The sequence below is a fragment of the Pongo pygmaeus genome, chromosome 1, assembly GCF_028885625.2.
Source record: "Pongo pygmaeus isolate AG05252 chromosome 1, NHGRI_mPonPyg2-v2.0_pri, whole genome shotgun sequence".
Taxonomy (NCBI): Eukaryota; Metazoa; Chordata; class Mammalia; order Primates; family Hominidae; genus Pongo; species Pongo pygmaeus.
Window position 1 is genome coordinate 100,212,379 of NC_072373.2, and position 51,879 is coordinate 100,264,257.

General features: G+C 43.3%; 1 protein-coding gene and 1 pseudogene across 3 annotated transcripts; one reads left to right on the top strand and one right to left on the bottom strand.

Moving 5' to 3' along the window:
• Positions 1 to 12,071: 12,071 nt before the first annotated feature.
• On the bottom strand, positions 12,072 to 12,283 carry LOC129029735 (U2 spliceosomal RNA; annotated as a pseudogene).
• A 759-nt stretch (positions 12,284 to 13,042) lies between these two features.
• Positions 13,043 to 30,561, top strand: ANP32E (acidic nuclear phosphoprotein 32 family member E). 3 transcript variants are annotated; one of them, XM_054474620.2, is made up of 7 exons: positions 13,043 to 13,495; positions 17,004 to 17,153; positions 18,250 to 18,372; positions 19,709 to 19,874; positions 22,271 to 22,458; positions 25,805 to 25,859; positions 28,221 to 30,561. In XM_054474620.2, exons 1-7 carry the CDS (start codon positions 13,442 to 13,444, stop codon positions 28,289 to 28,291), a joined length of 807 nt encoding a protein of 268 aa, XP_054330595.1. In that variant the 5' UTR covers positions 13,043 to 13,441; the 3' UTR covers positions 28,292 to 30,561. The 3 variants fall into 3 exon arrangements, with proteins under 3 accessions (XP_054330595.1, XP_054330596.1, XP_054330597.1); XM_054474621.2 differs by having other exon boundaries at positions 13,090 to 13,495; positions 28,224 to 30,561; XM_054474622.2 differs by lacking the exons at positions 19,709 to 19,874; positions 25,805 to 25,859; positions 28,221 to 30,561 and having other exon boundaries at positions 13,090 to 13,495; positions 22,271 to 22,441.
• The last annotated feature ends 21,318 nt before the right edge of the window (positions 30,562 to 51,879 follow it).

Below are 51,879 nucleotides of genomic sequence, written 5' to 3' on the forward strand. Positions count from 1 at the left end.
CAGCTTAGCCAAGAAGTGTATTATATTTCCTTTCTTGTATAACTTTTAATTTCCCTCAAATTAATAATGGCCTTATTTTTTTCTTTTGTTTTAGTTTTCTAGTTGCTTATTCATCTCCAAATTCACTGTTGAAAATCTAACTCTTATTTTATTATGTTCCAACCTGTCAGATATTCATTCTGTCATAACATTTTTAAAAGAAATATTCCTCTTGGAACCCTTTATCCTCCAGTTCTGAGTTCAACTGGCTCTTCTCTCTGGAAGCTTTTTAGTAATTTTTCTTTCTCCTGGGTGTTATATAATTTCATGATAATGTATATTGGGTTTTTTTTGGTGGGGGGGCAGGGTTTTGAGACAGAGTATCCCTCTGTTGCCCAGGCTGGAGTGCAGTGGTACAATCTTGGCTCACTGCAACCTCCGCCTCCCGGGTTCAAGCAATTCTTGTGCCTCAGCCTCATGAGTAACTGAGATTACAGGTCACCAGTCCCAGCTAATATTTGTATTTTTGTAGAGACAGGGTTTCACCATGTTGGCCAGGTTGGTCTCGAACTCCTGACCTCAGGTAATTCGCCTGCCTCGGCCTCCCAAAGTGCTGGGATTACAGGCATGAGCCACCGTTCCCGGCCCTGCTAAGATAATTACTGGGATCTCTGAAGGGGACCCCAATAAAAGCATTCCTTCTTTGTTCTAAGGTCCTGAACACATTGAGAAATCAAGCAAAAAATAAATAGAGGTCAACATATCACCTTTATTACTGTTTGAGACCAGATTGGAGGATGTGGGTTAGTATGGGAGTCAATGAGCCTGCTAACTGGCTGGGCACAGTTCACACCTGTAATCCCAGCACTTTGGGAGGCTGGATCACCTGAGGTCAGATGTTCAAGACCAGCCTGGCCAACATGGAGAAAGCCCATCTCTACTTAAAAAATACAAAAATTAGCTGAGTGTGGTGGCGGGTGCCTATAATCCCAGCTACTTGAGAGATTGCGCCACTGCACTCCAGCCTGGGCAACAGAGTGAAACTGTCTAAAAAAAAAAAAAAAAAAAAAAAAAGCTGGGCGCGGAGGCTCACGCCTGTAATCCCAACACTTTGGGAGGCCGAGGTAGGCTGATCACCTGAGGTCGGGAGTTCAAGACCAGCCTGATCAACATGGAGAAACTCCCGTCTTTACTAAAAATACAAAATTAGCTGGGTGTGGTGACGCATGCCTGCAATCCCAGCTACTCCGGAGGCCAAGGTAGGAGAATCACTTGAACCCGGGAGGCAGAGGTTGCGGTGAGCCAAGATCGTGCTATTGCACTCCAGCCTGGGTAACAAGAGCAAAACTCCCTCTCAAAAAAAAAAAAAAAAAAAAAGAGCCGGCTAACTGTATCCCAGGAAGAGGCAGCTTGGATTGGGGCAGATCTCAGCATGGAGGAAACAAGCAGAAAATGCGTTCTGATGGGTGGGCTCCTCTTCCCAAGAGCAAGAGGATAGAACTGAGTGGAACAGTCCATTAAGAGTGGATGAACAAAGGCTGGGCACGGTGGCTCAAACCTGTAATCCAGCACTTTGGGAGGCTGAGGCGGGCGGATCACGAGGCCAGGAAGGAGATCGAGACCATCCTGGCTAACATGGTGAAACCCTGTCTCCACTAAAAACACAAAAAATTAGCCGGGCGTGGTGGCGGGCGCCTGTAGTCCCAGCTACTCACGAGGCTGAGGCAGGAGAATGGCGTGAACCCAGGAGGCGGAGCTTGCAGTGAGCCGAGATCGCGCCACTGCACTCCAGCCTGGGCGACAGAGCAAGACTCCGTCTCGAAAAAAAAAAAAAAAAAAAAAAAAAGAGTGTATGAACAAAGGGCTAAAAAAGACATAGTTACATGAATTAAGTCTCTTGATAAGAAGGAAAACCGGCCGGGAGTGGTGTCTCACGCCTGTAATGCCAGCACTTTGGGAGGCTGAGGCGGCAGGCAGATCACGAGGTCAGGAGATTGAGACCATCCTGGCTAACACGGTTAAACCCCATTTCTTTCTTCTTCTTTTTTTTTTTTTTTCTTTTTGAGACTGATTTTCACTCTTGTTGCCCAGACTGGAATGGCGCGATCTTGGCTCACTGCAACCTCTCTGCCTCCCCGGTACAAGCGATTCTCCTGCCTCAGCCTCCCAAAATGCTGGGATTACAGGCGTGAGACACCGCGCCCAGCCAGTTAAACCCCATATCTACTAAAAATACAAAAAATTAACCGGGCATGGTGCTGCGCGCTTGTAGTCCCAGCTACTCAGGCGGCTGAGGCAGGAGAATCGCTTGAACCTGGGAGGCAGAGGCTGCAGTGAGCCGAGATCGTGCCACTGCGCTCCAGCCTGGGCAACAGAACGAGACTCTGTCTCAAAAAAAAAAAAGAAGGAAAACCTCAGAAGTAAAGAAGCGTATCTGAGCTACGTTGTTCATCAGCTTTACAGATTCCAAAATTTTGTTGAGGTCTCTCCTGAGTTGTCTTCTTGCTCATTCTCTTTGTCTTTTGCATTTAGATCTTATTCTTTCAAAGTCATTAAGATTTGGGAGGAAATACAGGTAAATATAGATATTAAATTCTCCATATTAACCATAAGTTTCCAGTTTTTATTGATTGATTTCAGTGGCAAAATGATAGCTCACTGTAGCCTCAACCTCCTGGGCTCAAGCGATCCTCCCACCCCAGCCTCCTGAGTAGCTGGGACCACAGGTGGGCACCACCACGCCCAGCTAATTTTTTATTTTTTGTAGAGACAGGGTCTCCCCATGTTGCCCAGGCTGTTCTTGAACTCCTGAAGCAATCCTTCTCAGCCTTCCAAAGTGTTGAGATTACAGGTGTGAGCCACTATGCTTGGCCTTTTTTTTTTTTTTAATTTGAGATAGAGTTTCGCTCTTGTTGCCCAGGCTGCAGTACAATGGCACGATCTCGGCTCACTGCAACCTCCGCCTCCCAGATTCAAGCGAATCTCCTACCTCAGCCTCCTGAGTAGCTGGGATTATAGGCACCTGCCACCACACCCAGCTATTTTTTGTATTTTTTTAGTAGAGACGGGGTTTCACCATGTTGGCCAGGCTGGTCTCGAACTCCTGACCTCAGGTGATCCACCCGCCTAGACCTCCCAGAATGCCGGGATTACAGGCGTGAGCCACTGCGCCTCCCTTTTTTTTTTTTTTTTTTTTTTTTTAATAGAGACAGGATCTTGCTATATTGCACAGACTGGTTTAGAACTTCTGGGCTCAAGCAATCCTCTGCCTCAGCCTTCCAAAGTGCTGTGATTACAGGTGTCAGCCACTGGGCCTAGCCTCAAGTTATGTTTTGAAGGTAACCTTGTTACCAAAATTACAAATTTGGCCAGGCACCTTGGCTCATGCCTATAATCTCAACATTTTGGGAGGCCGAGGTGGGTGGATCACTTGAGGTCAGGAGTTCGAGACCAGCCTGGCTAACATGGGGAAACCCCATCTCTACTAAAAATACAAAAATTAGCCGAGCATGCTGGTGCATGCCTGTAATCCCAGCTACTTGGGAGGCTGAGGCAGGAGAATTGCTTGAACCTGGGAGGCAGAGATTGCAGTGAGCTAAGATTGCCCCACTGCACTCTAGCCTGGGCAACAAGACCAAAACTCCATCTCAAAAACAAAATACAAAAATTAGCTGGGTGTGATGGTGCACTCCTGTAGTCTCAGCTACTCAGGAGGCTGAGGCAGGAAAATTGCTTGAACCCGTAGGCGGAGGTTGTAGTAAGCCAATATCACGCCATTGTTCTCCAGCCTGGGAGACAGAATTACTGTTTATCCAGTAGCACAGATGACAAAGAGTTGCCTTAAGATAAATTTGTAAATTTATTTTTATTTTTATTTTTTGAGATGGAGTCTCTCTTTGTTGCCCAGGCTGGAGTGCAGTGGGCAAACTCAGCTCACTGCAACCTCCACCTCCCAGGTTCAAGCAATTCTCCTGCCTCAGCCTCCTGAGTAGCTGGGATTACAGGTACGTGCAACCACGCCCAGCTAATTTTTGTATTTTTAGTAGAGACCGGGTTTTACCATGGTGACCAGGATGGTCTCGATCTCCTGACCTCGTGATCCACCCGCCTCAGCCTCCCAAAGTGCTGGGATTACAGGCGTGAGCCACCGCGCCCAGCCAAAATCTCTAAATCATATCTATTTGATATTGCAATATGGATTTGTTTCTAGGAGACTTACTCTTCTAATTTTGTTTGACTTTGGCTAATGTTAGAACTTGTTTACACTCACTCCCTTAGCATGTAGAGAGGTGATTCAAACTGGGAAAGCTCAACCTAGAATTTTATATTTTTGCAGATATTCCACAGAATTTTGTATTCACACAGCAGTAATCAAGAGTTTACTGGCCGGGTGCAGTGGCTAACGCCTGTAATCCCAGCACTTTGGGAGGCCGAGGTGGGCGGATTACGAGATCAGGAGATCAAGACCATCCTGGCTAACACGTTGAAACCCCGTCTCTACTAAGAATACAAAAAAATAGCCAGGTATGGTGGTGGGTGCCTGTAATCCCAGCTACTGGAGAGGCTGAGGCAGGAGAATTGCGTGAACCCGGGAAACGGAGCTTGCAGTGAGCCGAGATCGCGCCACTGCACTCCAGCCTGGGCGACAGAGCGAGACTCTGTCTCAAAAAAAAAAAAAAAAAAGAGTTTACTGTAACAATATGCAATCTTCTCTCTTCACCATTTATTGACAATCTCTACAGAGAAGAGGATCCCAAATTAAAGAAAAAACTTGAAAAATCCTGGAAAATATAGGGTAGTTTGATCATTTTATAGTTTTCATGTTGCCAATCAGAATCTTTTCTAAAAATTATTTGATAAAGATATTCAACAAAGGTTTAATAGATTAATCAAGTTTACTAGGCTGGTTGCAGTGGCTCATGCCTGTAATCTCAGCACTTTGGGAGGCCAAGGTGGGAGGATCACTTGAGCTCACGAGTTCGAGACCAGCGTGGGCAACATGGTGAAACTCTGTCTCTACTAAAAATACAAAAAAACAAAAAGAAAAAACCCGAAACTAACCAGGCATGCCTGTGGTCCCAGCTACTCGGGGAGTTGAGGTGGGAGGATAACTGCTACTTGGGGAGGTGAGGTGGGAGGATAACTTGAGCCTGGGATGTATAGGTTGCAGTGAGCTGAGATCCCACCACTGCACCCCGACCTGGGTGGTAGAGCCAGACCCTGTCTCAAAAAAAAAAAAAAAAAAAAGTTTACTTATTAGCCATCCTGGAGTTTTTGTATCTCAATGGGAGTCATAAGATTGAGTATCTATTTGTGGCATTTTGAGCATCAATAGGTAATAAGAATGATATTTTAGGGAGCAGAACTTTTTGTGCACCTATGAATTAAACAGGATTATATTGGTCACCTTTGGAAAAAGAGTTGAACTTCGAAAAAGAGGAAATAGAGGAAATGAATTTGAGTTTCATATTTACAAATTACTAATCACTACCTCTTGTTTTGGTTATCTTCTAGTTATCTATTGTTGCTATCGTTTACTTATTTATTAATAATTAATAAACTACCTTAAAAATGAGTAGTTTAAAACAACAACTATGCTTTATTTATTCAAGATTCTTTTGCTGTTGTTGTTGTTTGTTTGAGACAGGGTCTTACTCTGTCACCCAGGCTGGAGTACAGTGGCATGATCTTGGCTCATTGCAGCCTGGACCTCCATGGTTTAGGTGGTTCTCGTACCTCAGCCTCCCAAGTAACTGAGACTACAGGTATATGCCACGATGCCTGGCTAATTTTTTGTATTTTTTGTAGAGATGGATTTTTGCCATGTTGCCTACAGTGGTCTCAAACGCTTGTGCTCAAACGATCCGCCTGCCTCTGCCTCCCAAAGTGCTAGGATTACAGGCGTGAGCCACCACATCTGGCCTTACTCAATATTCTTTTTTTTTTTTTGAGACGGAGTTTCACTCGTGTTGCCCATGATGGAGTGCAGTGGCGCAGTCTCGGCTCACTGCAACTCTCTCTGCCTCCTGGGTTCAAGCGATTCTCCTGCCTCAGCCTCCTGAGTAGCTGGGATTACAGGTGTGCGCCACTGTGCCCAGCTAATTTTTGTATTTTTAGTAGAGACAGGGTTTCACCATCTTGATCAGGCTGGTCTCAAACTTCTGACCTTGTGATCTGGCCACCTTGGCCTCCCAAAGTGCTAGGATTATAGGTGTGAGCCATCACATCTGGCCTTACTCAAAATTCTTTAGGCCGGGCATGATGGCTCACGCCTGTAATCCCAGCGCTTTGGGAGGCTGAGGCAGGTGGATCATCTGAGGTTGGGAGTTCGAGACCAGCCTGACCAACATGGAGAAACCCCCATCTCTACTAAAAAATAAATACAAAATTAGCTGGGCATAGTGGTGCATGCCTGAAATCTCAGCTACTCAGGAGCCTGAGGCAGGAGAATCGCTTGAACTCAGGAGGCGGAGGTTGCGGTGAGCAAAGATCATGCCGTTGCACTCTAGCCTGGGCAACAAGAGCAAAATTCTGTCTCAAAAAAAAAAAAAGAGAGAAAGATTCTTTAATTTGGCCAGAACATAGTGGAATAGCCTGTCTCTACTCCACATGGTGTTGGCTGGGCAGCTTGACAAAAGGCTGGAGGATCCAAGTCAACTTCATTTGCATGGCTGGGGCCTGCACTGGTTGGCTGGGACAGCTGGGGGATGTCTGGGCTCTCTCTCCCTTCATAATCTCTCATTTCCCAGGTCCTCTGTCTACAATGAAAGATACATGGCCACTCTCTCCAATAGGGTAGTTAGACTTCTTTATACGAGAAATGGCTTCCCAAAGAGGAAAACAGAAACTGCCAGGTCTCTTAAGGAATAGGCCCAGAACTGGCACAGTGTTATTTCCACTACATTCTATTGGTGAAAGCAAGTCACAAGACTAGCCCAGATTCAAGGGGAAAAGAAACAGACTCCACCTCCTGATGGGAGGAGTGTGGTGTGTGCACAGGGACGGGAGAAACTGTTGATGACTATTTTTCTACTTTTGCAGACAATTTACCACACCACTTAACCTCATAAAATTCAGTGTTTTTTTTTTTTTTTGTAAAAGTAACTCACTTTAGATCTATAGATAGAATATAAATATATAGACATATATCCCCTAACTCTAAGGTCCTGTACAAATATAAAAACCTACATTGCCTTAAAAGGTGTTGACCTGGAAGGTTCTCAAAGCATATTAGCACAGTGGGCATCTAGAATTATTGGTGTTCTCTGGGTATTGATCGTCTCTCCTAGTGCTAAGGAGAGCAGTAGTGACCCTGCTGGGTGGTTTTCTGGGACAGGATTTCTCAGTGGTATGAGTGGGAATGATTTCTGGTGGTTCCAAGTGAGTTTAAACTCTGGAGAAAATGCATTAGTTGCACTGGCCTACCTTTATCTTTAAACTGCAAATTAACTAATTTGGAAAAGGGAAAGTGAAAAGGTTAAGAGAATAGCAAAACAGCAGTCTGTAGTTATTCTTTTTTTTTTTTTGGACAGAGTCTTGCTCTGTCACTCAGGCTGAAGTACAATGGTGCAGTCTCAGCTCACTGCAATCTCTGCCTCCCAGGTTCAAGCATTTCTCCTGCCTCAGCCTCCTGAATAGCTGGGATTACAGGCGTGTGCCACCACACCCAGCTAATTTTTGTAGTTTTAGTACAGATGGGGTTTCATCATGCTGGTCAGGGTGATCTCGATCTCTTGACCTCGTGATCCACCTGCCTCGGCCTCCCACAGTGCTGGGATTACAGGCGTGAGCCACTGCACCTGGCTTGTAGTTATTCTTAACTCCTACTCCATCACCTATTCCCCAAGAAAGCATCAACCAAATTATTTCCTAATAGAAGTATGAATTTAAAGGCAGGGCGTGGTGGCTCATGCCTGTAATCCCAGCACTTTGGGAGGCCAAGGTGGGCAGACCACGAGGTCAGGAGATTGAGACCATCCTGGCCAACATGGTGAAACCCCATCTCTACTAAAAATACAAAAATTAGCTGGGCGTGGTGGCACGTGCCTGTAATCTCAGCTACTCCGGAGGCTGAGGCAGGAGAATTGCTTGAACCAGGGAGTCGGAGGTTGCAGTGGGCTGAGATCGTGCCACTGCACTCCAGCCTGGCGACAGAGCGAGACTCTGTCAAAAAAAAAAAGTATGAATTTAAACTACTAGCTGAGACTTACTTGAGGTATAATCAATTATTAAACCTGTCTTAAATACCCACTCTGTGCTCAGCACTGTGCCCACTCCTATGAGTGATGCCAGAGAAAGCCAAGTTACTGACTTAATTTCCCTGTAGGAAATTCCAATCTAGTTGGGAGTAATCAGAATTAAATAACATATATGAGGCTGGGAATAGTGCCTCACCCCTGTAATCCCAGCACTTTGGGAGGCCAAAGTGGGTGGATCACCTGAGGTCAGGAGTTCAAGACCAGCATGGCCAACATGGTGAAGCCCCATCTCTACTAAAAATACAAAAATTAGCCAGGTGTGGTAGTGCACAGCTGTAGTCCCAGCTACTCAGGAGGCTGAGGCAAGAGAGTTGCTTGAGCCCGGGAGGCGGAGGTTACAGTGAGCCAAGATCTCACTATTTAATTCCAGCCTGGGCAACTGAGTGAGCTCTGTCTCAAAAAAACAAACAAACAAACAAAAAAAAACAAAAAAAACCCACCACACAAACATATATGAGATGTTGCAAGGCGTTACAGGGTAAATGCTAAATGAGTAGAACATTTAATAAGTGCTGAGAATTCAGAGGAGGGAAATTTGTTTTGTTTAAGGTAGAAAATAGCATAAGCAAAACTAAAAGGAGCAGAATGACTATCACCTGTCATCACAGAACAAAAAGGGCACTAGTGAGATTTTGTTTGTTTGTTTGTTTTTTGTTTTTTTTGAGATGGAGTCTCACTCTGTCACCCAAGATGGAGTGCAATGGCACGATCTCGGCTCACTGCAACCTCTGCCTCCTGGGTTCAAGCGATTCTCTTGTTTCAGCCTCCCAAGTAGCTGGGATGACAGGCGTCCACCACCACACCCGGCTAATTTTTTGTATTTTTAGTAGAGACGAGGTTTCACCATGTTGGCCAGGCTGTTTTCGAACTCCTGACCTCAAGTAATCTGCCCACCTCGGCCTCCCAAAGTGCTAGGATTACAGGCTTGAGCCACTGTGTCCGGCACACTAGTGAGATTTGATCAGAAAAATGTGTGCTAGGAAGTTGTTCTAATTACTATTGCTACCTAACAACCCCAAATTTAGATATTTAAAAGAATAATGATTATTTTATTATTTCTGGTGATTTCTGTGACACAGGAGTTTGGGAAAGGCTGAGCTGGCTGGTTCTGACTCAGGATCTCTCATGAGGTCAGACGGTAGCTGCAGCTGGAAATGCGGGTTGAAGAAGCTGGGGGCTTGGCTGGGCACCTGTCACTCTCTTCACATGGTCTTAAGGCTTCTCCAGGTGATTGCTTTTATAGGTTAGTTTGGGCTTTCTCAGAGGGTAGGTATTTGGAGAGAGCCACTGTTACATGTCCCCAGGAAGCAGACTGAGATGTCGGCACATTTGTTGTTGAGTGATATTGGGACCATTACCTGTGGGAGGGAGAAAAAAGAAGCAGGATTAAGTAGAGAGAGAAACTGAATGGCAATACCATCCTATCGAAGGCCTCAGCTGACCCCAACAGGGTGCTCTGGAGCTGGGATGACCCTTCTGAGTTTGTCTAAAACTGGGCAAAAGGGCAGGCTGGTCCTTTACACCTCTGTGTTAATCACTCATTGGATTCAGGCTTCCCCAAAAGGAGGTATAACCTTGAGTGAGGTAATCTTGAGCCAGGCCATCCCCTAAAAGGGCTGACAGTTTAGGGTCATCTTCCAGTAGTACTCCCAGCAGCTACAGGAACAAGTTCCTCATTCCTGAAGGAAAAGCTGGGTGGTACATCACAGTGTCCACCACAGTTCTGACACCATCTGTGGCTTTTCGTAGAGGGACTCAGCCATTTTGTATGGACCTGGCAGAGAGGAAGCTGGGGGAATAAATGTCCAACCTCACTTTCCTCCTGACTTGATTTCCTATCAGGACCAAGTCCAGGAAGCCACAGGACTTCACACAGTCCATATAGGTTCTGGGTTACAGAGCAGGGTGGAGAAGAGTGAAGAGTAGATCTAGAAGTGCAAACAAGATATTCAGCAGCAGTAGATGAGCTTGGATTTTGAATGTTAAAGGCATGTTGAATTTAATAATATCCTGAAGGGCCAGGTGTGGTGGCTCACGCCTGTAATCCCAGCACTTTGGGAGGCCGAGGCGGGCGGATCATGAGGTCAGGAGATCCAGACCATCCTGGCTAACACGGTGAAACCCCCTGTCTCTACTAAAAATACAAAAAATTAGCCGGGCTTGGTGGCAGGCACCTGTAGTCCCGGCTACTCAGGAGGCTGAGGCAGGAGAATGGCGCGAACCCGGGAGGTGGAGCTTGCAGTGAGCCGAGATGGCACCACTGCACTCCAGCCTGGGTGACAGAGCGAGATTCTGTCTCAAAAAAAAAAAATAATAATAATAATAATAAATATCCTGAGGGAGCTTTCTTACTGGTGGATTAAAGGAGTTTCTGAATCACTCTCTCACCTGCTCCACTTAACTTGGTTATTTTTTTTTTTTTTGGGACAGAATCTTGCTTTGTCACCCAGGTTGTAGTGCAATATCGTGATCTCGGCTCACTGCAACCTCCACCTCTTGGGTTCAAGTGATTTTTGTGCCTCAGCCTCCCAGGTAGCTGGGATTATAGGCGTGTGACACCAAACCCGGCTAATTTTTGTATTTTTAGTAGAGATGGGGTTTCACCATGTTGGCCAGGCTGGTCTCGAACTCCTGGCCTCAAGTGGTTTGCCCACCTCAGCCTCCCAAAGTGCTGGGATTACAGGCGAGAGCCACCGTGCCCCACCTTAACTTGGTTACTTAACCTCACTTTTCATTTTGCCATTTAAACCCTACCTAATTACTTCAGCTTAAAGAGTGATCTGATCTGGTACATGCAATTGGCTTTGGCTTTTCTCCTGGCTAAATTTCACTTTTTTTTTTTTTCTTTGAGACGGAGTCTCGCTCTGTCTCCCAGGCTGGAGTGCAGTGGCGCGATCTCGGCTCACTGCAAGCTCCGCTTCCCGGGTTCATGCCATTCTCCTGCCTCAGCCTCCTGAGTAGCTGGGACTACAGGCGCCCGCCACCACGCCCGGCTAATTTTTTTGTATTTTTGGTAGAGACAGGGTTTCACCGTGTTAGCCAGGATGGTCTCGATCTACTGACCTCGTGATACACCCGCCTCAGCCTCCCAGAGTGCTGGGATTACAGGCGTGAGCCACCGCGCCCGGCCAGTATTTACATTTTAAATGTAATCCTCTTTGAGGAGCAGTGTGTCTCTGTCGGGGGTGGAGTAGGGAAGGTGGAGTTGTGAGGAGTCTGTGTTGGAAAGTCAAACATCTCTAACCTGAGAAATAGGAAAAATAGCAACCAGTTCTGGGAGGCATGGGACTAATTCCCCCACTTTCCACTTCCTTCCCCAAATCATTTGGAATTTATTTGGTTATTTATCCTGAGAATGGTGTAAGGGAATAAGAATGATATAATTTAAGCAAGAGCTAAGAAAAAAGTTAGACCCTCGAGACAAAATTTTAAAAGATAATTCTTTTTATTTTTGAGACAGAGTTTCGCTTTTGCTGTCTAGGCTGGAGTGCAATAGCACGATTTCGGTTCACTGCAACCTCCGCCTCCCGGGTTCAAGCAATTGTCCTGTCTCAGCCTCTGGAGTAGCTGGGATTACAGGCGCACGCCACCACACCCGGCTAATATTTTGTATTTTTTGTAGAGACGAGGTTTCACCATGTTAGTCAGGCTGGTCTCCAACTCCTGACCTCAGGTGATCCAACCGCCTTGGCCTTCCAAAGTGCTGGGATTACAGGTGGAAGCCACCATGCCCGGCCAAAAGATAATTCTTATCCCACTCTTTTATATCCCATCCCACATAGACAGACTGGTTTTTTTTCCTTCTTATGTTTTGAACACTAAATTTTAATCCCGAGGGGGTGCACTGTTCCTGGAGGTACTGTAATACCAGGTCGATGCGTGAAGTGAACAAGCAAGCTCCTGTTCCGTCTTCCTGCTCCCCAAATCCATTTAATATGTTGGACTCGGATAGAAAATATATCAGATATTAAACTGTTAAGAACAGATTGAGAACTGTTAAGAACTGTTAAGAACACTTGATCTTAGCCAAAAGGCAGAGAAGCGATAAACACTTTTAAAAGCACACTTTACCTACAGATTTCCATGGAAACCAACCAAAGGGAAATTAGAGAGGCATCGCGGTGCCATTTCTAAGCTAATAAATGTCTGATTTTCATTAGGCCAGCGTTGTTTTTCCTCCAAGGTCTTAGTGTTTATTACAGCAACAATTAACTCAGTAACAATTCCTCCAGGATAGTTTTATTTAAATATTATTAACTTACATACTTCACCCAACTGCTTTCAAAATTGTTGTCTTTTATGGTGTTAAACTACCATCTTTAAAATCGTGGTTCTAGCTCTGCATCACGGAAGGTCAGTCTCTGTGAAGAGCCTGACCCCAGCAGGACAATGCCACGAAGGCATCTTTTTAATGTGATGCACACGTTGCTGTACACCTTGGCTGCAAAGCAGAGGCTATGCTTTTAAAATGGCCAAGAGCCAGTGCGTGCCGTGTGATGAATTATCAGTATCGCAACTTGGGCACGGAAGGATGCTTTCTCCCTCTTTAACACTAACAACAGAATAAAAAACCAAAAACTAAAAACCAAATCCAACAGACAACGAAACTGTCCGAGTGCCCAGGGAAAGCGCGCCAACTACATAAAGAAAAGTAGGGGGGGTACTGGGATTCAAAATCATTTCTCCGGGACGTACACCCTCCTGGACCTATCAAAATTAACTGCGCGCTTGATCGTAGCCAATAGGTAAGGAGTTTCTGGTCCAGGGCCTCCCTGAAGACTGATAGACATTTACCTAGCCCAATGAAGTAATGCGACGCTGAAGAATCAACCAACACGTTTGGGAGGTGGGTGGAGTGTAGGCCAGGGGGTTGGCGGTGCCGTGTCATGGAGGCTCAGTCTCTCAGCAGCCATTGAAGGGGAAGGAACTGCGGGTGTGTGTGTGTATGTGTGTGTATGTGTGTGCGCGCGTGCGTGCGTGTGTGTGCGCGCGCTAGTGTGTGGACAAGGAGGTGGGGGCAGCTGAGTTAGAGTCCCAACTCTTGGACTCCATTTGCTATTCTCTTCTTTCTCCCCCACACCTATCTGGTGGTAGTGGGCGTTTATATTTGCGTTCCTTTTCATTCATTTCTAAATCTCTTAAAAATTTTGGGTTGGGGGTATTGGGGAAGGCAGGAAAGGGAAAAGAAGGAGCAAGAGGAGGACATGGAGATGAAGAAGAAGATTAACCTGGAGTTAAGGAACAGATCCCCGGAGGAGGTGAGATGACTCAGCCCCCACCCCTTCTCCATCAGTCCTATATTCTGAGGATCGGATTTCTGGTGGTCCTGGGTGGGTGTGCGGGGATGGAGTAATAAGTTAGCCCCCACCCCCCCGGATTAGGGTTGGGGAAATGTTTAATTTTAAGTTTTAAATCATTAAAATCTTCTACTTAAAATGGCGAAGGGTTGAAGTTTCTAGGGGCGTTTTTGTGTGTGCATGGGGGCTTAGCTCCTTTCGGCTTTCATCGAGTCGGGCGTCCTGGCCTCGTGGGGGCGGGAAGCGGGCTGGTGGGGGCGCTCCGCCGCTTCGCTCCCGGCACTCCTCCTCCTGGGGGCCGACGGCGTGGGCGCGACCCCCCAGTCCCACTCGGCCCCTGCCGCAGCCATAGGCGCCTGAGAAGTTAGTCCAACTTTTCTGCAGTGCGGCCAACTCATCTTTTTAGGGGGTGGGCTCCCCCGGCCTGGAGGCCCTGGGCGTCCGACGTCGCGACGGGCGCGGGCTGGGGTCGCTTGCAGGGTTCGCCCACTGTCTGCTCCGGCGGCGCCCACTCCTCCGGGAAGCCGCGCGCGCCGCCCTCTGCCCTTCGCCCGGCGGAATCTGGGTCAGCGGCGGGTTCTCCGACCGCGGGCGAGTTTGGGGACTTGTCGCAGTGACCGGAGGTGGGGAGGGGACGGGAGGCGTAATCCGCTTCTTCCCCCGCCGTGTAACGATATGTGGCACGTCGTGTGGCCGCAACTCTGAATTTGATCCCTGGAGACGGTTTCACAAAACTCAACATAAGGGACGTAGTAGTTTCGTGCTTTAAAGATGGGTTCGCCGAAACTAAATGATGCGCTCTCACTGCTGTCGCCTTAAAGAGACGAGACGGGGTTGGGAGGGGCCACGTGAGGCGGGGTCGCGGTCAACTTTTCGGGGGTCGGGCAGGAGGCGTTTCCGCCTCCTTTTCGAGGTTGCCTCCTCGGCCTCACCTACCCAGGGCGAAGGCGCGAGGACAACGCGGGTTGGGAGACGACCCCTTTTTTCCTTGGGGAGTCCCCGCCCCGTGTGGTGTTTCCCGTCAGTCGGAGCGGCAGGTCGCGAAAGCGGGGCTGGTGGCCAGCGGGGAGCCTCGCAGAGGAAAGCATCAGTCTTGCTGAAATAAACCTACAATTGGAAAGTGAGGGAGTTGTCTGTAGCTGGATCGACCGATTGATAGAAGGATATAACTGGGGTGGTGTCTGTGCAGATCGGCATAGAGGATGAGCAGGGTCTGTCTGGGCTTTCGCGTCCGGCGTGTGGAGTGGCAACTAAGACTTTTTTTTTTTTTTTTTTTTTTTTTTTAAGTGCCTGTTTTCTGAAATTGGCAGGGGCCAGGGAGAGTAAACAGTTGCTTGCTATCAGGATCATCCCGGAGAGAACTTGAAGTTTCTAGAGCTTATTCTTAGAGGCTTCAGGAAAAAGAAAAAGCAAAATCAAACTTTAAAAGCTGTCTCTCACAAGCACACGTTTAGAATACTTTTTGGTGGCTTGGGTTGGAAAATTGAATCCCGCCCCCTCCTCCCCCGCCAGGATTCTTTCACTTAGTGATTGTAGTAATTTCTTTGCCAGTTTTGGGGAGTGCGAGACGTTGCCTTTTTTCAGCTTCTTCCGCTGTGTTGTAATAACGGTCTCTTATATTTGTATAGACAGTTTACAAAGCACTTTTCCCGTTTGTTATTTACTTTCCTCCTTACATACTTGTAAGGTGGATTGTGTTGTTCTAGAATCCAAATTAGCAGACAGTCTCAGGGCAGTGAAATGATTTACACAAGTGGAGGAACTGGTTTTCTGACACCAAATCTAGTAGCCCCCACTCCTCAGCTAAACGGGGAGTCTGAAGACAACCAATTCACGGTCCTGCCGCAAACCAACTGTGACTCTAGGCAAGCCTTTCTTGATCTCTGGGCCATAGTTTCCTCTTCTTCAAAACGGAGCTGAGGATGCTCTCTCTGGCCACAGAAATAATTATGTCAAAATCATATTCAAATAGAGAAGGTGGCATTCCTTGTTGCCAAATTTTAGCCCTCGGGTACCTCAAACAGGTTTTCACATTGGGTATAGAGAACCAGGAACTTCGACCTTTCCCTTAAAGATTAAGTCCATTCAGGCCCACACCAGAAAGTTTGTTACTACAACTCTTACCTAATAGGGAATTCAGCCCCACTCCTTGAGGAATGGGGAAAAGTGCACAGAAATGCTATTATACCAGAGTGGTAGGGAGAAGTAACATTTTGTTAAGAATGTATTGTTCTGGGTGATACTGTTTGGCCTGGATGTGAGAACCAATAACACCCTCTGGGCTGTTCCCAGAGGAGCTTTCTAACATTTCTTCATAAAGGGTAAGGAGGTTTTTTTGAGTTATGATGGTTTTATGAACCAAAGAGAAGGAGGTTTAAACTGAAAAAGTGATTAAACAGTTTCTTCTCTTTGTAGGTTTTTTTTTTTGAGATAGAGTCTCGATCTGTTGCCCAAGCTGGAGTGCAATGGTGTGGCCTTGGCTCACTGCAACCTCCGCTGCCCGGGTTCAAGTGATTCTCCTGCCTCAGCCTCCCGAGTAGCTGGCATTACAGGTGCCCACCATCACGCCCGGCTGATTTTTGTATTTTTAGTAGGGACGAGGTTTCGCTATGTTGGTCAGGCTTGTCTTGATCTCCTAACCTCAAGTGATTCACCTGCCTCAGCTTCCCAAAGTGCTGGGATTACAGGCGTGAGCCCCCGCGCCTGGCACTCTTTGTAGGTTTTAGGGCAGCTCACTTGAATCTTTTCCTGGTAGCTCAGGTACCCGCTCCTTGCATAAATATATTCTCTGATGTTGAGGGTCCTCCTTATCAGGGTCAGAAACAGGTTTCACATGGGAACTTCTTCAAAGTTTGTTTCTTATGCATCAGTGATTTGAAGCAGGCATTGAACTTTAGTACAAGTTTAAATTTAAAAAATGGCCGGGCGAGGTGGCTTATCCCTGTAATCCCAGCACTTTGGGAGGCCGAGGGGGGGGCGGATCACCTGAGGTCAGGAGTTCAAGACTAGCCTGGCCAACATGGCGAAACCCTGTCTCTACTAAAAATACAAAAAAATTAGTTGGGAGTGGTGGCATGCACCTGTAATCCCAGCTACTCGAGAGGCTGAGACAGGAGAATTGCTTGGACCCAGGAGGCGAAGGTTACAGTGAGCCAAGATCATGCCATTGCACTCCAGCCTGGGTAACAGAGCAGACTCCATCTCAAAAAACAGAGAAAAAAAAGAAATTTAAAAGATTACTTATAGTGATGACTTTAGATCGTATATCAGTTTTGGGGGGAAATGAAAAGGATCCGTGTAAGGGGATTGGTGGGGTTTCTGTTGTGTTGTGTTTTGTTTTAACTGACGGGCAATCAAACTGGAGATTGGTGGTTTTAATAGTTACATTTCCAGAGTGTCAAGACCCAGGTCTCTACCTAAACAGATTACAAACTAAAGAATCATTAATTAATGTTTTCCCCTCTTACAGGTGACAGAGTTAGTCCTTGATAATTGCCTGTGTGTCAATGGGGAAATTGAAGGCCTGAATGACACTTTCAAAGAACTAGAATTTCTGAGTATGGCTAATGTGGAACTAAGTTCGCTGGCCCGGCTTCCCAGCTTAAATAAACTTCGAAAAGTAAGTTGGCATTTACATGAAGCATCATGATTTCAATGCCACGGCCATTATGTCTAGTGTTTGGCCAAATGGAATGACCATTCTGCTTGCTAATTAGAAGTTTTAAGTTTCTAGAGATAAGAAAAAGTTATATAGGATTTTGAGAATCAGCTCTAATACTGCTTTTATAAATTTATTTATTTATTTATTTTTGAGACAGGGTCTTACTCTGTCGCCCAGGCTAGAGTGCTGTGGCGAGATCTTGGCTCATTGCAGCCTCTGCCTCCCAAGCTCAAGCATCCTACCACCTCAGCCTCCCGAGTAGCTGAGACTACAGGCATGCGCCACCACACCTGGCTAATTTTTGTATTTTTTGCAGAGACAGGGTTTCACCATGTTGTCCAGACTGGTTTCAAATTCCTGGGCTCCAGTCATCCTCCTGCCTTGGCCTCCCACAGTGCTGGGATTAGAGGAGTGAGCCTCTGTGCCCGGCCTAGAAATTTAAATCTAATAGTGGAATTGCCTTATAATATGAATTTGGATTTAATATATACCAAATATTTTTCTCTACATCATGAAATCCAAATGTAGTACAACTGGAATCCAAGCTGGGTTAAGAGCCCATTATGTAGGTGTTCTAATACATTATTTGGCAGATGTAGAAAGGGATTTGGAAATTAATGATCTGTAGTGATAGTTTCTTGAAGCCAGAGAGAATGACAGTTTTTTTTTCTTCAAATTGATATACTTTAAAAATCTTTGATATGCCAGGCACGGTGGCTCATGCCTGTAATCCCAGCACTTTGGGAGGCCGAGGCGGGTGGATCACCTGAGGTCAGGAGTTCAAGACCAGCCTGGCCAACATGGTGAAACCCCATCTGTACCAAAAATACAAAAATTAGCTGGGTGTGGTGGCGGGCACCTGTAATCCCAGTTGCTTGGAAGGCTGAGGCAGGAGAATTTGCTTGAACCCAGGAGGCGGAGGTTGCAGTGAGTGGAGATCGCACCACTGCACGCCAGCCTGGGCGACAGAGTGAGACTACATTTCAAAAAAAAAAAAAATGTTTGATATGATACTTTTACCATTCTTTGTTTTCTTCCTTTGTTGAATGTATAGTTGGAGCTTAGTGATAATATAATTTCTGGAGGCTTGGAAGTCCTGGCAGAGAAATGTCCAAATCTTACCTACCTCAATCTGAGTGGAAACAAAATAAAAGATCTCAGTACAGTAGAAGCTCTGGTAAGTGGAATGGTTTTGTCTCTGGACTTGCTTTTTTTGGTTAAATTTTCTGAGATTTGTTTGTGTCTATTAATTTCTATTTAACTCTTAAAACATGAATTTTTTGTATGTTGTGATCTAGGCAGTTACTGCTTTTGTTTCTTTTAGACTAAAATATTCAGTTGAATTTTTTAAGTCAATGAGAAATTTATTTTATCATCAACTTCAGGAGTTGACTATCTGGTTTTAACATTTCCAGTTTTTTTTTTTTTTTAACCTTCTTTCATTCTTTTTCCTTCCTTCTTGATTATTTTTTGAGTATTTTATTATTTGTCCCCTTCTTTCCTGGTTTGAGGGAAGCAAAAGAAAAAGTGACATGCTGAAAATTATTGTTCTGATTTTGAAAAAAGATTGGAGGCTGGGCACAGTGGTTTATGTCTGTAATCCCAGCACTTTGAGAGGCAGAGGTGGGAGGATTGCTTGAGTCCAGGAGTTTGAGACCAACCTGGGCAACATAGTGAGACCCTGTCTCTACAAAAAAAAAAAAAAAAAAAAAAAAAAATTAGCAAGGTGAGCTGGTTGTGCTTGATATAATAACCCTTCATTATAAAACTCGAAAAATACAAAAATCATTCTCAATTTCAAATATATATTTTCTGGATCATAAATTAAAAAGAAATGATGTGGTCGGGCACGGTGGCTCGTGCCTGTAATCCCAGCACTTTGAGAGGCTGAGGTGAGTGGATCATGAGGTCAGGAGATCGAGACCATCCTGGCCAACATGGTAAAACCCTGTCTCTACTAAAAATACAAAAATGAGGCCGGGCGCGGTGGTTCACGCCTGTAATCCTAGCACTTTGGGAGGCCGAGGCAGGCAGATCACCTGAGGTCGGGAGTTCGAGACCAGCCTGACCAATGTGGAGAAACCCCGTCTCTAATAAAAATACAAAATTAGCTGTGTGTGGAGGCGCATGCCTGTAATCCCAGCGACTCGGGAGGCTGAGGCAGGAGAATCGCTTGAACCCAGGAGGCGGAGGTGTGGTGAGCTGAGATCGTGCCATTGCACTCCAGCCTGAGCAACAAGAGCAAAAAGTCCGTCTCAGCAAAACAGAACAAAACAAAAACACAAAAATTAGCTGGGCATGGTGGTGCGCACCTGTAGTCCCAGCTACTCGGGAGGCTGAGGCAAGAGAATCGCTTGAACCCGGGAGGCAGAGGTTGCAGTGAGCGGAGATCTCGGCGCTGTATTCCAGCTGGCAACAGAGCTAGACTCCGTCTCAAAAAAAAAAAAAAAAAGAAAAAAGAAATAACGTGGTATTTTAAATCTTGAATGTAAGTTTTAACTTTACTTTTCCAGCAAAATCTTAAAAATTTGAAAAGTCTTGACCTGTTTAACTGTGAGATCACAAACCTTGAAGATTATAGAGAAAGTATTTTTGAACTGCTGCAGCAAATCACATACTTAGATGGATTTGATCAGGAGGATAATGAAGCGCCGGACTCTGAAGAGGAGGATGATGAGGGTAATCATTCTTAATACTCATACGTGTGTCATAATTATAGCCTCTGCTGTAGCTGTTCAAATTAGATTGGGCCTGGAAATTTAGGTGTGAAAAAAAAATCTACAACAAGATATTAGTAAGACAAGAAAAAATTAAAAACCCATAGCTCTAGCCAGTATTTCTTCTTTCAGATTTCCTATAGTTTTGGGGAATTTAATGACTATTATAACATGAAGCTCTGTGAAATTTTATATTTGTAGAAACCTCTTAAATAGTATTTTTTTTTTAAAAACAATACTTTTTTTTTTTTGGTTAATAAAAGTGGCAACCTCTTAAATAGTATTTTTTTTTTTTTAAAACAACCACTTGTAATAGCTGAAAAGTAGAAACAACCCAAGTGTCTATCAACTGATGAACAGAATTTTTTTTTTTTTTATGTTGAGATGGAGTTTTGCTCTTATTGCCCATGCTAGAGTGCAGTGGCGCAATCTTGGCTCACTGCAACCTCCGCCTTCCGGTTTCAAGCAATTCTCCTGCCTCAGCCTCCCAAGTTGCTGGGATTACAGGTGCCCGCCACCACTCCCAGCTAATTTTTTTGTATTTTTAGTAGAGACGGGGTTTCACCATGTTGGTCAGGCTGGTCTCGAACTGCTGACCTCGTGATCCACCTGCCTCAGCCTCCTAAAGTGCTGGGATTACCAGCATGAGCCACCACGCCCCGGCCCGATGAACAGATTTTAAAAATGTGGTTTATCTATACAGTGCAATATTATTCTGCCATGAATATGAATGAAGTAGTGATACATGCCACATGAATGAACCTTGAAAATGTTTTTCTACGTGAAAGGAGAGAGACACAAAAGGCCATGTATTGTTTGACTTCATTTATATGGAAAGTTCATGGGAAGCCGAGGCAGGAGAATTGCTTGAACCCGGGAGGCGAAGGTTGCAGTGAGCTGAGATCGTGTCACTGCACTGTAGCCTGAGTGACAGAGTTAGACTCTGTCTCAAAAACAAAACAAAAAAACAAACAAAAAACCATATATATACATATATGTATAAAACCATATATATATATAAAACCATATATATATAACCATATATAACCATATATATATATATATATATATATATATATGGTTCAGAATAGGCAGAAACTTCAGGATAGGCAAATCCATTGAGACAGAAAGTAGATTATTGGTTGATTGATGCTGGGGGAGACGAAAATGGGAGAGTGACTGCCTATGGGTATGGGATTACTTTTTGAGGGCTGAAAAATAATCTAGAATTATATTGTGAGCATACAGTTTTAGGTAAGTGGATGACTAACAGATGAGATGACAGAATAGCTGTTAGTAATGGGATACTGCTCGTTATTATTGAGTGAAAACTTCTTCATTGTAAAAAGAAATTTGACAGATAAATACTGTTATAAAATGATGAAATGATAGATAAGCAGATTTATTTTTTATTTTAGATTAAGGGGGCACATGTGCAAGTTTATTCCATGGGTGCATTGCATGATGCTGAGGTTTGGTCTTCTACTGATCCTCATCTCACCCAAATAGTGAACGTAGTGCCTAATAGGTAGTTCTTCAGCCACCCTCCTTCCCCTCTTTTGAAGTTTCCAGTGTCTGTTCCCATCTTTATGTCCCTGTGTCCCCAGTGTTTAACTCCTGCTTGTAAGAGTGAGCATGCAGTATTTGGTTTTTTGTTTCTGCATTAATCCACTTAGGATGATGGCCCCCAGCTGTATCTATGTTGCTGCAAAGGACATGATTTCATTCTTTCTTTATAGCTGTGTAGTATTCCATCATGTGTATGTTCTACATTTTCTTTATCCAGTCCACCATTGATGGGCACCTAGGTTGGTTCCATGTCTTTGATATTGTGAATAGTGCTGTGGTGAACATACAAGTGCATGTATCTTTTTGGTAGAATGATTTACTTTCCTTTGGGTATATACCCAGTAATGGGATTGCTGGGTCGAATGGTAGTTGTATTTTTAGTTCTTTGAGAAATTTCCAAACTGCTTTTCATAGTGGCTGAACTAATTTACATTCCCACCAACAGTGTATAAGCATTTCCTTTTCTCTGCAGCCTCTCCAACATCTCACAAGCAAAGTTTTGAAGTGTTCACAAAGTAAAACAAACTTTAGTGCATGCAATATTTTCATGAGAATCTAGATATATATTGGATACCAGTATTTAGAAGCCATACTTCTCGCATTTGGTTTGTAGGTATAACTAGAAATGTTGTGAAACAGAAATCTTAAAAAAAAAAAAGTATCGCTCTGAGTTACTTTCCACCTATTGGCTTACAAGTTTGAAGTGACTGGGCAAGGGTAAAAAGCATCAACATCCTAGGAAGAAACATTTACCCAGTCATTTACTCATCTTTAAATGATTTTTTAAAGATGGAGATGAAGATGATGAAGAGGAAGAGGAAAATGAAGCTGGTCCACCGGAAGGATATGAGGAAGAGGAGGAGGAAGAGGAAGAGGAGGATGAGGATGAGGATGAAGATGAAGATGAAGCAGGTTCAGAGTTGGGAGAGGGAGAAGAGGAAGTGGGCCTCTCATACTTAATGAAAGAAGAAATTCAGGTGAATACACACTTCTTACCTACACTGAAAATTAATTTCTAGGCATAGGACTAAGTACTATATAAAGTATGTTTTGTGGCAATCTGAGAGTTGTTTCTAAGTTGTGGGTGTGCGTATGTCTATCCACCTGTCTTTTTTTTCATTGTCCTCCACCCCAAACTATATCCAGATAATCATAAACACCTATTGATTTTACCTCCCAGATAACTTTCAAATCTGTTATAGCCTCAATGGCATGGTATGGTGGAAACATTTTACAAATGTCTGTGAACCTCAATTTCTGCATTTATAAAACAGATTAGGCCAGGCATGGTGGCTCACACCTGTAATCCCAGCACTTTTGGAGGCTGAGACAAGTGGATCATGAGGTCAGGAGTTCGAGACCAGCCTGGCCAACATGAGTGGGGAAACCCCGTATCTACTAAAAATACAAAAATTAGCTGGGCATGATGGCACACACCTCTAGTCCCAGCTAATCGTGAGACTGAGGCCGAGAATCACTTGAACTCAGGAGGCAGAGATTGCAGTGAGCTGAGATTGTGCCTCTGCACTCCAGCCTGGGCAATAGAGCAAGACTGTCTCAAAAAAAAAAAAAAAAAAAACCGGTTATATCAACCTCATAGGATTAAGGATTTAACAAAATAATCTATGTAAAGAATATAGTCCCTGGCACATTATAGGCACTCAAGAAAACTTAAGTTTCTTTCTCTTAATTATCTCTTGCTTATACTTTTGTAGTAGCTTTCTAAATAGTCTCTCTGAATACAGCATCACCACTTAGGAGTATTCTCCACAGTGCTGCCTGTTTAGTCTAATGCAAATGTGATTATACATCAGCCTTCTTGAAACCCTTTAATGTTTTCCTCTTGCCCCCAAGACATACAAGGCCTTTCATTTCTGGCCTTTGCTTCCTTCTTCTTCTTTTTTTTTTTTTTGACACAGTCTCACTCTGTTGCCCAGGCTGGAGTGCAGTGGTGCGATCTTGACTCACTGCAACCTCTGCCTCCCAGGCTCAAGCAATCCTCTCACCTCAGCCTCCCAAGTAGCTGGGACTACAGGCACACGCCACCACGCCTGGCTAATTTTTGTATTTTTGTAGAGACAGGGTTTCACCGTGTTGGCCAGGCTGGTCTTGAATTATCCACCCTCAAATTATCCACCCACCTTGGCATCCCACAGTGCTGGGATTACAGGCATGAGCCACTGTGCCCGGCTCCTGCTTTCTCCTCCAGCTTCATCTCCCTCGATTCCAAATTAAATGATCACACCAAGCTATTTTACCTTTATGGCTGTGTATGAATACGTTGTTCACTCTATCTGAAATGAGCCTCTGATGAACTTTTTGTTTTTTGCTGAGTGAAGCTTGTGAAGTGCACTGATTTTATTTACAACTCCATGGAATTTTACATATGCATGTACTTGTGCAACCACCACCCAAATCATGCTTTGTGAATTCTTATCTTTACAAACCTAACTCTGCAGTTGCCTCATCATTGAAACTTTCTATATTTTTTCTTAGGCAGTCACTCCTCCATCTGTTACCTCTGAATCGTGATCAGAATTCTATTGCCTACAGACACTTGTAAAATCATTTGGCCACTTCCTGCTAAGTGGTGAGCTCCTTAAGGGGAGTGCCACTCACCTTTGTATCTTAGCATCTAGTACACTGACTGGTACATGGTAGGCTCATGGGAAATGTCAGTTGACTAGAACAAGTTATCTGTAGCCCCTGGGAGTTTAGGTTAGTTATTTTCTCCCAATGTTAAATTGAAGTTTATTTTAAAAACTCATAATTTAAAGTATTTTTTATTATTAAAAATAACATCTCTTATTTAGACTGGGAATTGTTAATATTTGTTCTAATGAGTTTTGCATTGGTTAGATACATAATATAAACGATCAATGACATATTTTCTGATGAAACTAGTATGGAAAAAATAGGATTTATATTCATTTGGGGTCTTGGTGAGGTAGGAGCTATATATAATGAAGAACAGAACTTTAAGTGTTCTTTTTTTTTTTCTTTTTTGAGACGGAGTTTTGTTCTTGTTGCCCAGGCTGGAGTGGGTGGTGCAATTTCGGTTCACTGCCACCTCTGCCTCCTGGGTTCAAGCGATTCTCCTGCCTCACTCTCCTGAGTAGCTGGGATTACAGGTGCCTACCACCACACCTGGCTAATTTTTTGTATTTTTAGTAGACACAGGGTTTCACTGTGTTGGCCAGGCTGGTCTTGAACTCCTGACCTCAGGTGATCCACCTGCCTCAGCCTCCCAAAGTGCTGGGATTACAGGTGAGCCGCTGCTCCTGGCCCCACCTTTTCTTTTTTTAACGAACAAATTCTGCAACAAAAGCCACATTCAGTCTTCCCCTTTTTCTCTTGTCTTTCCTTCTTCAGTTTAGTCTGCAGTTTTTCCTGATTTTCATTGTGTTCCTTTTTATGCTTTTTGCTATCTCATCTATTCCTTTCGCTCCTTATAGCTTACTGGTATTCTGGTATGGAGATGCTTTATTTCAACTGATTGTATAAGAATGATTTCTGATACAAGAATTAGGCAGTTGGCCAGGTGCAGTGGCTCACGCCTGTAATCCCACCATTTTGGGAGGCTGAGGCAGGCGGGTCACTTGAGGTCAGGAGTTTGAGACCAGTCTGACCAACATGGAGAAACCTTGTCTCTACTAAAAATACAAAATTAGCTGGGCGTGGTGGCGCATGCCTGTAATCCCAGCTAATCGAGAGGCCGAGGCAGGAGAATCGCTTGAACCTAGGAGGCGGAGTTTGCGGTGAGCCGAGATCACGCCATTGCACTTCAGCCTGGGCAACATGAGTGAAACTCTGTCTCAAAAAAAAAGAAAAAAAAAGGAAAGAGAAAAAAAACTACAGATTTAGTTAGGTTTATTTATTTTTTTTTTTTGAGATGAAGCCTTGCTTTTGTCTCCTAGGCTGGAAGCGGGATCTCAGCTCACTGCAACCTCTGCCTCTGAGATTCATGCGATTCTCCTATGTCAACCTCTCGAGTAGCTGGGATTACAGGCGCCTGCCACCATGCCTGGCTAGTTTTTGTATTTTTAGTAGAGATAGGGTTTCACCATGTTGGCCATGCTGGTCTGGAACTCCTGACCTCAGGTCATCCGCCCGCCTCGGCCTCCCAAAGTACTGGGATTACAGGTGTGAGCCACTGCGCCCGGCCCTTTGGTTAGGTTTTAAAAAGGACCTTTATAAGAATGGCAGAGGTTGTCAAAACACAGAATAACCATAGTTTCTTTGCTCTTGTTGGAATATATTACAAGAAAGAGTGAAAAATCCATATGATTTTTTAATTTTCAAACTGAATATTTGAATTTCAAGGATGAAGAAGATGATGATGACTATGTTGAAGAAGGAGAAGAAGAGGAAGAAGAGGGTGAGTTACATTAGCCATAAACAAATTCTAAAATTAAAGACATAGTCATTTTTTATACACTTTATTTATATTTCATACACTTTAAAGAATGAGCCTATAATGCCAAGTTTTACTGATCCCTTTGATTTTGCTTTATCATAGAGTGCCTTCAAAGTTATAAAAGTTTTTTTTTTTTTTAAGAGTAATTGTCTTAGGGCACTCATTAATTCATAACTCATAAACAGCTTATAACATTTATTTTAAAAACAAATGAAGAGATGAATGGAACCTTGAGCTCAATTTATTATTTTTATAGAGTCTCATTTTGGAGAGAGTGAAGCCTTATCTTATAAGAGAGGAGCAGTTGAACTCCAGATAATTAGTGCTCTTTTTAGATTTGTTTTCTAGGCCTTTAAAAATTTATATATATATATATACATATATATATTTTTGTTTGTTTGTTTCTTTGTTTGAAACAGGGTCTTTGTTACCCAGGCTGGAGTGCAGTGATGCAATCACAGCTCACTGCAGTCTCAATCTCCTTGGGCTCAGGTGATCCCCCCATCTCAGCCTCCCAAGTAGCTGGGACTACAGGCACATACCATCACACCCGGCTAATTTCTGTATCTTTTTTTTTTTTTAGAGATGGGGTTTCGCCATATTGCCCAGGCTGTGTTGTTGAACTCTGGGTTCAAGCGATCTGCCCACCCCAGCCTCCCAAAGTGCTGGGATTGTAGATGTGAGCCACCATGGCCAACCAATATTTTTATTTTATTTTATTTTATTTTATTTTGAGACGGAGTCTCGCTCTGTCACCCAGGCTGGAGTGCAGTGGCGCGATATCAGCTCACCGCCAGCTCCGCCTCCCGGGTTCACGCCATTCTCCTGCCTCAGCCTTCCGAGCAGCTGGGACTACAGGTGCCCGCCACCGCGCCCGGCTAATTTTTTGTATTTTTAGTAGAAATGGGGTTTCACCATGTTAGCCAGGTTGGTCTCGATCTCCTGACCTCGTGATCCGCCTGCCTCGGCCTCCCAAAGTGCTGGGATTACAGGTGTGAGCCACCGCACCCAGCCTATTTTATTTCATTTTATTGTTTTGAGACAGGGTCTCTGTCAGCAGTGAGTGCAGTGGGGCAATCATAGCTCACTGCACCCTCGACCTCCTAGGCTTAAGCAATCCTTCCACCTCAGCCTCTTCCAAAGTAGCTGAGACTACAGGTGCCCACCACCACACCTTGCTAATTTTTGTGTTTTTTGTATAGATGGGGTCTCACCGTTGCCCGGGCTGGTCTTGAACTCCTGGGCCCAACTGATCCTCTTGCCTTGGCCTTCCAAAGTGCTAGGATTATAAATGTGAGCCACTGCACCCAGCCTCAAAATAATTTTTAAAATTTACTAACAATTGCATTGATGTCAAGCCCTTGGTTTCTTAATCTGTACTTCATGATGTGGCCACAAGGGTGCATAGCAAACTGTAATTATGGATTTCTAAGCCTGTTAAGTCTGTTTTCAACCTACTCAAATTTAAAGAAATTCAGAGAGGAAACTTGAAGTATAATTTCCTTCCTTCCTTCCCTCCCTCCCTCCCTTCCTTCCTTCCTTTCTTCCTCCCACCCTCCTTCCTTTCCTCCCTCCCTCCTTCCTTTCCTCCCTCCCTCCCTTCCTCTCTTCCTCTCTTAGCCTGCCCTCCCTCCCTCTTTTGAGACAGTCTCGCTCTGTCGCTCAGACTGGAGTGCAGTGGTGCAATCTCGGCTCACTGCAGCCTCCGCCTCCCGGGTTCAAATGATTCTCCTGCCCCAGCCTCCCAGGTGGCTGGGACTACAGGCGCCTGCCACCATACCCAGCTAATTTTTATATTTTTAGTAGAGATGGGGGGTTTACCCTATTGGCCAGGCTGGTCTCCAACTCCTGACCTCAAGTGATCCGCTTGGCTCGGCCTCCCAAAGTATTGGAATTACTGGTGTGAGCCACCTTGCCTGGCCAATTTTCTTCTGCCTTAACTTTTTTTTTTTTTTTTTTTTGAGACAAAGTTTTGCTCGGTTGCCCAGGCTAGAGTGCAGTGGTGCGATCTTGGCTCACTGGAACCTCTGCCTTCCAGGTTCATGGAATTCTTCCTCAGCCTCTGGAGTAGCTGGGATTACAGGCGCCCGCCACCACGCCTGGCTAATTTTTTGTATTTTTAGTAGAGATGGGGTTTCACCTTGTTGGCCAGGCCTCAAGTGATCCATCCACCTCAGCCTTCCAAAGTGCTGGGATTACAGGTGTGAGCCACTGCGCTAGGCCCTGCCATTAACTTTTCACTAAGATTCAAAACTTTGTAATGTAACCAATCCTAATTTGTTAAAATTAAGCATTTTGCATTTTTTCTTTCCACTCTTTAAGAAGAAGGAGGTCTTCGAGGGGAGAAGAGGAAACGAGATGCTGAAGATGATGGAGAGGAAGAAGATGACTAGATCATTCTAAGACCAGATTCTCTAATGTTTCTGGGTGTGCAATAGAGTGATCACATCTTTGTTTATTCATGTACGATAGCTATCCCTACAGAAGATAATGTGTAACTTTTTATAGGAAAAGTGTGGTTTTACTATTTTTGCCTTATCATTCCAAATAAGAACTAGTCTGTTAATGATCATATTGTATGTAGAGAAAAATTTTCATTGACTCCCATTGTGGAATTCCCTAGCAATTTATTTAGACTTAATTTTTTAAATTCAAGCTTACTGTATTAGTCATTTTTAGCCCATAATTAAAACATGATCACTTTTACACAGGTGTAGTATGGTGCATTTCATTCTTTATTTATAAATTAACTGAAATTACAGTTTGCTATAATATAAAATGACAATAGTCTCTTGAGTTGTAAGTTGGTTATTTTTTTAGAGGTGATCCAGGGATCTTTAGTTTGAAGGCAGTTACCTTTTTTTTTTTTTGACTAAGAGTGTTTGGCTGCTTTTTTATCACAAGTAACTTGGAAAATAGAAGCAGAATAGTAAAGGTTCTATTCAGCAACATAGTTCACGGATTTTGTGGAGGTTCTATTCAGTAATATGGTTCATGATTTAGTGGTGACTGATAAGATTTTATTTTTGAAGGAAAAATTGCTTATACTAAGTCCAGAGACATGCAGGTGAGCCCTTTTGTCAGGCTGCAAATCATGACGTGCCGATGGTTGTTTATTTTGTTTTGTTTTTAGGTGTGCATTCTTTTTCTTCTTAGCAATTCCTTTATGATCACCTTCCCTTCTTGTTTCACTCCCTCCCGCTCTCTCAAAAGAAAGTTGGGAAACTTGTGAAACCCAGGAAAACCTTTAGTCTTATACCTCAACTACCTTTCAGTCCTGTCTGGGTTTTAAATAAGTGAAGTGGAAGAAATTGAGTATTTTCTGACATAAGAATATATTATCAATACAGTTTTATGCAGTAAGCTCTGCTTACCATAAATGTTTCTTGGTTGACAACATCTAAGACAATATTAGTAGGATGAAGAAAGAAAAGCAGGGGCGCTTTTGGAAGCAGTGTTAGTGTTCCTCAAAAGTCAGAACAATTGCCTGTTGATATATTAATAAGACATTAAGGTCAAATTTTAATGTTGGCCTCTCAAATGATTTGGATACCACTCTGCAAAGTATTTCTAACCTTTAATTCCCAGTTTTAAAGCAGATATAATAATAGCATTTAATTGGAATATACTAGGCAGCTGGAAAAGTATTTGAAACTAAATCAACATTAAAATTAAGATTTGTTTTCAAGTGGATGTCCATTAAAAGTAGAAAAATATTTGGGATAAGTGAGTGTGTGTTTCCTTACATGGCTACTAAATAAAATATAATGAGTATACAAGTATATTTCCTCTTTTGCTATGGAGGCTCCATGTTCAAGGCAATGGCTTTTTAAATCTTAGCTATCTAAAATTTTTTCCCTTTGTTTTGAATATTTGTAAGTTTTTAAAAAGTTAGTGTCAGCAAATTAATTGAAGTTATGCTTCTATACTGGGACATATTTAAATACTGAGTATAGTACTGCTGCTACTGCTTCTACAGTGTAAAATGTATGACTTGGTGTTTTAAAGTAAAAATTATGATGTTACTTGTGGAGAAACTAAAAATGTTGTACAACTGACTGAAATAAAACCCTTGGGATAAGTTTAGTGAGGGGATTGGAATCCCCAAAAAACTAACATTTTTCTTCTGCTTTTAAAAACTGAAATTCCCTGTTCTAGTTCCTAACAATTGTCATTACATACTATGCCAGATTACAAAATACTTATTTTTAAAATGAAATCTATATATTGACTTTCTTATCAATCATCTTACTGTGCAATCAAAATTAGAGTACTTTGGTTTGAAAACAACACTTAGAGCCTCCAGGTAACTTTTAAGACTTATTTAGCTTTGTGGGTGGTATTTTCATGCAAATAAGTAAGGGTGGGTTTTATATTTTGTAGAAGTTTTCGGTCCTATTTTAATGCTCTTTGTATGGCAGTATGTATATAGTGTGTTAAGTTCCTCAAGAATCTCCTTAAAAACTTTGAAGTTAATACTTTTGTGCAACTGTGTTTTGAATAAAGCCATGACAGTGTTAAAAACAAACAAAAAAATTTGCAGTACTCCTGATTATTCTTTTATTGTTTTTGACTGTTCCCTGTTTTTTTCTGTGACTGCTGTAACTTAAAGTTTTTGAAGCTGAATTGCTTCCAATAAATTGAAGATTTGTTATAATGATTAGTTTCAGTGTATAACATTCACTTTTTCAACAATACCATTAGCGGCTTCGAAGGTCTTTTTAAAAAGTAACAGCTTGAAAGTTAACTGATTTAAATACTTGGATGTGATATAAGGCATTACAATTTATTTATTTTTGAGATGGAATCTTGCTGTATCGCCAGGCTGGAGTGCAATGGCGCGATCTTGACTCACTGCAACCTCTGCTTCCCGGGTTCAAGCGATTCCCCTGCCTTAGCCTCCTGAGTAGCTGGGACTACAGGCATGCGCCACCATGCCTGGCTAATTTTTGTATTTTAGTAGAGACAGGGTTTCACCATGTTGGCCAGGATGGTCTCGATCTCCTGACCTCATGATCTGCCTGCCTCAGCCTCCCAAAGTGCTGGGATTATGGGCATGATCCACTGCTCCTGGCTGGCATTACAATTTAATAGTTTAACTCATCATCTTCTTTATTAACTTTTTTTTTTTTGAGACAATTTCGCTCTCATTGCCCAGGCTAGAGGGCAATGGCGCGATCTCGGCTCACCGCAACCTCCGCTTCCTGGATTCAAGAGATTCTCCTGCCTCAGCCTCCCAAGTAGCTGGGATTACAGGCATGCGCCACCACACCCAGCTAATTTTGTATTTTTAGTAGAGATGGGGTTTCACCATGTTGGTCAGACTGGTCTCAAACTCCCTGACCTCAGGTGATCCACCAGCCTCAGTCTTCCAAAGTGTTGGGATTACAGGCGTGAGCCACCACACCCGGCCTTCTTTATTAACTTCTTGTCCAAAAGGCAGAAAAAAAATTTGTATTCTCTTAATTTTCCTTTTGGGGTTGCAAATTGAACCAGTACTTTTTGCAGTTTGATTTTAAGTAATGTTTATTACCTATACTTGTATTATATGTGGTTTATTAAAGTGATTATAAGACTATTGTATATCAATAGTTTTTTCTAAAGTGAATCCAGAGTTCTCCAATTATACTGTATGTTTATCTTCTGAATCTTGATAATATAAATGGAAATATACATAATACTTAAATGTTTACTAGAGCAAAATCAAACTTGAAACAATAGGTTTTTTCTGCTCTCTTTTTTTTGGTTTCTCTATGGTAAGTGATTTTTAACATGTTTCATATGTAGACAACTGGAATTTTATAGTCAAGGCACAAGTATAATTAGTAATGTTTTCATGATTGCTTTACAGTTTGATATTGAAAAGGTATTTTAATTATTGAACTCTGCTTCCTGAGAGATGGAAAATATTGAAGTATTTTCAACTAAAGGTATTATTTACTGAAATTAATATAATTTTTTGCAGGTATTATTATCTTTAAAAAATTCAAAGCCTTTCACGTCTTGGTTACAGAAAATGGTAGAACCACACAAAGTTTTTGATGAAGTTGTTAGATAATGAAGCAATTCAGTGAGAGATTGTGATTGAAGACACCTTTAAGTATAGTTTTTTCTATATTTTAAAGAGAGGCTTTGGAATGTGACATGCTTTCAGTTGCTGAAAATTTCCCCTATCTTGTTTCTAGTACTGGATGCAATGATATTCTGCAGCTGTTGCTTAATTATAGAATTCTACTACTGCATGCCTTTTTCATGTACTAATTCAGCCTAAGATTTGAGAACCTGGCATGGGTACTTCCGCCTGAGGTAGTTATTTGTTTTACTAACCCTAACTTGAAGGAGAATGGTTACACTACAAAATGGAAATTACAAAATGAGTTGATCTCCAGGAGAATTTTTTTTTTTTGAGACTAGTCTCGCTCTGTCACTCATACTGGAGTGCAGTGGCACGATCTTGGCTCACTGCAACCTCTGCCTCCAGGGTTCAAGGGATTCTCTTGCCTGAGCCTCCTGAGCAGCTGGGATTACAGGCACGAGCCACCATGCCCCGCCCAGCCTTTTTTTTTTTTTTTGTATTTTTAGTAGAGATGGGGTTTCACCATGTTGCCTAGGCTGGTCTCGAACTCCTTTCCTGAAGAGACCTGCCCGTCTCGGCCTCCTAAAGTGCTGGGATTATGGGCGTGAGCCACCACACCCAACCAAAAATACTTTATTTCATACAAATCTAGTCACGTTTTTGGGTAGTAAGACCCTGAAGTAGGGTTATCCCATAATACCCTGGGGCCGGGTGTGGTGGCTTACACCTGTAATCCCAGCACTTTGGGAGCCTGAGGCGGGCACATCACCTGAGGTTAGGAGTTCCAGACCAGCCTGGCCAACATGGCGAAACCTCGTCTCTACCAAAAATACAAAAATTAGCCAGGCATGGTGGGGCTCACCTGTAATCCCAGCTATTCCGGAGGCTGAGGCAGGAGAATCATCTGAACCCAGTAGTCAGAGGTTGCAGTGAGCCAGGACTGTGCCACTGCACTCCAGCCTGGGCAACAGAGCAAGACTCCATCTTAAATAAGTAAATAAATAAATACTCCAAAACTCGGATTAATAAAGAATCAGAAGCAGGTATAACCTTTTCTAACTTCACAAATATTTACAAATAGTTCAAATTTTTGTTTGGGCTTGATCACTTATAATATGGACACATCCATGTTGATGGTTAATACTGACACAAGCCACCAAATAGGCACACAGCTCTGGTGAAAACTACCTGTTCTAGCTTCAAGAAGTAACTTGGACACTGTGAACACTTGCCTACTTTCTCTGACTTCCCTATTATCTTTTTTTTTTTTTTTTTAGACAGAGTTTGACTCTTGTTGCCCAGGCTGGAGTGCAATGGTGCGATCTCGGCTTACTGCAACCTCTGCCTCTCGGGTTCAAGCAATTCTCCTGCCTCAGCCTCCCGAGTGGCTGGGATTACAGGCGCCCGCCACCACGCCCAGCTAATTTTTTGTATTTTTAGTAGAGACGGGGTTTCACTATGTTGACCAGGCTGGTCTCGAACTCCTGACCTCAGGTGATCCACCCACCTTGGCCTCCCAAAGTGCTGGGATTACAGGCATACGCCACCACGAATGGCCTCCTATTATCTTTAAAAAAAATTTTTTTAAAAAATATTTTTTATGGCAGCATATTGATGATTTTTCTATTAAATAAACGGCACCATCTTGCCGATGATGAAGGCTACGATCTGTTTTCCGCTTTAGTTGTGACTTTTCCTGGCTAGAGTCACTCCCTGGAATTAGCTCAAAGGGATTTCTCCACTTGGAGGGATTTTCTCCCAGAGTCCATTTCTCTTGGCACTGAGTAGACACCAACAGTGTAGTCAGTGGCTTTCAAAGCCATTTATATAGAGAGCTGTGACTGGGGAATTCTGGGGGTCCATAGAAGAATCTGTAAGTGTAATGGAAGGAACTGCAGTTGAAACTACTAAATTACCAATGACAGCAACACCAGAGGAAACCAAGGGAAGCAGCAGTCACTGTCACTGCAAGTCTGCAGCGAAGCTCCTGTGAGTCTAGCACTTTGAGCTGTGTTGCACTCTGCTCCACCACCTGCCACTTTTCTGAGAATATGCTGAGTTAAAAACAAACCCATTTTTGTAGTGTGGAGGATTTATTATCTGTGGGGAATTAGTTAAATCTTTCTGAAAAGGATTACGGGTGAGAAATTTTTCAGTAAATTGGATACTTTTACCAACACTTTTTTTTTTTTTTTTGGAGACAGAGTCTCACTCTGTCGCCCAGGCTGGAGTGCAGTGGCACGATCTTGGCTCACTGCAACCTCTGCCTCCTGGGTTCAAGCGATTCTCCTGCCTCAGCCTCCTGAGTAGCTGGGATTACAGGCGCGTGCCACCACACCCAGCTAATTTTTGTATTTTTAGTAGAGACAGGATTTCACCATGTTGGTCAGGCTGGTCTCGAACTCCTGACCTTGTGGTCCGCCCGCCTCAGCCTCCCAAAGTGATAGGATTACAGGGGTGAGCCACCGCGCCCAGCCTACCAACACGTATTTTTACCAAGCCATGTATATTGGGGTATGTGACATGAACCACTGCTAAGCTTCCTGGGCTGTAGCAATCAGTATGTGAAGGATTAGAGCTCTAGAACTCAGCCTCATCCATTTTGCTTTTCACCCAATTCCCTTTATTTCAGGGAAATGAGGAAAGTACTCCAGTTTTAAGATTAAATTTCTCTAAGCCCTGTTTCCCTGTCACACTCCACTGGGTTGGACCAACCACATATTATCTCAGTATCACTACTTCAGATTTTTGATAGGCTTGCATAGACAGATTGGGAGATTTTAAATGCTTAAACTGACAAAGTGACCTTTGGGGGTACGTTTTGAGGTAGGTTATCTGTCATAGTCCTAGGGGACACTTGCTTCTTTAAATTTTTCATCTTTATTTCTCCAATCCTCAACCCCTGATACAGATAAAACTTTCTCTCTCTTTTTGTGGGGAGTGCTATTTGTACAACAGGGCGCCCTCCAGCGATTCTGGAATTTCAAGCAATAGAACAGAATTCGAGCGTCTTGGGGAGAAAGCAATGTTATTTTAGTTGATGAAGGAAAAAAATAAAAAGTGCTGATCACTTTAGAGTGTGTCCCTAATGTAATTCCTGGAACACAGGCAAAAATTTCTGCCAAGGCAAATTTTTAGATTCAAGAGCAGAGTCGAAAAGCCAGAAGCAACAGAGGAGGTCAAGACTCGGAAAGGACCCGGGTAACCCGAATTGCTCTACAGGGCGCTTTCCGAAACCGTCTCGGATTGGGCCGGAAATGCCGCAACCCCAGTCACGTGATCCCGCACCGCCCTTCCCCTCTAGATAAACTAGGGCTGGCGCGCACCCGCCAAAACGGTCAAAGTTAGAGACATGCGCATGCGCGGGGCGCAGGTGGCCTGCTGAAAGCGTTCTGGATCCTACTTCCGCTTTGCCTCCTCTGGGCAGGTCCAGGTTACTTGCACTGAAACTCGTGGGTCAGGTTCTTAGGACCTTCCTTTTCTTTACTGTCTTTTCCATTTTGCAATCCTTTCTTAACGATTAACAAAGTTTTTGTTTTCTTAATTTTTTTTTTTTAATACACATGGAGTCTTGTCCTGTTGCCCAGGTTGGTCTCGAATTCTTGGGCTCAAGCGATCCTCCTGCCTCGGCCTCCCAAAATGCTGGGGTTCGAGGCGTGAGCCACCGTGCCTGGCCTTATTTTCTTTCTAATTTTATTTCAAACATTGCATTATTCTAAACCCCACATTGACGAATATCATCCACCTGCTCGGCAGCTATAAATGGTGGAGTTAGGTACGTTTTCAAGCTCTCTAAGGTGGAAATGAGGGCTGATCATAAGTGTGGTTTATCAAGTGCTGCGTTTGCAGCTGAGGCCACTTTTGCTTCTGTCACTTGTTTGTGCACAGTCTGGTTCAAGTTTGCACTTAGGTGACCTTTGCTTAAGTGAACTTCTCTTCTTGTCCCCAGGGGCTAGCCTACTATTCCACGTTGTTCCTACTCCTATTTTTCTTCTATTTTATTTTATTATTTATTTATTTATTTTTTGAGACAGAGTCTCGCTCTGTCGCCCAGGCTGGAGCACAGTGGCACGATCTCGGCTCACTGCAAGCTCCGCCTCCGAGGTTCACGCCATTCTCCTGCCTCAGCCTCCCGAGTAGCTGGGACTATAGCCACCACGCCTGGCTAATATTTTGTATGTTTAGTGGAGACGGGATTTCACCGTGTTAGCCAGGATGGTCTCGATCTCCTGACCTCGTGATCTGTCCGCCTCGGCCTCCCAAAGTGCTGGGATTACAGGCGTGAGCCACCGCGCCCGGCCTTTTCTTCTATTTTAAAGCCAGAATTGCTGAATTGAACGGTCAAGTTGGTACCTAAGAACGAATCAATTCTGGAAAATATTGAAGCAACCGAATACCTAGAGGGAAGCCGTTGAAAAATGACATGTAGCCCACATGTAAAGTGATTAAGAGCTTTAAGGTATAAGATGTAGGATCTTTTTCCTCTCTTTCCGAAGGAAAGAATGGGTCCATTGAGGGACATTTTGTAGAGGTCACTGTGTGAGATTATTAACATTTTTCTTCTTTTAATTAGGATAACTAAATTACAGTTTGTTAGAAGTGTCTTAAACTATTGAAGAAAAACTGTCATCAAATTATACTTTTTTTTTTTTTTTTTTTGTAACGGAGTCTCGCTCTGTTGCCAGGCTGGAGTGTGCAGTAGCACGATTTCGGCTCATTGCAACCTCCACCTCCTGAGTTCAAGCGATTCTCCTGCCTTAGCCTCCAGAATAGCTGGGACTACAGGTGCGCGCCAACACATGGTGAAACCCCATCTCTACTAAACATACAAAAATTATACGTTTTATTGGCATCAGTCACCTTTCAGAGAATATTTGCTTCACTTTTTCTTGTGCAACCAAAAGATGTCTTTGATGCTATGGAAGGAGAAGAGAATAATTAAATTTGAAATCTTGTATACACAATTTTTATTAAAATGTCAAAGGACAGTTACATGTTTCTATAGAATTAGCATATATATATGCTCTATCTATCTATCATCTATCTATCTATCTATCTATCTATCTATCTATCTATCTATCTATCTAGAGAGAGAGAGAGAGAGACAGGGTCTGTTACCCAGGCTGGAATGCAGTGGCTATTCATAGGCACGATCCTGCTACTGATCCGCAATGGAGTTTCGACCTGCTCTATTTCCGACCTTGGCCAGTTCACCCCTCCCCTTAGGCAACCTCGTGGTCCCCTGTTCCTGGGAGGTCACCATATTGGTGCCGAATTTAGTGCGGACACGCGATCGGTATAGCACACTACAGCCCAGAACTCCTGGGCTCAAGCCGTTTCCTGCCTCAGCCTCCCAAGTAGCTGGGACTACAGGCACGGGACACCGCGCCTGGCAAAGTTAGCAAATATTTAACTGCAGTAAAACTAATGTCAGTAGTTTCTCAGGTATTTTCATTGGCTTTTACAAAGTCACAAAATTGGGTAAAATGAGGGCCATTTACTTTACTTAAAAATAAGTGGCCGAGTGCTGTGGCTCACGCCTGTAATCCCAACACTTTGGGACGCCGAGGCGGGTGGATCACAAGGTCAGGAGTTGGAGAGCAGCCCGGCCAATATGGTGAAACCTCATCTCTACTAAAAAATACAAAAATTAGCCGGGCATGGTGGCGCGTGCCTGTAATCCCAGCTACTCGGGAGGGTGAGGCAGGAGAGTCGCTTGAACCTGGGAGGTTTTGAGACTCTGTCACAAAAAAACAAAACAAAACAAAACAAAAAAAAAGAGATGAGAATATTCTTGGATTTTAAGAAGCCAAGATTTTCTAGTGGGTAATAGCATTTCTCAGAAAAGACTTTTTCTTTTGACGGACTAAATATTTAGGAAATTTTTTTTTCTTCTTATATTGAGGGATTGTATTTTCAGCATTGTTTTGATGTTGCCACAATATTTAAAAAAATAATTATTAGCAGGTGAAGATGATGTGAATTTGTTGTTTACAACCCGTAGGACATTGAGGAGCTACTTGCTGAGAGAGGAGCTACTACCATCTGGTCTCTGCTATGAGGCCAAAGCACTACGTTGGTCCCATGATAAACCTACTTTTCTTTTTGTGTCATCTATTTTCCTTTCCACTGCTATTCTATATCAGCCTTGAGGTTGCTATTGGAGTTGAGGGACAAATAAGAGGTCATATAATGTAGGCCATCACATAATGATGAAAGATCAATTCTGTGGTCTGTCTCTAAGGCTCTGTCCTTGATAATAAAATACAGTGTGCTGTAATGGTTATCAAGTTTCCACTCCATATTATTAGGTTATTAGCTATTAATTAGATATCACTTGCCATTTTTACTTTACATGACTGTAAATAACTGCTGTCTTTCAGGTCTTTATGTACTCAATCTTTATAAGCAGTTTGCAATTAACATATTAAGAAAAAAAACCATGGAGAATTATGTGCAAATCCTTTTCAAGGCAAGCAGTCTTACAGCTATGATCAAAGGCATAAAATGTAGAATATTTAACAAACTTTTAAAATCTTTTGTTTAAGGAACACAAGTGATAGGAAAACAAAGATGAATGACACCAACTCTATCCCTTGAAAAACAGCCTAAACCCAAGATTATAAACCAAGAGCGAAATTGCAGGCAGAGAAATGGCTGAGCTGACAGCTTGTGCCCAGAAAGCTCAGAAGATGCCAAAACTTTGATTTGCTCACTTCAGTGAAGGCTTGATCCGTCATTTTGCAGGGCTATAGAAGGAGATGTATTTGAGTTTGTAAATACAAAATCGATCAATATGTGAGGGACAGACTTGTGCCATGAAAATTCACCAAAGTCAGATTTCTAAATCAAGTTGTCAATTTATTAATTTACAGGGAGATTGTATATTTACATTGATTATGGTATTATTGTTCAGTGTTCTAAATCAGCGCTCTTTAATAGAAACATAATTCTGTCAAAAATGCGAGTTGGTGGAGTGCGGTGGCTCTCACCTATAATCCCAGCACTTTGGGAGGCCAAGGCGGGTGGATCACCTGAGGTCAGGAGTTGGAGACCAGCCTGTCCAACATGGTGAAACCCTGTCTCTACTAAAAATACAAAAATTAGCCAGGCATGGTGGTGGGTGCCTGTAATCCCAGCTACTTGGGAGGCTGAGGTAGGAGAATTGTTTGTGCCTGGGAGGCAGAGGCTGCAGTGAGCCAAGATCGAGCCACTCTACTCCAGCCTGGGTGACAGAATAAGACTCTGTCTCAAAAAATAAATACATAAATAAATAAAATAAAAATGCAAGTCACAGATGTATTTAGAATTTTCTGGTAGACATATTGAAAAAACTAAAAAGAAACAGGTAAAATTAATTTTAATGTATTTTAATTAACCCAACATATTCAAAATATTATACTTTCTACATGTAATCAATATATAAAATCATTAGTAAGATGTTTTGTATTTTTTTCATACAAAGTCTTCCAAATCTGGGATGGATTTTATGCTTACAGCAAATCTCAATTCAGATAGCCACTTTTCTTTCTTTCTTTCTTTTTTTTAAGAGAGTTTTATTTTTATTTAGTTACTTTCTTCTTCTTTTTTTTTTCTTTTTATAAAGATAGGGTCTCACCATGTTGCCCAGGCTGGTCTCAAACTCCTGGGCTCAAGTGATCCTCCCTCCTTGGCCTCCCAAAGTGCCTGGATTAGCCACATTTGGAGTGCAGTAGTCATGTTGCTAGGTGAAGGTCTCGTGTATCCCTTCTAGGAAAGGTAACTGAGAGGCCAAGTGCACAATCAGAATCCTCTCAGGTGAGCATAGAATCGGAGGAGAGGGTGCTAGAGGGATATTTTATGTGTTTGACAAGTATGAGGAACCTACCCTGATCCACACTAGAGTATTCTTTCTAGAGGTTTTAGTATTTGTTGTGTTTAGTTTGTCTCACTTTGGCAGCAGTACACTCAGCACTACTGGACTAAAGCTGCCAAATTCTTGCTTCCTTTGATTCTATGTAAATTACTTTATTCTATTAACATACTTTCTATTTTTCTTTCTTTCCTTTTTTTTTTTTTGAGACAGAGTCTCACTCTGTTGCTCAGGCTGGAGTGCAGTGGTGTGATCTCGGCTCACTGCAACCTCCGCCTCTCAGGGTCAAGCAATTTTTGTGCCTCAGCCACCCGGGTAGCTGGGATTCCACCACCCTGGCTAATGTTTGTATTTTTAGTAGAGGTGGGGTTTTGCCATGTTGGCCAGGCTGGTCACAAACTCCTGGCCTCAAGTGATCCACCCACCTTGGCCTCCCAAAGTGCTGGGATTACAGGTGTGAGCCACCGTGCCCGGCCACAGTTTTTAAATATAATAATTATACTAATCATTTTTTGTATTAGATGATAATATTTCTCCTTTTTGTCTTTTAAAAATTTTTTTAAATTTTATTTATTTATTTATTGAGATGGAGTCTCGCTCTGTCGCCCAGGCTGGAGTGCAGTGGTGTGATCTCAGCTCACTGCAACCTCTGCTTCCTAGATTCAAGCAATTCTCCTGCCTCAGCCTCCTGAGTAGCTGGGAATACAGGCATGCGCCACCACGCCGGGATAATTTTTGTATTTTTAGTAGAGATGAGGTTTCACCATGTTGGTCAGGCTGGTCTCGAACTCCTGACTTTGCTATCTGCCCGCCTTGGCCTCCCAAAGTGCTGGGATTGCAGGTGTGAGCCACTGTGCCCAGCCACTTTATTTATTTATTTATTGAGACGGAATTTGCTCTTGTTGCCCAGGCTGGAGTGCAGAGGCGCGATCTCGGCTCACTGCAACCTCTGCCTCCCGGGTTCAAGTGACTCTCCTGCCTCAGCCTCCCGAGTAGCTGGGATTACAGGCGACCACCATCACGCCTGGCTAATTTTTGTATTTTTAGTAGAGATGGGGTTTCACAGTGTTGGCCAGGCTGGTCTTGAACTCCTGGTGGCACGCACCTGTAGTCCCAGCTACTTGGGAGGCTGAGGCAGGAGAATCACTTGAACTGGGGAGGCAGAGGTTACAGTGAGTCGAGATGGCACCACTGCACTCCTGGGTGACAGAGTGAGACTCTGCCTTTAAAAGAAAAAAGAAAAAAGACCTACCAAATGAGAGAAGCAACGGCTGTTTATTCTGAGCTTGCTTTAGCAAGGGAGTCAGCTACCAGCACTGGCATTTGGGCAGAGACCCAAAGGCAGGCAGAGAAATGGGAAAGCTTTATAGAGGAAAAAAGCCCTGACTGGAAGCTGTTGGCATGAGGAAGCTGTAGGTGAGCTAACCAGAAGTGGGGCGTCTTATGTGATTGATTAGGGGTGCATATTTGGCTTTCCTTGGTTGGTACTATGTTGGAAATGGGGACTACAATTCTGGATGCCATCAGTTATTGATCAAGTCCTGGCCATTTTAAGCCAATTGTTACAGAAGTTATTTTTTAGCTTCTTGGATTGTCACTAGAGATAGCAAACTGGCTTCCTCTAAGTCTGACTTATAGCAGGCTGGCTTCCTGAGTTGTTTATTGTAGATAAAGTGTTGATCTCCTGGGCAAGGTATTGCACATCATGAGTCAAAGTTCAATTTTTCATATGATCTGGCCATTGTCCATTTGTTATTCAGTCTCTCAGCCTCTATAATTTGACGTTGTTATAGAAGTTCCGACAAATACAATAAGATAGGTAAATAAATAAGTGGCTTAAATTCTGGGAGAAAAGCAGATGATGGAATCTTTGTGCTCAACTAAATTATTTGAATTAATTAAGTTGTTCTGAAAAAAAAAACTCTAGGCCAGGTGCAGGGGCTCATGCCAGGTGCTGTTTTCTGTAATCCCAGCACTTTGGGAGGCCAAGGCAGGCAGATCACTTGAGGCCAGGAGTTAGAGACCAGCTTGGCCAACGTGAGGAAAACCCATCTCTACTATAATAAAAATACAAAAATTAGCCTGGTGTGATGGCGGGTGCCTGTAATCCCATCTACTTGGGAGGCTGAGGAAGGAGAATCATTTGAATTCGGGAGGCAGAGGTTGTAGTGAGCCAAGATTGCATCACTGCACTTGAGCCTGGGTGACAGGGCAAGGCTCTGTCTCAAAAAACAAAACAAAACAAAGCACTTTAATATTCTGGTAATAATTAGGTAAAGAATGTAGAGAAAAAAAGATACCATGTACCATATCAACAAATACAATTCATAGGCATAGTCTTACTGAGGACTTGTTTGAGCTATATAATACAAACTATCAAACTATTACTAGAGAGAAAAAATTAGAAACACCCTTTAATAGAAACGCTCTTAATTTTTCACCAGTGAATAAAAGGAGAGGCATGCTAAGTTTTAGATGAAAAGGCTAAACATTGTGAAGATTTTAGCCTGTCCTCAATCAATTTAAAAATTCAATGTAGTTCCCATCTAAATTCCCATTGGATTTTTTTTGTAGGGAGGAAACCAAGAAAATATTTTTTTTTTTTTTTTTTTTTTTTGAGATGGAGTCTCACTCTGTTGCCCAGGCTGGAGTGCAGTGGCGTGATCTTAGCTCACTAAAATCTCTGCCTCCTGGATTCAGGCAATTATCCTGCCTCAGCCTCCTGAGTAGCTGGGACTACAGGCACGTGCCACCACACCCGGCTAATGGAAATTTTCTAAAGGTTATCTAAAAGAGTAAACAAAAAAGTACAAGACAAATTTACTTATTTAATAAATATTTATTGATTTCCATGTCCAAGACCTGACGATATATAATATTGTTTCCTCACCCATTGGTTCATGGCTGAGGCCACATAACAAAAGACAGATTAACAAGAGAAATGCAAACAAATTTTTTTTTTTTTTTAACAACACAGCTGTTTATTTCACCTGGGTGCAGGCAAGCTGAGTCCGAAAAAGGAGTCAGCAAAAGGTGGTGGGATTATCATTAGTTCTTACAGGTTTGGGATAGGCGATGGAGTTAGGAGCAATTTTTTGCAGGCAGAGGGGTAGATCTTACAAAGCACATTCTCAAGGGTGGGGCGAATATTACAAAGTACCTTCTTAAGGGTGGGGTAGAATATTACAAAGTACCTTCTCTCTTTTTTTTTTGAGACAGAGTCTCACTCTGTCTCATCTCCGGATGGCGCATCCGGAGTGGCGCATCTCCGCTCACTGCAAGCTCCGCCTCCCGGGTTCATGCCATTCTGCCTCAGCCTCCTGAGTAGCTGGGACTACAGGCGCCGGCCACCACGCCTGGCTAATTTGTTTTTTTGTATTTTCAGTAGAGACGGGGTTTCACCGTATTAGCCAGGATGCTCTCAATCTCCTGACCTCGTGATCTGCCCACCTCGGCCTCCCAAAGTGCTGGGATTACAGGCGTGAGCCACCACGCACGGCCTAGACCTGATATATGTTAACCTAAATAACAAGCAGAGAGAGAGGCTCTCTAAAAGCAAATGACGTTTATTTGGGAATAGAGCATTGCAATGGGAATCCGCACGCCATAGTAAATGATGTGCATATTCAAGAAGATAAAGGAAGACCAAAGTTTTTAAAGGAAAAAATCAGGAGGATTATGCAATTGTTTTGAAATAATTATCTTTGGCTACCAGGATTAATAACAGGGGTGATACCAATATGAGGTTGAACAAGTAGTTGCTGAGCAGATGTCCTTGTAGAAATCTTTTTTGCCTAAGATTGTGATGGCTTTTTTGTAAGGTTGTGGTTTTTGTATAGTCTTTTTCATTTTCAAGCATACAAGTGTAAAAGCCCTCTCATTATGACTTCTGGCCTTATTTGTGAGGGTTTTCTTAACATTAGTGACTCCATTTTGATTCTGACAACTTTTACATATGAGAAAATTAATATTCAGGCACGGTGGCTCACGCCTGTATCCTAGCACTTTGGGAGGCAGAGGCGGGTAGATCACCTGAGGTCAGGAGTTCGAGACCAGCCTGGCCAACATGGTGAAACCCCATCTCTACTAAAAATACAAAAATTAGCTGGGTGTGGTGGCGGGTGCCTGTAAGTAATCCCAGCTACTTGGGAGGTTGAGGCAGGAGAATCCCTTGAACCGAGGTGGAGGTTGCAGTGAGCCGAGATCATGCTGTTGCACTCCAGCCTGGGTGACAAGAGCAAAACTCCATCTCAAAAACAAAAAAAAAAAAAAAAAGAAAAAAGAAAAAATTAGTGATTAAAAATCTTAAAGAAATCAGGCAAGAGTAAAATGTGTTTTATTTTTTCTTACTAAGTTCCCATAGTAGCATAATACTGGTTTTAAAAAACAGGTATAGTAAGATAACACAGCTTAAATTACATTGATTAGATGAACAAAACTTAAAAAAAAAAAAACTCATTACAGGAATGGATGGTGATAGAATTATTTCTAAGGATTTATTCTAAAAAAAAAATCTGTAAAACACCAGAATGTTCATTGCAAGGATAATTGTGTTAGGGAAAAACTGGAAGCAGCCTAAATGTCCAGCAGTAGGGTAATAGTAAATTATCTTTTACTCATAAGTAGGATATTATGCAGCCATTAAGAATGGCGTTTTGGCCAGGTGTGGTGGCTCACACCTGTAATCCCAGCACTTTGGGAGGCCCATGTTAGCAGATCACTTGAGGTCAGGAGTTTGAGACCAGCCTGGCCAATATGGGGAAACCCCATCTCTACTAAACATACAAAAAAAATTAGCTGGGTGTGGTGGTGTATGTCTGTAATCTCAGCTACTTGAGAGGCTGAGGCAGGAGACTAGCTTGAACATGGAAGGCAGAGGTTGCAGTGAGCCGAGATTGCGCCATTGCACTCCAGTCTGGGTGACAGAGCGAGACTCTGTCTCAAAAAAAAAAAAAAAGAAAAAAAAAGAATGGTGTTTTGAAACTATTTGTTTATTTATTTATTTAAGAGAGTCTCGATCTGTTGCCCAGGCTGGAGTGCAGTGGGGCAATCTCAGCTTACTACAACCTCCGTCTCCCGGGTTCAAGCGATTATCGTGCCTCAACATCTGGAGTAGCTGGGACTACAGGCACACACCACCACGCCCCGCTAATTTTGTATTTTTGTAGAGACGGGGTTTCACCACATTGCCCATGCTGGTCTGGAACTCCCGACTTCAAGTGATCTGCCTGCCTTGGCCTCCCAAAGTATTAGGATTACAGGCGTGAGCCACCATGCCCAGCCTTGAAACAATTTAAATGAAAAGGGGAAACACTAGAGTTGAAAGGAACATTAGTAATCACAGAGTCCACCTCCTCTATCTTAACTGCATGGAAAACCAAAATCTGTGAGGTTAAGTGACTTGCTTGAGGACATAGGGAGGAAGTATCAGTTGTTACCAGCACAGGCTCTTGAGTGAACTGACCTGGCTTTGAATCCTTACTCTACCAATTACTGATATTATGATCTTGGGGCTCATTATATAGTCCCTGCGTTTCAATCTCCTCACCTGTAAAATAGAGATGATAAATAAGGTTGGTATGAGAGTTAAATGTGCCTGTTATATATCAAGTCCTTAATCCTTAATGAATATCATGTATTTAAATGTATGTGATATAATAAAGGCTTGGCACGGTGGCTCACGCCTGTAATCCCAGTACCTTGGGAGGCTGAGGCAGGCGGATCACCTGAGGTTAGGAGTTTGAGACCAGCCTGGCCAACAAGGTGACGCCCCCATCTCTACTAAAAATACATAAATTGCTGGGCATGGTGGCTCACACCTGTAATCCCAGCACTTTGGGAGGCCGAGGCGGGCGGATCATGAGGTCAGGAGATCGAGACCATCCTGGCTAACACAGTGAAACCCCGTCTCTACTAAAAATACAAAAAATTAGCTGGGCGTGATGGCGGGCATCTGTAGTCCCACCTACTCGGGAGGCTGAGGCAGGAGAACGGTGTGAACCCAGGAGGCGGAGCTTGCAGTGAGCCGAAATTGGGCTACTGCACTCCAGCCTGGGCGACAGAGCGAGACACCGTCGCAAAAAAAAAAAAAGAAAAAAAAAAAGGAAATAAATAAATAAATAAGTAAAAATACATAAATTAGCCAGGCATGGTGGTAGGCACCTGTAATCCCAGCTGCTCGGGAGACTGAGGCAGGAGAATCGCTTGAACCTGGGAGGCAGAGGTTGCAGTGAGCCGAGATTGCATCACTGCACTCCAGCCTGGGCAACAGAGTGAGACTCTGTCTAAAAAAAAAAAAAGTATGTGATATAATAAAGAATACAGGCATATCTCATTTTATTGAGCTTCACCTTTATTGCACTTCGCAGAATTTTTTTTTTTTTTTTGAGATGGAGTCTTGCTCTGTCGCCCAGGCTGGAGTGCAATGGCATGATCTCGGCTCACTGCAATCTCTGCCTCCCGGGTTCAAGTGATTCTCCCACCTTAGCCTCCCAAGTAGCGGGGATTACAGGCACCTGCTACCACGTCTGGTTAATTTTTGTATTTTTTTTTTGTAGACACAGAGTTTTACCATGTTGGCCAGCCTGGTCTTGAACTCCTGACCTTGGGTGATCTGCCTGCCTCGGCTTCCCAAAGTGTTGGGATTACAGGCATGAGCCACCGTGCCTGGCCTGGATGTTATATTTTTTACAAATTGAATGTTTATTGCAACCCTGTGTCAAGCAAGTCTATTGGTGCCATTATTCTAACAGCCCTAGTCACTTCATGTCTCTGTGTCACATTTTGGTAATCCTCATAATATTTTAAACTCTTAAATTATTATTGTATCTTTTAAGGTGATCTATGATTAGTGATTTTTGTTCTTTTCCCAACCCTCAAGTGGAAACAGAGATGATCAGTGATCTTTGATGTTAGTATTGTAATTATTTTGGGGTGCCACAAATTGTGCCTATATAAAATGGTAAACTTAATGGATAAATTTGTGCATTCTGACTGCTCTTGTGAATGGCCATTCCTGTGTCTTTCTCTCTCTTCAGGCCTCCCTATTCCCTGAGACACAACGATATTGAAATTAGGTCAATTAATAACTTTACAATGGCCTCTAAGTGTTTAATTGTAAAGAAGAGTTGCATGTCTTTCATGTTAAATCAAAAGCTAGAAATGATTAAATTTAGTAAAGATGGCATTTCAAAAGCCAAGAAAGCTGAGATAGGCCAAAAACTAGGTCTCTTGTGCCAAGCAGCTAGCTAATGATAAGTTAGCCATGAATGATAAGAAAGCTAAACAGCCTTATTGCTGACTTGGAGAAAGTTTGAGTGGTCCTAATAGAAGATCAAATCAGCCACAGCATGCCCTTAAACCAATCCCTAATCCAGAGCAAGGCCCTGTCTTCATTTCTGTCCCTTAGGAAATTCTAAGGGTTTTAGTTAGTTTGTTTTTAGAGATGGGGGTCTCACTCCATTACCCAGTCTGGAGGGCAGTGGTGGAGTCATAGCTCATTGTAGCCTCAAACTCCTGGACTCAAGCAATCCTCCTGCTTCGGCCTCTCAAAGTGCTGGAATTACAGGCGTGAGCCACTGCGCCCATTCTCCAAGGGTTTTTGAACCCATGTGTTGGCAACCAGAGACAAAGATCAGACATATAGGCAAAGCTCAGAGATGTTGCAGTTTGTTTCCAAACCACAGAGGTGAGGAAGCTGCAGAAGAGTAGTTACAAGCTAGCAGAGGTTGGTTCTTGAGGAAAGAAGCTATCTCCATGACATAAAAGGGCAAGGTGAAGTAGCAAGTGCTGATGTAGGAACTGCAGCAAGTTATCCAGAAACTTTAGCTAGGATCATTGATGAAGGTGGCTCCATTAAACAACAGGTCTTCTTTTTCTTTTTCTTTTTTTTTTTTTTGAGACGCAGTCTTGCTCTGTCACTCAGGCTGGAGTGCAGTGGCGCGGTCTTGGCTTACTGTAGCCTCCGCCTCTCAGGTTCAAGAGAGTCTCATGCCTCAGCCTCCCAAGTAGCTGGTACTACAGGTGCGCACCACCATGCCCAGCTAATTTTTGTATGTTAAGCAGAGACAAAGTTTCACTGTGTTGCCCAGGCTGGTATTGAACTCCTGACCTCAAGTGATCCACTCACCTTGGCTTTCCAAAGTGCTGGGATTATAGGCGAGAGCCACTATGCCCAACCCAACTGGTAACTTTAAGTTGAAGCCAATGCTTATTTACCATTCCCAAAATCCTAGTATCCTAAAGTATTATGCAAAATCTCCTCTGCCTGTGCTCTATCAGTGGAAAAACAAAGCCTGGATTACAGCATATCTGTTTACAGGATGGTTTACTGAATACTTTTTTTTGGTTTGTTTTTGATACAGGGTCTCACTCTGTCACCCAGGCTGGAGTGCAGTGGCATGATCGTGGCTCACTGCAGCCTCGACCTCATTGGGCTTGGGTGATCCTCTCACTCCAGCCTCCCTAGTAGCTGGGACCACAGGTAAACGCTACCACACCTGGCTAATTTTTGTATTTTTTGTAGAGACAGAGTTTTGCCATGTTGCACAGACTGGTCTTAAACTCATGGGCTCAAGTGATCCTCCTGTCTTGGCCTCCCAAAGTGCTGGGATTGCAGGCACTAGCCACCTCACCTGGCCTATTAAATACCTTAAGCCCACTGTTGAGACCTACTCCTCAGAAAAAAGATTCCTTTCAAAATATTACTGCTCATTGACGATCCACCTGGTCACCCAAGACCTCTGATGGAGATGTACAAGGAAATTACTTTGTTTTTATGCCTGCTACCACAACATCCATTCTGCGGCCCAGGGATAAAGGAGCAATTTGGACTTTCAAGTCTTCTTATTTATGAAATATATTTCATAAGGCTATAACTGTCATTGATAGTGATTCCTCTGATTGATCTGGGCAAAGAAAATTGAAAACCTTCTGGAAAGGACTCACCATTCTATATGCCATTAGAACATTTATGATTCAAGGCCAGGTGTGGTGGCTCACGCCTGTAATCCCAGCGCTTTGGGAGGCCGAGGTGGGTGGATTGCCTGAGGTCAGGAGTTTGAGACCAGCCTGGCCAACATGGTGAAACCCCATCTCTACTAAAAATACAAAAATTAGCCAGGTGTGGTGGCACGCACCTGTAATCCCAGCTACTTGGGAGGCTGTGGCAGGAGAATCGCTTGAACCCGGGAGGCAGAGGTTGCAGTCAGCCGAGATTGCACCATTGCACTCCAGCCTGGGTGACAAGAGTGAAACTCCATCTCAAAAAAACAAAAAACAAAAGAAAAAGAACATTTATGATTCATGGGAGGAGGTCAAAATATCAACATTAACAGAAATTTGGAAGAAGTTGATTCCAATCCTCATGGATGACTTTGAGGAGTTTAAGACATCAGTGGAGGAAGGAACTGCAGATGTGGTAGAAATAGCAAGGGAACTAGAATTACAAGTGGAGCTTGAAGATGAAACCGAATTGCTTCAATCTCATGATAAAACTTTAACAGATGTGGAGTTGCTTCTTATTGATAAGCAAAGAAAGAGATTTCTTGAGATGGAATCTACTTCTTATGAAGATTCTGGAACATAGTGGAAATGACAACAAAGGTTTGAAAATATCACAACAACTCAGTTGTTAAAGCAGTGGCAGGGTTTGAGGACTGATTCCAATTTTGAAAGAAATTCTACTGTAGGTAAATGCTATCGAAAAGCATCGCATGCTACAGAGCAATCTCTTGTGAAAGGAAAAGTCAATTGATGCAGCAATGCCATTGTTTTATTTAAGAAATTGCCACAGCCACCTCAGTGTTCAGCAACCACCACTGTGATCAGTCAGCGGCCATCAACATCAAGCTAAGACTCTCCACCAGACTCAGACGATCGTTAGCATTTTTTTAGCAATAAAGTATTTTCCAATTAAAATATGTACGCTTTTAAGACATAATGCTATTGCACACTTAATAGTCTACAGTATAGTATAAACATAACTTTTCTAAGCACTGGGAAACCAAAAAATTTGTGTGACTTGCTTCATTGTGATATTCACTTCATTGCTGTGGTTTGGAACACAAACTGCAACATCTCTGAGCTTTGCCTGTGTGTCTGATCTTTGTCTCTGGTTGCCAGCACGTGGGTTCAAAAACCCTTGGAGAATGGGCGCAGTGGCTCACGCCTGTAATTCCAGCACTTTGAGAGGCTGATGCAGGAAGATTGCTTGAGTCCAGGAGTTTGAGGCTGCAATGAGCTATGACTCCACCACTGCCCTCCAGACTGGGTAATGGAGTGAGACCCCCATCTCTAAAAACAAACTAAAACCCTTAGAATTTCCTAAGGGACAGAAATGGAAATTTTTTTGTTATTCTTTATGATCCCCTTTTGACCATACCTGACTTGATGTGAATGAATTAACACACTGTGAGTCCTTTGATATTTTCAAGGGACTGGCTGGTCACACCAGAAAGACCAAGCATAGGTTCAGAGGACTGAACTTTCAATCTTTCAATTTCACTGACCTACCCTACTCCCGGCAACCCTGATCTTCTTGGAGGAGAGAGAGTCTAGAGATTGGGTTCAATCAAGTGGCCAATGATTTCATGAATCATGCCCTACATAATGAAAACCTAATAAATACTCTAGACTCCAAGGCTCAGTGGAGCTTCCTAGTTTGTGAACACATTGATGTACAGGGAGGGTGATGCACCCAAATTCCATGAGGAGAAGGCATGGGAAGCTCTGTTCCTGTTCCCTGCTCCCCCACCCTCAGACCTTGCCCCAAGTGTCTTTTTCATTGGTTGTTCTTGAATTGTATTTTTGTTTTTTGGCGACAGAGTCTCTGTTGCCAGGCTGGAGTGCAGTGGCATGATCTCGGTTCACTGCAACCTCCGCCTCCCGGGTTCAAGTGATTCTCCTACCTCAGTCTCCCAAGTAGCTGGGACTACAGGTGCACGCCACCACGCCTGGCTAATTTTTGTATTTTTAGTAGAGACAGGGTTTCACCATGTTGGCCATGATTGTCTTGATCTCCTGACCTCATGATCCACCCGCTTCGGCCTCCCAAAGTGCTGGGATTACAGGCGTGAGCCACCACGCCTGGTTTCTTTCTTTTTTTTTTTGAGATGGAGTCTCACTCTTGTCACCCAGGTTGGAGTGTAATGGCACAATCTCTGCTCACTGCAACCTCTGCTTTCCGGATTCAAGGGATTCTTCTGCCTCAGCCTCCCAAGTAGCTGGAATTACAGACGCCTGCCACTACTCCTGTCTAATTTTGTTGTATTTTTTTTTTAGTAGAGATGGAGCTTCACCATGTTTGCCAGGCTGGTCTTGAACTCTTGACCTCAGGTGATCCGCCTGCCTTGGCCTCCCAAAGTGCTGGGATTACGTGGGATTACAGATGTGAGCTACTGTGCCTGGCTTTTTTTTTTTTTTTTTTTTTTTTTTTAACGGTCTCATTCTGCCACCCAGGCTGGAGTGCAGTGGTACAATCATAGCTCACTGTAGCCTCAAGCCCCTGGACTCAAGCAGTCCTCCTGCCTCAGGCCTCTCAGGTAGTTGGGACTACAGGTGCATATCACCACGCCCTGGTGTTTTGTTTTGTTGAATTGTATTCTTTTTTTTTTTGAGGCAAAGAAAATTGTCATTCAGGTCTGTCATCCAGGCTGGAGTACGGTGGCACAAACATGGCTCACTGCAGCCTTGGCTTCTTGGGCTCAAGTGATCCTCCCACCTCAGCCTCTGTCTGAGTAGCTTAGGACCACAGGTGTGCACCACTACACCCAGCTAATTTTTAAAAATTTTTGTAGAGATGGGACTTGCCGTGTTTCCCAGGCTAGTATCAAACTCCTAGGCTCAAGCAATCTTTCTGCCTTGGCGTCCCAAAATGTTGAGATTCCAGGCATGAATCACTGCATCTGGAGTGAATTCTACTCTTTTTTTTTTTTTTTTTGTGAGGGAGTTTCGCTCTTGTCACCCAGGCTGGAGTGCAGTGGCGCGATCTCGGCTCACTACAAGCTCCACCTCCCGGGTTCACGCCATTCTCCTGCCTCAGCCTCCCGAGTAGC

Excerpts from the sequence above, each read along its gene's own strand:
- ANP32E (XM_054474620.2), top strand. The coding sequence starts at position 13,442 with ATGGAGATGAAGAAGAAGATTAACCTGGAGTTAAGGAACAGATCCCCG. Across the intron at positions 17,154-18,249 it reads GCTTAAATAAACTTCGAAAA|TTGGAGCTTAGTGATAATAT; the intron begins GTAAGTTGGCAT and ends TTGAATGTATAG. Across the intron at positions 19,875-22,270 it reads TGAAGAGGAGGATGATGAGG|ATGGAGATGAAGATGATGAA; the intron begins GTAATCATTCTT and ends GATTTTTTAAAG.